Below are 70962 nucleotides of genomic sequence, written 5' to 3' on the forward strand. Positions count from 1 at the left end.
GGGGTCAGCACATGCAGTGCGCAGAAGTCGCCAACTTTCTGCAGTCAATAGCTACAGTCCTCCAAACTTCGTGTGGCCTTCAGATTAGCTCAAGAACAGTGCGTAGAGAGCTTCATGGAATGGGTTTCCATGGCCAAGCAGCTGCATCCAAGCCTTACATCACCAAGTGCAATGCAAAGCGTCGGATGCAGTGGTGTAAAGCACGCCACCACTGGACTCTAGAGTGACGAATCACGCTTCTCTGTCTGGCAATCCGATGGACGAGTCTGGGTTTGGCGGTTGCCAGGAGAACAGTACTTGCCTGACTGCATTGTGCCAAGTGTAAAGTTTGGTGGAGGAGGTATTATGGTGTGGGGTTGTTTTTCAGGGGTTGGGCTTGGCCCCTTAGTTCCAGTGAAAGGAACTCTTAATGCTTCAGCATACCAAGACATTTTGGACAATTTCATGCTCCCAACTTTGTGGGAACAATTTGGAGATGGGCCCTTCCTGTTCCAACATGACTGTGCACCAGTGCACAAAGCAAGGTCCATAAAGACACGGATGAGTGACTTTGGTGTGGAGGAACTTGACTGGCCTGCACAGAGTCCTGACCTTAACTCGATAGAACACCTTTGGAATGAATTAGAGCGGAGTACAACTTAGCCTGGCCTTCTCGCCAACATCACTGCCTGACCTTACAAATCCGCTTCAAGAAGAATGGTCAAAAATTCCCATAAACACACTCCTAAACCTTGTGGAAAGCCTTCCCATAAGAGTTGAAGCTGTTATAGCTGCAAAGGGTCGGCCAACTCCATATTAAACCCTACGGATTAAGAATGGGATGTCATTAAAGTTCATGTGCACATAAAGGCAGGCGTCCCAAAACTTTTGGCAATATAGTGTATATATAGTTTTAAAAAGTCAATTACAGTCATCTAATTACTAAGCACAGATGACACTGTTTCCTGAGAATGACCCAGATATGGAATCATTTTCAACTTTTTCACAGAAAAACGGTTTAAAAGATATACTTCACAATGAATTTTAGATTTCCCAAGGAAAATAACAAAAAGAGCCCAGAGTCTGACTACAGTCCTATTACTCCTGCATAAAGAATGAGTCAGCAAAGTCTATCTTCCCTCCACACTTCTATTTCAGGCTCAGAAACGTCAATAGAAGGTCTTTCAAGTTAGCATAACACTCCAGCCTTCTTATCATTTGTGGTTTCAGACCAAAAGCTCCTGAATGATACAAATCCAATTAGGCCGCATGCCTTCAGAGCTTCTGAAACTAGGTCATTGGTAAAGAAGGTTTTGTGTGCAAATAAAAGAGTACTCACGTTAACTTTTCTGGATGAGTCATTTGGGTCAGTGCCCGGCGGGCTGGGCTCAAAAACGAGCCCCTTGTCTTCTTTGAGAGTTTCTGCCCATGAGGCAGATGATGAATGTGCGGCCACAGCGGACTGCTTCAGCAAAGTGAGAACGACGATGTGTTCTCATTACGACAAATAATCGTCAGCTTGATCTGCTTCTCTGCAACCCCAGTTGTAGGTCATCGTAAAATGCCTCTTATGTCTCAAAACGGCTAGTTTTCCACTGTCGGGCCAAACGATTCGGGCCAAAGAACGGCAAGGAACGGTTCCAGTTATACTTCCACTTGAGCCTGGGCATAGCACAGTTACAAACCGCGTTTATTATGTGATTCACTTTTGAGCTGGTTGGCTGGGTTATTGAACTTTTTTGAAAGGCCCTTTGGAAAAAAAAAAGATGAAAGAAAAAAAAAAATGTGTCTGCTACCAAGGCTGCTATAAAAGTAGAAAGCTGCTGTGCTCTTGACCCAGTATATGAATGAACATTCAGAATAAGTGTGCTATTGAACTGAATTGGCCTATGCTGCAGCAGAAACACTTGGCACAACTGTTCTATCATTGTCAACTTATCCTGCATAACAAAATGCAGATGCAAGTGGCTGACACATCACAGTGATCCGCCTGGGTCAGATGTGTCATTTCAGCTGAATCTGGTCTTTCAGCTAACATCCACAGTCAGCATTGGAGATGGTAAATGTAAAAGATGTTGAGCAGGAATAGGATCTTTTGAAGAATTTCACCCGGTCAACACATGCCTTGTCTATCAAGTTTTGAAACATGAAACTACATTTATTTGTTAGGAACTGCACGGATAGAAACACTATATCTTTTATCTTCTCTTATGTCACGGTCTCTTTGCACTATTATGTATTCTGTTTTAAAGTGTCACATGAAAAATATAACCTGACACTTGGTAAACCAATGAAGAACTAAGAAGTCAGGCACATTTGGAAGGCAATCACATTTGGACTGACTATAGGGTTGGGAAATATATTGAATGTTCATGATATATTCATGATGAGATTCCTGGTGGTATGAAATTAAGCAAACATTAAGAATTCTGAATTACAATGATTTTAATTGTCTTTTTATTAAGTTTCCTTAAGAGGATGTCATTAGACTAGTTTTTTCATCCTTCCTTGCTGAGAATATTAAAAATATTTTATCCCTGTAAAGCTTACTGTATAATTGTTGATACAATTGATTTTTTACCAAGTAAAAGTCTTTTTAGTACGTTTTTAAAAACGTCCCCATGTCTTTTTGCAGTGAAATCTTGAATGATTTTTATATAGTTAATGTAAGAATAACTAATATATTGCTAGTAATATTTCAAGATGAACACTTACGGTACTGAAGCAACTTATGTTTACTTGATTTTCCATGAATAATTTCTTAGAAAAATCATGTTAAAATGTAAGTATTAAATATGATCCATCTGGCATCAGGTTTTAAAATGCAGAGATTTGATCATAAAAATAACAACTGATATTTATATGCATTTTATTTAAGAAGTCGGCTATATCTAAACAAGTTAGCAGAATTTCATTGCATTAGTTTGCACAAAATTCCAAGTTTTTCCTCCGTTTGGGCCTCTGAATAAAACTGAGGTACGAGTATGAGCTCCATACCCTCACTATTATACTATATGAGTCATAAAAGCCTAATGTATCAAATATGGTACTCAACTCAAAAACATATGCACACTTTTATATTTTTGTCTTAAGGTTCAATAAACTTCCATTTTTCCAGGCTTTAGAGTTAATAGCATCTGACTTAAGTAACAAAAGGAAGCACTACAACTTATAACTTCAGTTTATTTCCATGAACCAGTTCAAACTGTCCATTTCAATGAACTGATTCAAAACTGTGATTAAAAAAATCCATCATGTATTATCATTTCCCATGTATTAAATAGTTTTAGTACCAATATTTGTAGGTAAATTGTGTTGTTTACTGCTATGTATTGACATATTGGTGCATAGAAATGTGGTGCATGCATAAAATGGGTAAATCATGACCATTCTTTAGTTAAAAACTATATTTTTATGTATTGATTGTTGCTGTTTTTATACATTGATCGTTTTACATTCTCCAACTCTCATTGGCTAGGCATAAAGAGAAATAACATTACTTAACTGAGTCTTTAAATAGCAATTTGAAGTTCAACTCTACAAACACACTTCACATACTTCATTGTGCCATATTATCCTTCACTAGATCTCTTCCTTTCAGATCTAATCAGTAAACTAACATTCAAAAGCCAATGAGAGGATGTCTAAAATGTGAGGGAAGAAAGAGCCTCTCAGCTGTTGCTTGAATCTCTGAGTATCATATCTGTTCAGACAGAGACACATTTGAATCACAGCTCCAAACTTCAGAACATATTTCCATTTTTATTCTAAAAGCATAATTAAAATGCAAATTATGTGCAAGCATGTACATTTCATCTGCAAGATCACTTAAATTTTGCATTTCCCCTTTCTTGAACAGAAAATGAAACAGGTATGAGTAGAAACTCAACAGAAAGGCATTCTGGGATCTCACTGAGATTAAAAATGAATTGTCCTCTGGATAAAATTGACTGGTTTGAGCCAAATTTATCATACACAATGCAGTCATACACTCTTTCAGTCTTTTAATTCCTGATACATTTAATTTTCTTCCTAAATGATAATTCTTATTTCAAGGTGAATAATATGTGCTTTGAATACAAACACTAATTTTGCTATTTTGATAAAGACATCAGCAAAACAATATTAAGAGATACTGCAGCATACATGAGAAAACTTTATGGCAATATAGAGAAAAGAAAGAATTTTAACACAATGAGCTCATATTACATGCTCTGAATTATGCCTTAATGAAGGATTTTCAGTGGTGTTCCAGCAATAGAGGCTGTGAGACATGAAAGAACAGCTTCTTGAGTGTCAGCTGAGCCAAACATTCAAGCACATCAGAGTCGGGGGTGGGAGAGAGACTAAACAAAGCCGTAAACCATGAATTACAGTCCTTTTACCACAGCTAAGGGTATGGGCTGCCCTTAAAGTAAACATGAAAGCTAAAATGGGTAAATCTATATTTTTTATATTACTATTATAATGTTTTTATGGAATACGGTTTACTGCCGTGAGGGTGGGACAACCTGTCACTCACACGAGATCGATCAATAGCAAACCACAACCATCCAATCAATCGACAAAATCAAGTCCCGTACTACATTTCTTCTTGTTCCAGAAGCTGTTTCACTCAGATACATGTCACAATAAGGAAAAAGACTATCGCAACTTCCATTTCATGCCAACTTTGACTCTGGTTAAATTACTGCAATATTTTATTTCAATTAATGTACTTTTATATATGCTTGTAATTTTAAATACATTTTTAATTTAAAAGGTACACAATGTAACTTTTGGCCCCTTCAGCGGTTAAAAAACACCAAACTGCATGCATTTTGCGGTAGAACATTGTTTTGGTTGTGCTTCGGCTCTGCGTGAATGTGAGAATGAATATGGTTATCCTACTGCTCATAAAACATTACGAGATATAACCAATTTAGTTGGAAAGGATCTCAAGCTGACTAGCTGGATATGTTACTGTAGCTAAACCCATTAATAGACACGGTACTTCCTTGAAAATAAATTCCAGCACAGCGCTACAACAACCATAATGAAATGACCCTTCACAATAGATGCTTTACAAAGAAACTCTGTTTGAGAGCTACATATGGCAGTTTATCTGTTCAATAAAATACCTTACTCAACTGTTGAGTAATAAAAATGCCATCTCTGCATCTCTTTTACGACACTTCAAATCCCTCAGTTCTCGCCATCTCCGAAAAGCCAAGCCAATGTTTATTCTCGTTTTATTACGAGCTCTGTCACATTCTCAATTTCCCAAGAAAACCATCCCGACCAGTCTAAAATATAAAGACATGTAATAGGCTGACCTTTGTGAATCAGGGTAAAACAAAAACACGCTTTGGATGATGTTGATGTTAATGATGTTTAAATTTTGTTAATTTTAAACAAAAAAAAAAAAAGTTAGTGTACCTTTAAACTTTTGGTAACAATTTAGTATAGGGAACATGTATTCACTATTAACTACGACTTCTGCCTCAATCTCCTAATTTACTGCTTATTAATAGTTAGTAAGGTAGATGTTAAGTTTAGATATTGGGTAGGATTATGAATGTAGAATAAGGTCATGCAGAATAAGGCATTAATATGGGCTTAATAAATATTAATACACAGCCAATAGTCTAGTAATGTGCATGCTAATAAGCAAATAGTTAAAAGACCCTAAAATAAAGTGTTACCAAACTTTTTTTTCTTTTATTCTTGATTTTATTGATCTGAAATGGTATTAAACTTGTCTTCTAAAACACCACTATGTCCAACTGTGTTGCGCATCAGAACGTGTTTTCAGACCTCACAAACCGGATGTGCAAGGCAGTTGGACATAGTGGTGTTTTAGAGGTGAAAATGATATAAATACTGTTCGTTTTCTCGCACAAACCAATCGTTTCGTGTCTTAGGACACCAATGTGTCGTCACGAGCCGCAGGGTTTAATTTGGATTTGTCTGTGCATGTTTTTTTTTTTACTCTTATAGATGGAGTTACCATTGACAAGCATTATACAACTGACAGACCACAACGTTGAAGTTAAAAATCATCATTTGTGTTCTACTGAAGAAACAAAGTCACCTACATCTTGGATACCCTGGGGCTAAGCAGATAAACATCAAATTTTCATTTTTGGGTGAACTATCCCTTTAACAAATAATGTCCTGGCAGAAAATTACCAGTACCTTTTCCATTTACCTACTGATTATTTTTCTTACAGTGATATACCTGGATTTGTGACATGGTGGCATCATTGACCTGAGCTATTCCTGATATATTCTATAATGCCACTTTATTCCACATAATAATCTGAGCAACTATTATCAGCCCTAATGTCAACTACTGATGCAGTATTTCTGTATAGGATTTTACAAATTTGTGATCTAACTGCGAAATTGTGCATTTAATGCCGTTTCCGGACAAAACATTTCTCACACACACAAAATAAAGCTCCTTCACTTAAAATTTAGCAGCAATTGCCTTTCTCCTTAAAAAAAGTGAAGAAAAACACTCTCAGTATCATGATGGTTTCTATACTAAAACATAGAGAGCATCCAAAGTTGAACCCTGTACGTGACAGATTTGAACTGTGCACCACATAAATAATGCTCAGTAATTGAAGCACATGAGAGATTCGCAATTTTTGAACTGGGATTGCCTTCTCCTTGAAGGATGCATGCAATACAACAAAACAAGGCATCTTGGAAGCCAACATATTAAGAATAACTCCCAAAGAACGAAGCTCACTGAGTTTTGAAACAGAGCTAGTGTGCAGTATAGATAAGAATGCTGCAGTTTAGGTTACTTCTGGCTTTCAAACCTGCTGCAATAATGAATTCACATACAATCTTAATCAACCAGTATTTATCATGTAGTATTTTTACAGGAGTCAGATAATATACCCTTAAAAACAAAGGTTCTTTATTGGCTTCTATGGTTCTATGAAGAACCTTTAACATCCATTAAACCTTTTCATTCCACAAAACGTTCTTTATAGTGGAATAGTGATTTTTTTATAGTGGTTCTCTAGATTATTAAAAATGTTTCTTTTAAGAACCATTCACTGAAAGATTCTTTGAGGACCAAATATGATTCTTCTAATGCATCGCTACAAAACCCCCCCTTTTGGTTCCTCAAGATGGACTATATACTGCAGGGAGATACACATACATATAAACTGCCAAAATGCTCTTGGCAAATTAAATTCACACATTTAAAACCTTGACAACCGCTGTATCCAAGGCGCAAAACACATCTGACAGCTCTCCACTACATCACCTCTCCTTCAACAGCGAGAGCTTGTATCTCATCTGCATAGTGTCTTGTCATTGGCCAGTGATTTAACAGCAGGAGATGCTGCTGCAAGCTGATTGGCTGAGCTCTGAAGTAGGCTTGGAATCCCTGCCATTGAGAAAGGCCATAAATAGGGCACACGAACACACAAAACACAGATGCAGCTGCAACCATTCAACATTTCACACGCTCTAACACGGTCACAATCCAAAGATCCACAAGTTTGAACTCTTCACTGGAAGCTGCAGGGAAAACAGGCAAATCCAAACTCTCAGACTTGCATAGAGAGCTTGCGTACTGGGAATCATGTCTCTGGAAGTCAAGGAAAAGACAGAGGTGCGATTGGTGTTCATGGGAGCGGCAGGTGTTGGAAAAACAGCCCTGATTAAACGTTTCCTACAAGATAAATTTGAGCCCAAACATCGGCGCACAGTGGAGGAGCTCCACAGCAAGGAGTATGAGGTGGCTGGAGTCAAAGTGACCATTCACATCATGGACACGAGCGGAAGCTACTCCTTCCCAGCCATGCGGAAGCTCTCCATCCAGAACGGAGACGCCTTCGCCCTGGTCTACTCCGTGGATGACCCCGAATCGCTAGAAGCTGTCAAGAGCCTGCGCGAGGAAATCCTGGAGGTCAAGGAGGACAAGTTCACACCCATCGTGGTGGTGGGCAACAAGAAAGACCGACTGCATGAACGAAGGGTGTCTACGGACGACGTGCTTGCGAAGGTGGAGCTGGACTGGAACAACTGCTTTCTGGAGGCCTCGGCCAAAGAAAACGAAAATGTGATGGAGGTGTTTAAGGAGCTGCTCCAGCAAGCCAACCTCCCCAGCCGCCTCAGCCCGGCTTTGCGTCGTCGCAGAGAGACCTTTCCAAAGGACACGGGTCTACGGCCACCCATGAACAAGACCAACAGCTGTTCCGTCTCCTAAAGCCAGCAAGAAAAAGACAATAGAGAACGGCAAGGGTTGAGCTACTTCTCATTGCAAAGCGATGATGTGGAAGGCTCTTTTAAAGCACACAAAGATGCTTTTGTTACATAGCGAAACTTCCCATAATCCTGCTCCAAAATCAGCATCCTCCGCAGTGATGAAAGGAAAAGGGACGATGATTTCAGACAAAGGGGAGAAAGATCAAAAGACAATGAACTGTTGCATTTGTGCAAAGAATCTGTTGAATGTTTTGAAAGTGATATTGAGTTTCTGAAGTTGAGTTGTGTGATCTGTGTAAAGAGCTACGTCAACATTCAATCATGTATATGTTAATATATTCTGACTTCAGTGCTACAGCATTGCAATATTGCAGTGTCATAAATGTTTATTGACATAATTTGACTGTATGACATTCATTGGTTTACAAATCATGGCACCAAGTATTAAAGTCACTGTGTCTACTGTTTAGTTGCATACCATCAGAATCTGTGCTTGACACTGTGAACATGCACTTTTACTCTGTCGGAAACTCATACAATGCACTGATTTCTTTTTATTTTTTGTCTTTGTTTTTTTTTTTTTTTTTTTTTTTTTGCAACTTGATTTTTCTCTCTGTCTTTTTTTATGTAACTTGTAAAAGAAAAATAAATGACTAATTACACCTCAAAGTGTTCTGGCAGCAATTATGTTGAGAGAATTTAAGAATGTGTCAAAGGCACAATGCAAAAAAAAAAAAAAAAAAAAACTTTTGATCTTTTTTCTATCTATATACAAGAATTAGTGTTACACCTGTTGAAAATATCTATTCGTTCTTTAGCACTACACTGCACAAAAATGGTTTTCTTACGCAGTATTTTTCCCATGTTTTCCAATATAAATATCTAAACATTCTTAAACCAAGATGCTTTTAACTGAGAAGCAAAATGACATTAGATATAGTCTTGTTTTCTGAAAAAGTATCAAAATTAAGTTAGTTTTTACTTAAAAAAAGAACAAATATCTGCCAGTGGGGTCAGAAAAAAATAACCTTGCTTTACTTTTTGATTTAAGTTTATTTTCCTGACCCCACTGGCAGATATTTTTCTTGTTTTAAACAGAAAGTATTTTTTCCCCCTCAGAAAACAAGACTTAATATCTTAAGTAATTTTGCTTCTCAAGTAAATGTGTCTTGATTTAAGAATGTTTAGATATTTGTGCAGGAAAACAAGTGAGAATAATGTAGTGTTTTTAATAATGTTGTAATAAAAGACTTAAGCTATGAAATAAAAATTATGAGATAGGAGTTTACATGTGCTGCTTTTATAAAAATAATATCAACAAAATTTTTTTTAAAGGCATCCATATATTGTATATTTGTCCTCAAACTAATTTCAAGTATTTAAGTAGAAGCTATTAGATGAGTTTTAAGATCATGAGAAATAAATTTAGCCAAGTGTACCCAAACTGGGTCGAGACTGCTAGTATTATCAAATTTTTCATGCAAACTATATTTTAATCAGCCCTAAAATCCAGAAAACCCTATAAAACCAACCACTTAAAAAAAAAAAAAAAAGTATGCCGTGCACATCCTACAGGAATTGCCTAATGTTGCCACCTTGTGGTGCATCGACTGACTTTGAGCTTCTCACTTCACTGGCTTTGGGTATAATATGCAATGAATACAGTGAACAATAAAAGCAACGAGGAAACGTGTGCTGCATATAACAAAGGCTTATTGTCACTCATACACCTAACAGGATGTAAGGTAGTTCCTAAAACATTTAGTGAATGACCTATTGAATGAAAATCTAATGCCTGTTTTATGCATGTTACATCTGCAGCACATAACTGCATCAGAACATTTGACACTGACAGACTTCTGTATAACAACACTGCTGTGCTATACACAAAAATAAAGTGTTACCACATTCAACATTTCCTTTAATATTTAAAATAAAAAATGGTTATCCCAGGGGATTGTTAAAGAAAGAAATGACTTAAGTTTTTTAATATTACGTTTATTACTTTTAAAAACTTGCTTTCCAGTACAAAATTTGGTCACACTTTCGTTTAGACTAACTATTACCTATGACTTTTCCCTCAATAAACTCCTACTTACTGCTGATTAATAGTTAGTAGAGTAGTTGTTATGGTGTTAGGATTAAGAATGTAGAATAAGGTCATGCAGAATAAGGCATTAATATGTGCTTAATAAGTACTAATAAACAGCCAATATCCTAGAAATATGCATGCTAATAAGCAACTAGTTAATAGTGAGAATTAGACCCTAAATTAAAGTGTTATCTAAAACTTCTATAAAAATCCAAACAAGATATATTTACATGAGAAGCAACACTGCAATAAACATTAAGTCTTGCTTTCATTGATTTTATCTTGAACACACACACACAAGTGAAATATGCTAATGAAGTAAGTGCAAATGTTGAAATGGTTTAATTTTAGTATGTTCCTCATACACAGATAAACTTGTAATAAAATGCACAAATCATATGACCTACTTTCATGGTGATTTTTTTTTCTTCGTTTTGAAAATCATGCATTTTGTTTGTATTAAAACAAGCAGATCATCTCTTTTTGCATTCAACAGAAGAAATTCATGTTTGGAACGACTTTTCTATGTAAGGTTTCCCAAAACGTCTATGCACTAAAACGGTTAGTTGCCCACTTATACACACAAACTGTGAGTATTTCCCCTTTCATACAAACAGTACATACAAGGTGTATTGTTTCCTGAGGCCGAAAGCGGGAAGTGACCTCTAAATGCTGCGTGTCTAGTTCCTCTTTAAGTCAGGTTTAAACACACAGCTGTCTGTTCATCGGCCATCCACAGACAGATAAGTGCCGCTCTCTCACCAGATCTGTGTTTCACAGACAACAGAGGTTAAACCTGCTACAACTGGAGAACAATTGGAGGTATGTTTGCTATAAGAACTTTGTGCCAATATTTGACCATTTTAAAATGTTTATTATTAAGTATGCATTTTGTGCTGGTGAATCTCATGAAAACTTTTAAAGGGATAGAACACCCAAAAATGAAAATTCTGTCATTTTGTACTCACCCTCATGTCAGGACTTTCTCCTGTAGAACTTAAAAGAAGACATTTTGGTAAAATGTTGGTAGACAAAGAATTTTGATGTCCAATGACTTTCATTGCATGAACAAGGAGGAAAAAATAAAAAAATATATATATACAAAACACTAATATATATATTATATATATATATATATATATAGTGTTTTGTGTTCCATGGAAGGAAGGAAGGTTTGGAACGACATCAGGGTGAATGGATGAAAGAATTGTCATTTTTGGGTGTCCATATTTGGGTCCCACTCAAAAATTGAAAAATAATACTTTCCTTCAAGAAAATGTAGATTTTACACTCCTTTTAAGGCCTTTAAGATTTACAGTTTAATTAATAGTAAAATTCCATCAAATTGAATTGAGTAATCCTTACGTAATTTAATTGAATAATTGGTTAAGGATTGGTTAACTGTATTTTATAAAAACTGCAAATCATCATTGACAAAAGAAAATCAACAGTAAAAAGTGTGAATGAATAATGCAATGTCATTACAAAAACAAAATCGTATTTGTCCTAAAAATAGGCACCATTTTCTTTACGCATTTTTTTTTTATGTTGATTTTGAGGCGAAATGTGACCTAGAAATGTTTGTTGTTTGGGTCCCTTGACTTGGTCTAAGCTCCTCAGTGTCGTGTGAAAAACCTGAGGAGTTTAGAGCAAGTAAAGGGTCCTTCATGAACTCGTCCTCTAATACCGAAGACCACTGATGACATCACATCCCGACAGGAGCTTGATGGACATGTTTAAATACATCATGGCCCCTCGTACCTAATCTAACTGTACCCAAGTAAACTGCATGTGCTTTTTTATGTTTCAATAAAGATTCAACAGAGCAGCATGAAGCAAATCTGTGTTTATTTACAAAAATAAGATTGCAAAGCAACAGCAGAAACAGTACATTGTAGCAAAAAATGTATGTTCTCTGTATGGTTCTCTGGACCATATTTGCACAACAGCAAAAATATAGCTAGAACAGCTTTGAATAAGGTTGCCATAGCAACCACTGTCACTCTCACAGAGTGAGGCACTGGGAAACAGCTAGATGACATATAATTGAGGAACACTGAGAAGTGGAAGACAAGGTTAAAAGAAAGAAGTGTTGCTGTGCTTCAAACGAACACCGACCGACAGCTCAACGGCAGAGATAAACACACACAGAGGAAGTATGGGGACGTGCGGGACAGTGCTGGTGCATGTGTTCTCCATCCGTCAGAAATCCCGCTCATCTAAGGTTTAATCAGGAAGCAAAAGCTAAATGGTATTATCTGTTTAAGTGGTTTTAAATGCTGACTAGCCAAGTGTACACAGTATACTGCATTGGCCTAGTATTGCTAATATGGTTTCAAATGCCTTCAAACCCAAAGTCGTATTTTCTACACCAGATCTTGACATTAGCACACAAATGTAATACACTGAAACTGAGGAACAGATTAGACAGAGACGAGTTTTACATGCTATTTTTGCTCCCTTAGTTTTGTTGTGTAGGAGTATATAGAGAAGTATTCACAGTACTTGCTTCATTTAGAGCTCATCTGTTTTGTCGGTAACATTTTACAGTAGAGTTATATTTGGTAAAGGGTTAGTTTACCCAAAAATGAAAATTCTGTCATTAATTACTCACCCTCATGTCGTTCCACACCTGTAAGACCTTCGTTCATCTTCAGAACACAAATTAAGGTATTTTTGATAAAATCCAATGGCTCAGTGAGGCCTCTATTGACAGCAAGATAATTAACACATTCAGATGCCCAGAAAGCTACTAAAAACGTATTTAAAACAGTTCATGTGACTACAGGGGTTCAACCTTAATGTTATGAAGTGACGAGAATACTTTTTGTGTGCCAAAAAAAAACCAAAATAACGACTTTATTCAACAATATCTAGTGATGGGCGATTTCAAAACACTGCTTCATGAAGCTTTGAAGCTTTACGAATCTTTTGTTTCGAATCAGTGGTTCGGAGTATGTATCAAACTGCCAAAGTCACGCAAACTATTAAAGTTTCGAAACACTTATGACGTAACGAAACCTCGTTTACTGAAATCATGTGATTTTGGCGCTCTGAACCACTGATTCAAAACAAAAGATTCGTAAAGCTTCACAAAGCAGTGTTTTGAAATCGCCCATCTCTAGATATTGTTAAATAAAGTCATTATTTTGTTTTTTTGGTGCACAAAAAGTATTCTCATCGCTTCATAACATTAAGGTTGAACCACTGTAGTCACATGAATATGTCTTTAGTACCTTTCTGGGCACTGAAAGTGTTAATTATCTTGGTGTCAATGGAGGCCTCACTGAGCCATCGGATTTCATCAAAAATATCTTAATTTGTGTTCCGAAGATGAACAAAGGTCTTACAAGTGTGGAACGATACGAGTAATAAATTACAGAATTTTCATTTTTGGGTGAACTAACCCTTTAACAATAGTTAACCACATTAGTTAATAATTACATTATTAAAATCAAAAGTTGTATCTGATAACATTAGTTAATGCACTGAACAAACATGAACAAACAATGTACAACTGTATTTTTCAACTAACATTAACAAAGGTTAATGCATGCTGTAAAAAAATATTTCTCACAGTAAGTTCATGTTAACTAATGCATTAATTAATGTTAACAATTGAGACCTTATTGTACAGTGTTACCGTTTTGTCCTATTGAGTATGCATTCATGACACAGATCAACCAACCAAAACCAGTCAGAAACCAGTATTTTCTGTAACATAAAATATTTTGTTTCCTTAAGCCCAATGTATACTTTCACTGACCGCGTGACATAATTTTCATCATCCGTAGGTTCCGCGGACTCCCGCACACACTGTCAGCGCACAGCCCAATTTTTCTGTCCGCACACAACAGGTTATGCGAAAGGTGAATGTTGAGACAGAAGAGGCCACTAGGTGGCAATACGTAGCTGTGATGTACTGTACAGTAGTCAAAGAAAAGCGATACAAAACATGCCGTTTCAAGAACAGTACACTAAGCAGCATATCTTTCTCCATCATTTTTGTTCTGGTTCTTGTTCTAATTTTTGCATGCAATGGGGGATCCGCTGCTTTTCTTCTTCTATCATTCCGAGCGAATGTCCTGTAAATGACACGACTCAGTGCTGCCCTCTGATGTCTGTTAAAGTATAGAAAAGCAATTGTATAGCACATGTGTCGAACTCGTCCATCCGTGCTCATCCACTGTTAAGAATACTTTAAAGGCTGTGCAGAGACGGCTGTGTGCGAGATGGAGCGGAACGCAGAAAATGAAGTATACCCGGGCCTTTAATGTGCACCATACACATCAAGTGTTAAAAGGAATAGTTCACCCAAAAAAGCAATTCAACATTTGCTCACCATCAGATCTTACAAACCAGTCTGAATTTCACTCTTCCTTGGAACACCAAGAATATTTTGAAAAAAATAATAAAATTGTAAGAATATACTGGATGCTCTTGTCTAAATAATACTGGCAAATCGAGAGTTTTATTTCCTTGTGTGTTCCACAGAAGAAAGAAATTTATATGGGTTTAGAACAACATGAGTAAACATGAAAGAATTTTCATTTTTGGGTGAACTTTCACTTTCATTTTGAAGCAACTTCATTTGGCAAAATTAAAATCAAAAATCACCAGTTTTCTATCAGGAAAGTAGATCTAAAACTGACGATTTTGCTGCAGAATATCACTTAAAGGTAAAAACAGATATACAGCTAAGTGAAGATTTGCATAATTCATGTTCTTCACATTGGAATATAACTTCATATCTGTGTGCATAAATTTACAGGTTTGAGTAATTGTTCATTTATTTTAGGATTAATGTCATTTGGCAATGAGAGTTTGTTTAGATGGTTTTGCAGAATATAAGGGGTTAATTTGACAAATGAAGGTGATTGTAGTGTTTGGTTCTGCTGGAAATGGGGAACTGAATTGGCACACCTCTCAACTGTGCAAGAGGGGAAATACTTCCCTAAACTCTACACCTCACCTTGGCCTCTAACCCAAATGTGTCTGTCGGCTAGTCGTCTACTGTGATATTGCGGAACAGGTAGGCCATGGACTCCCCGTTGTGAATGCGTCGAATTGCCTCGGCCAGGATCATACTGACATCCACCGTCTTGATCTTAGGACACTGCAGCTTTTGCACCTCATGAGGGACAGTGTTGGTCACGACCACCTGAAAGATATCCCAAACATTTGGTCATGCAACATCATTTTAATATCTGTTAAAATCAATATTTGATGATGAACATATTAAGCATCCATGTACATGAAGGTAAGTAACTGCTAATAGACATCTAGCCCATTGAATTCCTTTTTTTTTCCCCCATTAGAAAGAGTTATTGCTGATTTTTTTTTTTAAGAATCACCTTCTTTTCCCAATTAATGCCCAAAGTATCAGGGCCATAATTGCTATAGACATTGAATGGCAGTTTCTTAAAGGGTAATTTCACCCAAAAAATGAAAATAATCCCATAATTTAATCACCTTCAAGCCATTCTAGGTGTATATGACTTTCTTCTCTCAGCCAAACACAATCAGAGTTATATTAAAAAATATCCTGGCTCTTCCCAGCTTTATAATGGGAGTGAATGGTACCCAAGATTTTGAAGGACAAAAAAAGCACATCCATCCATCATAGAAGTAATCTATACAACTTGAGGGGGTTAATAAAGACCTTCTGGAGCGAAGCAATGCGTTTTTGAAAGAAAAATTACTATATTTATAACTTTAAAAACTGTAATCACTAGCTTCTGGTAACCACCGTCCGCGAGTTCATGAGAGAATCGAGTTCTGGCAGAAGGGTGACCTCTGACTCGATGTATGACGTAGCTCCTCTTCTCTTATATCGAAATCCTCCAACATTTTCTTTAAAACTTCTCGTTTTAGACTTCTAATTTGTGACCGGTGTTTTGTTTTGCTCTATCCTCTGTGCTTCCAGATTCGTCAGTTCTCACCTGAGCTTACGCTACACCTTCGTCATACGTCCTACATCGACTCAGAGGTCACCCTTCCACCGGAGCTTGACTCTCTTGTGAATGCACAGCTGTTACCGGAAGCTAGTGATTACAATTTATAAAGTTATAAATATGGATATTTTTTCTGACAAAAACGCATCGCTTTGCTTCAGATTTTTTATTAACCCTATTAACCCCCTGGAACCGTATAGATGACTTTTATGATGGATGGAAGCACTTTTTTAGGCTTCAAAATTTCAGGTACCATTCACGCCCATTATAAATGAATGTGTTTGGTTGAAAGAAGAAAGTCATATACACCTAGGATGGCTTGAGAGTGAGTAACTAATGGAATAATTTTCATTTTTTCATCACTTACCAGTGGATGTGCAAGTAAATCAGATGAAATACTCACTTCGTCTATAGCGGACTCCTCGATGAGGCGCGGGGCATCCGCAGACAAGAGCCCGTGGGTGGCCATGATGTAGATCTTATAAGCTCCTCTCTCTTTCAGAATCTCAGCTGCTGCCACAAAGTCCTCCACATCATCTATGATGTCATCCTACAGGATGGAAACCACATGCATTGCTCATCATGTCAATCAAAAAAAATTACTGTCATACTGCGAACTAGTCCAAAAATCTGCATTTCTTACGACAATGATGGCGATGCGACCTCCAACATCTCCGACAACAGTGATGGGTGGTTTCTCCTTGGCCATCATTACTATAAAGACAAATATCAACTGGTGTTTTACATCATTTCAGGAAATCGTTTTTTACACAGAGTCCAATCAATCACATTCCATCATTAAAGTAGATTGGGTAAGATGGGGTAAGAAGTGTATGAATTGGCCTAGAACTTTATGTAATGGCCCAACCAACCCATGTAACCAAATGGTAAAACTAGAATTTAAAGAGTCCTGCAGGGACCCCATAGCATAGCACAGCATAACACTAGCCTATTTGTTGGAGAACGTTTCCCATTTTACCCCACCTACAATTCAATCCAAATAGCAATGAAAAAACTCATGCCATGCAGAAATCAAAATGATCAACTCTTGGTCCCCAGTATACCCAATCATAGAGGCAAATGTCTAGAGGTTTACACTAAGATTCAGTGCAGGAAACTACACATCAATCAATCAATCAATCTGTCCTTGAGTCAGCATGACAGACTCCAGGACATTGCTGTAATTTAGGAGAGGTCAAGAAGGGCTAATGTCATTCATCCAGAGGAAAGACACTGGAACACAGCCAAAACACACACTCCGACCCAAGTAAACATGAGAGAGGAAGACTGGTGGGTCGATTTAAGAATACATGGGGGTTAAAGGAGTTATGCATGCCTTCAACACATGCCTTTCATCAACAGCACAACCTACAAAGCTTTTTGATATTTATACTGTAAGATTAACAAGGTTTACAGTCCTTACAGGCTTATAGACCACTACTGCAAGGAGCCGCTGCGCTATAAAAATCTAAAACGGCACATTTGAAAGGTGCTGTTCACAGAGGACGAGATCTTGACTTAAAGAGAGCTACAGCTGATGGAGTGCAATGGAGGCACCCGCACAGAGATGCAACAACCATCTTTCTTCAATGATGATTAAAACCCACATGCACATGGACTTTTTTTTTTTTTTTTTTAATAATTCTGATAATGCATTTCCACAGTTGAGAGAGAGTGACAGGAAATTTGACATCTTTCTGCCTTCAGACCAACATAATAACTCAATATTTTTTTCCTCTTTTAAAACATAGAAACACCGTCATGGATTTTGTTTTCTTTTGCCACTGGAGCAAATGGGAAAGCAAGTTATATCTGTCATAGTTTCCGTTCACCACTATAGAGTTTTACTGACTTTCGCTACTGAGAACACCGGAAATGTGAAAGCCATTTTAAAAAGCCATTTAAAAAATTGACCAATATTTAAAAATAAAATCAAAAATATTTCATTGCAGATGTTTTCCTTGTCTGCAATCTCTTTAAAGGGTTAGTTCACCCAAAAATGAAAATAATGTCATTAATTACTCACCCTCACGCCGTTCCATACCCATAAGACCTTCGTTAATCTTTGGAACACAAATTAAGATATTTTTGTTGAAATCCGATGGCTCAGTGAGGCCTGCATAGCCAGCAATGACATTTCCTCTCTCAAGATCCATTAATGTACTAAAAACATATTTAAATCAGTTAATGTGAGTACAGTGGTTCAATATTAATATTATAAAGCGACGAGAATATTTTTGGTGCACCAAAAAAAACAAAATAACGACTTATATAGTGATGGCCGATTTCAAAACATTGCTTCATGAAGCTTTGGAGTGTTATGAATCAGCATGTCGAATCAGCGGTTCGGAGCGCCAAAGTCACTTGATTTCAGCAGTTTGGCGGTTTGACACGCGATCCGAATCATGATTTGACATGCTGATTCATAACGCTCCGAATCTTCCTGAAGCAGTGTTTTAAAATCGACCATCTCTATATAAGTCGTTATTTTGGGGGTTTTTTGGCACACCAAAAATATTCTTGTCGCTTTATAATATTAATATTGAACCACTGTACTCACATGAACTGATTTAAATATGTTTTTAGTACATTAGTGGATCTTAAGAGAGGAAATGTCATTGCTGGCTATGCAGGCCTCACTGAGCCATCGGATTTCAACAAAAATATCTTAATTTGTGTTCCGAAGATTAACGAAGGTCTTACGGGTGTGGAACGACATGAGTGTGAGTAATAAATGACATTTTTTTTCATTTTTGGGTGAACTAACCCTTTAAGACTGTCTTCATTCTTGCAGTGTTATCAGCCAATCAGCGTTGTAATGATGCAATTTTTCACAGTGATTAGTCACATGGCAGAGATTATCTCTGTGCAAATGATCAGAGACATGATGCAGACTACCAATGCAGTTAGTGTTTTTCCGCCTGACATGGTTGGATACTGAAGTCGAGTACTCTACTAGTAACCATCAGCACACAGACTCCAGCAGAACTCCAGTTTTAATGTCTTTCAGTGTGAACAGGGCTTTACATGACACAAAGTCTTGAAAACAGTGATGCACTGAATCTCTGGCAACTGAAAATATTTGGCCAAAACAGCAAAAAAAATAAATAAATAAAAATAACTTATACATCTCTTTCCTATTGTGACACAATCTAGTGGTGTCCTTGCTTTACTACACCTAGTGGTTTTTCTGATGTTAATTATTTTCATTTGACAGGCATTAAATTTGGCTATTCAGGGTGCTTTTTTCTAAGGCATCAAGGCATTTGTAGGTTACTTCCTGAAGAAGGCATTTGGTGCTGAACATGTGGATTTGCAGCCATGTATTTTAAAAGTTTTCCATATAAATTAGGCAGTGAATAAAGGCTTTTTTTTAATCATTTGAATCTGAAGTGTGCCTTGGACTATCTTTTTTTTTTCATTCAAATAAAAAAAAAAAAAAAGGAATTTTTCTATTTCAGCTGAAATAGTTTTGAAAGAATGAAATCACTAAAACAGTGACATTTAATTGGCGTTTCTCAAGTGACACATTTTGACTGTGTCAATTTTTTTGCACTGTGTCTATTTCCTGCGCACAATTTGGATAAACATGTCATCAGTGTGGACACACCTCACTGTTACCAAAAATGATGCTATACAGTAGCAAGATGTAAAATCTGTTTGGTTGAAATATCAAGAAGCAACTCGTTCCAGAAGAACTTTTCGACTACTGGTTTAATTTACTTAATTTTCAGTTTTTGTGCTAAATGAAAATTTCTAAATTTCAGTATTTTAGAAAAAGCTGTTGCGGTGTAGTGTTAATTTTGTCCGCTATGTTTTAAATATAGTCTTAGTCCTCTGTCAAATGTGCTTTTGAGTTTTTATCATATTTGGTCAACCTTGAAATGTTTTTGTTTAGTCAAGGTTTAGTTGACTAAATATGAAAACTTTTGTCATGCTGCATAATGGTTAAATTGATAATCACTGCCTTCCATAGTGTGGAAGTCAATGGGGTCCATCAACTGGTTTATGAATGAATGAATGAATGAATGAATGAATGAAAATGATGACAGAATTTACATTTTTGGGTGAACTATCCTTTTAAGAATTTTCTATTAAAACAACAGCATAAAGGACATTGTATTGCAACGTAAGTGCATTTACTCAGCAACCACAATCGCAAACAATATAGTCGAGATCCATGTTTGGATTTATTACAGTTCATCACTGAGAAGGGCATATTTAGTCGCAATAAACATCACAAGTGGCTTGTGAAGGAACACAAACTTTTTTTCAAGCAAAATCTCTCAATAGAGATCACTAAACTCCAGCTTACTTGTTTGTCTGCATTTTCAGATCATCGACGGTGCTTCTTTTTCGTCAACAATATAATTGCATAATAATATAGTCATAGCCATAGTATATTGTGACCTTGGTGTCATATCTCATCATAGTCGTGTCTTAGTCACGAAAAAAAAGTTAATTGACAAATATTTTTTCTGTCATAGTTTGTTAACAAAGTGCATCACCACTAAAATATTGTGCTCTTAGCCAACCAACTATAATAATAAAAAATACCGCAGATGGAATGCAAGATGACGTCCTGTGTGAACGACCCCAACAAGTGCTGATAGACAACAGCAATTTTGAAGTCTGGTACATAGTTAAGTTTTCTATTGCATAAGTAATATGAATCAATGGTGCTGTTAAACTGTTTCTCGCTGTCTCTGTCTGCAAGCTTATGTGAACACAAAGCATATGCTGACTTCACATATGCTAGCTTGTTTTTAATTTGGCCCTGTATCAAAAATTCTGTCCCTTCATAAGAACTTTCAGTGAACACCTTCCTCTATTTATCAAGGTCATGTGTTTCCAAGACGATGCAAGGGCCTTGGTTACAAGCAGCTAAAAGACTACCATTTAAAAACTCCAGTCTAGGGGTTTTCATAAGCAGGCATGGTGTGTTGATTGGCAAGATGAGCCTGGATCACAAATAAAGGCGTATCTCTCGGACAGACATTCAATGGTTCCATTTCAATGGAACAAACGATGATAATTACATGGAATTTGAAAATAAGCACTTAATTTGAGGCTTCTTAGTTCTGTTTGAGTGAAGCACTCTGAAGCTTAAACATCCATTTTTTACCATTATTTGGTAAAAGAAATAAATAAATACATAATAATAATAATAATAATAATAATAAAAATAAGATATATTAAGGCTGGGTGGTATGGTGGTATATATGGTGGATATTTTTGTGCAGCTATGTACAATGGCTTCTAAAGATCAACTACTTCAAATAAAAATATAACTTAAGATAAAGTACATTATTTGTAAAATAGATAATTAACAGGATTATGCAAAAATAGTATGTAAGCAAAGTATGGCATGCTTATTAAAATACTTTTATAATTGAATTTACATTGAAAATAACTAAATTGTGATACATATATTTGCATACTTGTATTGTGATATTTTTGACATACCACCCACCCCTACTCTTCATAATAGCTTACAATTACTATTATTACAATAATATAATCATTTTAACTGCTTTTATGCTCATAATAATGAGGAAAAATGAAAATTCTGTCATCAATTACCCTCATGTTGTTCCAAACCAATAAGACTTTTGTTCATCTTCTAAACACAACTTCGTCGCTTCAAAACGTTCATAGAGATTGTAAAACTAAATCAGAAATATCTGAACAGTTTAGTCCAAATTTTCTGAAGAGACACAATCGCTTTATATGATGAACAGATTTAATTCAATCTTTTATTCACATATAAACATTCATCAACGCATATGTCAGTTGTGGTAAATGGAAGCTGAAGCATGTTTGCTTGACGTCTGAGAACCAATGGGGTTCATTCTGGTGTGTTACGCAGCATTTCTGAGCTTCCACAAGAACCAATGAGGTTCGTTCTCGCATGTGACGCAGCACGTTTGAGCTTCCGCAAGAACCAATGAGGTTCATTCTCATGTGTTACACAGCACGTGTGAACTTCAGCAAGAACCAATGGGGTTCATTCTGGTGTGTTACGCGGCATTTCTGAGCTTCCACAAGAACCAATGAGGTTCGTTCTCGCATGTGACGCAGCACGTTTGAGCTTCCGCAAGAACCAATGAGGTTCATTCTCATGTGTTACACAGCACGTGTGAACTTCAGCAAGAACCAATGGGGTTCATTCTGGTGTGTTACGCGGCATTTCTGAGCTTCCACAAGAACCAATGAGGTTCGTTCTCGCATGTGACGCAGCACGTTTGAGCTTCCGCAAGAACCAATGAGGTTCGTTCTCGCATGTGACGCAGCACGTTTGAGCTTCCGCAAGAACCAATGAGGTTCATTCTCATGTGTTACACAGCACGTGTGAGCTTCAGCAAGAACCAATGGGGTTCATTCTGGTGTGTTACGCGGCATTTCTGAGCTTCCACAAGAACCAATGAGGTTCGTTCTCGCATGTGACGCAGCACGTTTGAGCTTCCGCAAGAACCAATGAGGTTCATTCTCATGTGTTACACAGCACGTGTGAGCTTCAGCAAGAACCAATGGGGTTCATTCTGGTGTGTTACGCGGCATTTCTGAGCTTCCACAAGAACCAATGAGGTTCGTTCTCGCATGTGACGCAGCACGTTTGAGCTTCCGCAAGAACCAATGAGGTTCATTCTCGCATGTTACACAGCACGTGTGAGCTTCAGCAAGAACCAATGGGGTTCATTCTGGTGTGTTACGCGGCATTTCTGAGCTTCCACAAGAACCAATGAGGTTCGTTCTCGCATGTGACGCAGCACGTTTGAGCTTCCGCAAGAACCAACGAGGTTCATTCTCATGTGTTACGTAGCACATTTGAGCTTACGGAAGAACCGATGAGGTTCATTTTTGTGTGTTACGCAGCATTTTTGAGCTTCCACAAGAACCAATAAGGTTTCAAGAACAAATGAGGTTCATTCTCATGTGTCACACAGCATGTTTAAGCTTCCGCAAGAACCAATGCAGTGAGGTTTGTTCTTGCGCATCAAGCAAATACGATTGTGCTTCTATGTTCACTGATCAATGCTTATATGTGAATAAAAGCCTAAATTAAATCTGTAATATAAAGAGATTGTGTCACATCAGGAAATTTGGTATAAATCACTCAATTTACATGGACTAGTTTACAATCTCTTTATGAACCTTCTAAAGTGTCAAAGTGGTAGTTGCGTGGGCTATCAATGGAGGGACAGAAATGTCTCGTTTTCATTTTAAATATCATTTTTTTCTGTTTCAATGATGAACAAAAGTCTTACGGGTTTGGAACAACACAAGTAATTGATGACTTTTTCTTTCATTTTTGGGTGAATTGAAAAAGACCTGAGGGTGAACAGAGTAAGTACTTCAGAGTGCTGGGATCACAGACACTGAGAGACCTCAGCCACTGCACGCATGCAATAGGAACCATTTCAGCGTGTTCACTGCTGTGATCGGAAGCAAATAGAGTTAACCATCATACTTGGGAGCTCTATGCCTGGGAACGGAGCTTGTTGTTTGCCTATTACCAATAAATAAACATCACGTTAAACAAAAATCCACACACAAATGATAGAACATACAGACAAGAAACCAGGACTTCAACAATCCTTACTAAACCTTAACAAAATTTTTTTCAAAGCTTTCAAACAAAGTTTTTTTTTTTTTTTTTTACTTTTAAAGTTGAATTAAGTGCTTTGAAATTGAGAACAAAGACAAGAGAGGGTCTTTTGAGGATTGTTAAAGTCCATACAAAAACCATAAATGTACATAAAGCTACTTGGAGTGAACTCTTCTCAGGCAATGTGAGTATATAAAGGCCAAGACACATACCACACAAGACCTGCTCATATATTAATATGCTAAATATCACAGTGTGTTTATGAATTTCTTAATTAAGCAACTGTGTGCACATGGAATAGTGAAAATAATGTCTCTCCCTCAAAACCTAGATGACTGACTTGTCTAATTCCTTTATTTGTAAGTGTCTACCTAAACAGCATGCATAAACCTTTCGTCATGGAAAAAAAAAAAATCTCGTGATGGTAACTAACATGAGTCAAGCATATTCTATGAGTTTGAGCAGTTCTTTAAGTGTTGGTCTGTGGAGATCTATTTTCCAAGGTTTGTTTTAAAATCTCAGGACCATACAGTATTGGGCACTGTTGATTATTGGAATGAAAGTCACCGAGTACAGCAAGTTGCCGACCCCCTCTAACCAATTGGATTGTCCCACCCAAAATGTTAAAACTAAATTCCCCATTTTGGAACCCCCCAAACATTTGTTCTTGTTCCAGAAGCCATACATCACAATAGGGAAGAAAAGACTATCGCAACTTCCGTTTCATGCCAACTTTACACCGCATGTAAAGGAAGTGCAATATGCAATATGAGGAAGAAGAAAGATCTTTCTGAAGATGAAAAGCTTAAAATGGTCCAATGTTGTGCAAAAGGCATGAAAACAACTAATATTGTGTGAAAACTGAATGGAGATTATCAAATTATCATAAGATTTGTGAGTGATTTAGAGCACAGCAGAACTCTGTCAGATAAAGTTTTATTAATGAAAGTTCCTGTCAAAAAAATTAATTGTATTAAAAAGGCAGCTATAAAAAAAAGCCAGTATTGAGCAGCAAACAGGTATTTGAAGCTGCTGGTGTCTCTGGAGTCTCGGGAAGCTCTCCATGCAGGCTGGCAGTTGTGCGTAAAGATGCGTTTTAGCCACCACTAACCAAACCTCACAAAGAGAAACATTTACAATGGGTGTAGAAATACATTTTCAAACAGTTTTATTGCTGTGGTGTTTTTTTGCAGCATGGGATAGTGCATAGTGCATTGTATTTCAGAAGGCACTATCCTCCTTTTTATACCATAGCTGAAAATGGCCAGTTATGAACCCCACATATCTTGCAAAAGTCATTGTAATACCCTCAGAGACCCTAAAGGGACCTTCTATCTCACTTTCCAATATTCCAGCCCAAATCATCACCGACTAGTTCCTTGCTGACGTCACAGTCTTGTTGGAACGTGGTGGCCATTCACCAACCATCCAGAAATCCATCCATTTAGACCATCCATTGTAGTACGGCATTAGTCAGTGAATAAAACTATTTAAAAATGAGTCTTCATGTATTTCTAAATACCTGTTTTCTGCTCAACACTGGCTTTTTTTATAGCTGCCCTTTTAATACAATTAATTTTTTTGACAGGAACTTTCATTAATAAGCCTTTATCTGACCGAGTTCTGCTGTGTTCTAAATCACTCACAAATCTTATGATAATTCGATAATCTCCATTCAGTTTTCACACAATATTAGTTGTTTTCATGCCTTTTGCACAACATTGGACCATTTCATGCTTTTGATCTTCAGAAAGTTCTTTCTTCCTCCACATATTGCATGAGAACTGTGACTTGTTTAATAATGTGGAACAACCTCTAAGTAGGGTTTCCATAGACCTGGCAAATTATTTTGTCTGAGATTGATACCAGTTATCTAAAAAGACATGAATAAATAAACAAACAAACATTTTCTTAGAAAAACTAAAATCTGAATGTTTATTCTACTGAAATCTTACTGATATGTCACTTGCATAATAATTTCGAACACGGTGTATTCAACTTCTGTGTACTTGAGGACATCTCCAGTCAAGAGCTACCAATGTTGCATAAAATGTTTTTCTACTTTGGTGGCTCGCAAGGTTTTGGAACAGAACAGAGCAGAGCAGACTCAATGCTGTCTAGGTAGCTCACTTACTGACTAGGTTTTGAGACAAAGTCTTTGTAAACATCTAGAGACAGCGCTAAATGAACGGGGGAGGGTTAAAAAAAAAAAAAAAAAAAAAACTCTTGACCTATCTTGAACTACTCAACAGATCTCCAGAATCAGCTATTCTGCAGGCTGAATGCTACAATCGACCCCTTCATTAACAGGATCATGGTAAAAATCTCACAAAAACATGTTTAGGTCACATTTCACCCCAAAATCAAAAGGATTCTTTGTTTTTGTTTGTTTGTTTTTTTTTGTAAATTTAAATTACATAAATAAAATGAAAATTTGTTTACTCACCATTTTTTTCCCACTGTGGCATTATTTTTATGACAATTAACTGTAAACTGTATATTCTTTTTTTTTTTTTTTAATACTGAAAGCATAAACATTTTTCATTCAGTTTTTCAGTTTTTCAATTTTTCAACAAGAATTCGGCTTGATCGAAAAAGGTACCGTTGTATCATTTCCTGCTTTCAATATTAAACCAAAAATGCATGAATGCAATGTACATGGACCATTACCTTCCTAATTCTCAAAACCACATTGCTTTTTTATATTACTTTTGAGATTTTTTTATTCCCATTTTTCTTGATGGTGATTCTCAATACTATAACACAATGCAGTAAAATATTATTGAAATACAATGTTAAGTTTTTTACTTAATCAACTTAAAGGCAGCAAAACACATACTACCAAACAAATACTTTGCAATTTAAACACATCTTCGTTATTTGTTAATAAGAATGAGATTTTTTTTTTGTCTTAATGTAAAAATATTAACATTCATTTTGTTAAAAAAATAACCTTTTCTTTCTTTTTGATTTTTAGGGTCAAATATAAGTAGGACATGTTTTTGACAGGTTTTGTGTGAGTTTTTAGAAGCCCAATTAGCTGTCTTGCTGCTCAAGTTTGTGTTTCTAACCTGATTACAACTCTTAATAATGTTTAGTCATAGGGTTCAAGCTGCTGGGTTGTGCAGATCTACAGTGTGGTGGCTCTTACATGGCAACTCCAAGCCGGAGTGTCCAAAGGTGTTGCGGACACATGGAGGAGAATGACGCCCATCTGCCATGTCTGACTCCGAACACTGAGCTTCTCCGTGCATGACAGCCAGGCCGAGACGCAAACGCTCCGCATACGACTGAGCCCTAAAGAGACAATGACAAGAGAGGGGAGAGGTACAGAGATGTTCCTTATGAGCCTCTTGCCTAGATGTTCATGAGTGTCAGGTTGTGATTCAGTAATTCCAGGAGTTTTAGCATTCCTGAAGACTTTTCCATAGCAATTGACAGTTCGTAGCGGCAGTGTCTGTTAAGCTTTTAAACTGAAAAAGCACATAAAATCCATTCAACTTATGTGCTATATTACATTATTTTATGTGGGGACTAGACTGATGCTTTTTTTGTTAGAAGTATTCAGTTTATGGAATTGTTAAACCAAAATTGTTAAGTGGAATCAGAACCAGAACAGTGTAAATCTGTATGATATCCATTCTTTACCATTAAAGTGCACCATTATGCTATTTTAAAGCCTCCTAATTTTGTTTTGGAGTCTCCTACAATAGGTTTACAAGCATCCAAGGTCAAAAAACACTTTTCTCATAATATACATTACAGAATCACATCTTTTCTCAGTGTCTGAAATGGTAAAGGATAAAGGATTCATTCTCACTACACCTCTTCTTTCTGAAAGTCTGCTCTGATTGGTCAGATGACCCAGTCTGTTGTGATTGGTCTACTCTACTCTGATTGGTCAAATGGTCCGCCGGAAGCTCGTTATTTGAATTTATAAAGTTTTAAATATGGATATTTTTCTTACAAAAATGCATCCCTTCACTTCAAAAGGCCTTTATTAACCCTCTGGAGTCGTATGGATTAATTTTTTATGGACGGATGTCTTCAAAACTTGGCCTACCATTCACAACCATTAGAAACATTGGAGGACTAAGGATATTTTTAAATATATCTCAGATTATGTTCATCTGAAAGAAGATAGTCATATACACCTAGGATGGCTTGAGGGTGAGTAAATCATGGGATAATTTTTATTTTTGGGTGAACTATCCCTTTAACGTTCGATACGCAGTGATACAAACAGTAACGATGGCGTCAGTTTTACAGAATCAATTTGTAACATGAAGTAAGAATGAAGCTGGCATTACTGACGACTTGTTTCAGGCTTCAAAACTTTAAGATCTTTAACATCCGTAAACAGCTATATTACACACTACATCATAAAAGGTAATATCCAAAAAAACATAATGGGGCACTATAAGCAACCTGAAAGTTTGGTTTCCGAAATACTGTAAACTAAGCAGACCCACATGCAATCTGCACTCACAAATCTCTGCAAATGTACAGTAATCCAGCTTTATCTGCCCTTTGCATGTTTACTAATTTGATAATGCTTTCAGCGGAAAACTTGAAAAAGCTCTGTTTAAAATATTTTATGTTTTAAATCCACTCCCTCAAAATCAGAAAATGGAAAAAAAAAAAGTAAGCAAATTTCATCTAGGCCTGCTTTCACCCACAAAACAAATACAACACAAATCTAGGAGCTGTTACCTTTTTGCAGCAGATGGGGACTTGGCTACAATGATAGCATTTCTATAATCAGGAACCTACGCAAAAGAGAAATAAGAAGAAAAGAAGATGATCAATGTTAATTATTCCAGTATATTTATTTTTCTTTAAAATTAAAAAGGTGAAGTTTTTGACAGTAAATGCTGCCAACCTCCTCCTGAATGTACTGCAGCAGGAATGGAGAAGCCCGCAGGTTATCCACAGGGAAAGTAAAGAAGCCCTGGATCTCTTTCTGGTGCAGATCCATGGTGATTATATGAGTCAGACCTAGTAAACACGGCAGATAGTAAAATTATTTTAAAATGAATAGTTTTCATTTGGAGCAGACACTGAAGGAAAAGCAGTCATCTAGTGTCCAGCATGCGCATGTAATAATAAAGACTTTTTAGTATTGTGTCCAAACTTTTTGACTGGCAGTGTGAAAACAGAAAAAAGAACATAGACATAAGGCATTACCTGCTTTAGCTAACATTGAAGCGAGCAGTTTGCACACTATAGATCCCCTCTTCCTCATCTTACACTGTTTACTGTAGGGGAAGTATGGGATCACGCCAATGATGTTCTTGGCACAAGAGGTCTTCAGTGCATAGGCCATAATCAGCAGCTCCATAATAGCCGTGTTGACATCTCTGACAGAGACAGAAAAATGGATTTTAGCTAACTGTTCTAAAGTGTTTCTGGGCCTAAAAGACAACTGTATGCAGTTCAGCAAAAAGATATGTAAATAAATACTAAAAAGCATGGCTTAAAAAATTTCACCATTTGTGTTGCATGGAAAAAGAGGGTGAGTACATGAATTTGAGACTAAACTAACCCTTTAAATGGCAATTACAAGCGCATTAAAAATATCACCTTATGTACAATGATGCATTATTTATGTGCAAAATACACAGACACAAATAAGTTCTGAATGTGCTTAATAAGCGTACTGATTTCCTTTTCTGAATTCGATCCAATACACTCTTACCTAGGAATGGTTTGGATGATGAAGATTGTTTGGCCTCTCACAGACTCTTTGATCTCAACTCTCGTTTCTGTAAGATAAAGCAAACACATCACAAAAGCAAAGGTAAAATGAATTATTTAGTTGCCACTAACAGATTTGGGTGAACCTCATGAAGAAAATGTAATATTTTACCTCAAACAAAAATAAGAAATATATATATACAGAACATACATTCCACATCAGTTTTTATTACGCAATTTTCAAAGTAAAAAATATAATTTATTATTATAATGTCTCCATTTCGTCTTTAGAGAATGTCACATGTTTGCTGAGCGTGACGAAAGGAACGGATGCACAGAAAGCCCTTATTTGGAGATAGTTAGGGAGCGTTTTATGCAAATGACTATAACCTCAGGCACACGGTCGCTCATTTAGAATGCTCCAAATTCATTAAGATTACAATGAGATTAAGAAGAATCTCATGTGCGTGCGCACGTGTTGTGAATTAGGTAGAAGTGTTTTTTGAGAAGTTCTCCTGTGCGTACAGATATGAAATAATCCTTTGAGTTGTGTGTGTGACGCATGAAACATTATTGTAAAATGATTTAGACTTTGAGAGAGATACAGATGAAGCTTGAAATCGCAAAAATGCAGTGATCGATGGCCTAAACCTCAAAAAGAATGTGTTGGAAATTACAAACAAATCAGTGATGTAATGCAGTAGAATCATTTTTTGGTTACACTTTATTTTAAGGTGTCCTTGTTACAGTGTAATTATACAACTAAGTACCAAGAAATATTAATTAACAACATGTACTTACTATATAATTAGAGTTAGATGCTTGTAATTATGCATAATTTACTGTTATTACTAGAGTAAGTACATGTAACGTGTAACAAGGACCCATTTTTAAAGGGATAGTTCACCCAAAAATGAAAATTCTGTCATCATTTACTCACCCTCATGTTGTTCCAAACCTGTATAAATGTATTTGTTCTGCTGAACACAAAGGAAGATATTTTGAAGAATGTTTGTAAGCAAACAGTTGTGGGGAAACATTGACTTCCATAGTGCGAGGGGGAAAAAATACTATGGAAGTCAATAGTTAACTTAAGGGTGAGTAAATGATTACAGAATTTTCATTTTTGGGTGAAGTATCACTTTAATTAAGATTAACAAAAATGCTTTACAGTTTGCACAATACATGATTTTTTTAATCAAATTACAGTAGTGAAAATGAGTTTAGTCCATGTCAAAACTGTCGGGGTGTCAAGGGTCGCCCTGTCCGCAACAGAGTATTGAATAAACAAAGCACTATTGATCACCTCTGTTCGACTCCTGGTAAACAACTGATTTCCCCAGCTCGACTCCAAGACGCCTGCGCAAACACAAGCAGAAAATCAAGACAGGTTTGCAATGAGGTTCTTATCATGAAAGTAACTTTGAAGCAGAGTTGCATGACAATGTGATTAAATAGATTATATTCCTTCAGTCACAGTTTGCAATGAATGCAGACTGTTTTCAAGAGCAGTCAGTCACATGCACAGCTTATGTGATGAATAGCCCACTGTTCCTGCTCTCTGCACGTGCACAAGATATTATATGTGGGAAATATTACATTTATTTTCCACGGTGTCTTAAAGTAAGTACATTTATTACATGTCCAGTCACGTGATGTTCAAGAGCACAATGGTGATGTTTTATAGATCAGTTATCAATCCAAATTTTTAACAACTAGCCTACATGACATCAAAGTGATAATGCAAAGAGACAGGCCATGTTCAGCTGTCATGAGTTCAGCTGATCTACAGGCCAAAATCCCAATAACATCACATTCATATAACATCAAGATCAGCCTCTATAATCACTAACCATGTTAAATATTGAGCAGTTGGTCACAGGATACTTACTCAGTAATCTTCTTAGAGAGTTCCGTGCAGGCGGGCGTTGAGTTAGCCGAGAAAACACGATAACCACTTTTAGCCACGTTCATGATCAACTACCTAATGACCAACAACAAAACTGAGCCGTTTACAGGTCTACTGCTACAGAGTCTCGTGATTTTATCTCCGTCTTTACAACTGAAAACCTGTGAATAGTGTAATAGCTATTGAAGAAGACCAACGTTTACTGCGGTTTCCAAACAACCATCCAATTTCTTCTGCGCGACTCCACTGCTGTCTATAAACGTAAGACGGCTCACTACAGCCACCTAGTGATGGGCGCGTTCAAAACACTGCTTCGTGAAGCTTCGAAATCTTTGTGAATCATTTGGTTCTGGTTCGAACCAATGATTCGGAGCAGGTATCAAACTGCCAAAGTCAAGTGATTTCAGTAAACGATGCTTCGTTACTTCCTGATTACCCAAGCAGCCCCCATAAAACAAATCAAGCCCTACAATTTAATAAAATAAAACATTGTATGCAGACACTTAATATTTAATGGTATTAGATTATTTGTTCATTGCATTTAATAGATTACACTTTCGGTAAAACATTTACAATTGGTTTGTAAAGGGTGTTTTTATGTATGTTTGGTCTGAATTTTTGTTGCATTTACACGATGTTGACCAGCAGGGGACAGCAGTGTGTGGCGTTTCGAGCACAGTCTATGGTTTCGAGCACTTCGAAAGAGTGAATCTTATATATATATATATATATATTATATTATATTATATTATTATATTATTGAGAACAAATATGCATTACAGATTGTGAAGAAAATATATATTTAAGGGGAGACACTACAGGCAAAAACACAGTTTTTTTCAGACACCTGTCAATTTTGAGATTTTGCACTTTTTAGCTTTTCATAAAGTGTTTTTTTTTTTTTTTTTTCAGACTGGTGGAAAGAAAACATCCAAAATACACTTTTATGTGTATATTTTATAGCACTTTATCTATTTGCGTCTATAGATTTCAATTAGAGTAAATATCTTTAAAGGCCGTTTTCTCAAAATGAGTTTTTTCTCCTGCTCTGAGTCAGAAATCTCCACTTCAGCAGAACTTACATACACCAAACTTTACAGTTTTATTCCTATCTACAGGTGCTGGTCATATAATTAGAATATTATCAAAAAGTTGATTTATTTCACTAATTCCATTCAAAAAGTGAAACTTGTATATTATATTCATTCATTACACACAGACTGATATATTTCAAATGTTTATTTCTTTTAATTTTGATGATTATAACTGAAAACTAAGAAAAATCCCAAATTCAGTATCTCAGAAAATTAGAATGTTACTTAAGACCAATACAAAGAAAGGATTTTTAGAAATCTTGGCCAACTGAAAAGTATGAACATGAAAAGTATGAGCATGTACAGCACTCAATACTTAGTTGGGGCTCCTTTTGCCTGAATTACTGCAGCAATGTGGCGTGGCATGGAGTCGATCAGTCTGTGGCACTGCTCAGGTGTTATAAGAGCCCAGGTTGCTCTGATAGTGGCCTTCAGCTCTTCTGCATTGTTGGGTCTGGCATATCGCATCTTCCTCTTCACAATACCCCATAGATTTTCTATGGGGTTAAGGTCAGGCGAGTTTGCTGGCCAATTAAGAACAGGGATACCATGGTCCTTAAACCAGGTACTGGTAGCTTTGGCACTGTGTGCAGGTGCCAAGTCCTGTTGGAAAATGAAATCTGCATCTCCATAAAGTTGGTCAGAAGCAGGAAGCATGAAGTGCTCTAAAACTTCCTGGTATACGGCTGCGTTGACCTTGGACCTCAGAAAACACAGTGGACCAACACCAGCAGATGACATGGCACCCCAAACCATCACTGACTGTGGAAACTTTACACTGGACCTCAAGCAACGTGGATTGTGTGCCTCTCCTCTCTTCCTCCAGACTCTGGGACCCTGATTTCCAAAGGAAATGCAAAATTTACTTTCATCAGAGAACATAACTTTGGACCACTCAGCAGCAGTCCAGTCCTTTTTGTCTTTAGCCCAGGCGAGACGCTTCTGACGCTGTCTGTTGTTCAAGAGTGGCTTGACACAAGGAATGCGACAGCTGAAACCCATGTCTTGCATACATCTGTGCGTAGTGGTTCTTGAAGCACTGACTCCAGCTGCAGTCCACTCTTTGTGAATCTCCCCCACATTTTTGAATGGGTTTTGTTTCACAATCCTCTCCAGGGTGCGGTTATCCCTATTGCTTGTACACTTTTTTCTACCACATCTTTTCCTTCCCTTCGCCTCTCTATTAATGTGCTTGGACACAGAGCTCTGTGAACAGCCAGCCTCTTTTGCAATGAACTTTTGTGTCTTGCCCTCCTTGTGAAATGTGTCAATGGTCATCTTTTGGACAACTGTCAAGTCAGCAGTCTTCCCCATGATTGTGTAGCCTACAGAACTAGAGTAAGAGACCATTTAAAGGCCTTTGCAGGTGTTTTGAGTTAATTAGCTGATTAGAGTGTGGCACCAGGTGTCTTCAATATTGAACCTTTTTCACAATATTCTAATTTTCTGAGATACTGAATTTGGGATTTTCCTTAGTTGTCAGTTATAATCATCAAAATTAAAAGAAATAAACATTTGAAATATATCAGTCTGTGTGTAATGAATGAATATAATATACAAGTTTCACTTTTTGAATGGAATTAGTGAAATAAATCAACTTTTTGATGATATTCTAATTATAGGACCAGCACCTGTATATTCTGAAGGTTTTTACAGAGGGATTTGTTGATATATAATTTGCCTGATTTTATACATTTTATTCCTAAAAAAATGGTGAAAATAAATGTTTTTCTGGCTGTTGATAGTATTTTCTGATTTATGGAGTGATAAAAAGGGATATCCAAAATTCCCTCTGTAAAAAAACTTTGAATTTAATATGTGCAAAAACTTAAACGAGAATTCTGAACCTGACGTCATCCAATATTCACATTTTTGTTATAGAAAGCGCCTCATTTGCATATTTAAACATTACATTTTAGAAAACTTGTAATAAAAAAATGTTATTCACCTGGGGTGTCTCGCGATATCAAATAGCACCAAAAGGGAGGACAAGAACAGCTGCCAGAGGAAAAAGGCCTTTTATTATTTCATATGGAATAATGTGGAAAAAATTTGTGCTAATAAATAACAGTGTCACGGTTCTGTTAGTGTTTCTCACCACCTTCTGCCTGAGTTAGTCATTTGTTGTCTTGGTTACTCGTTATGTTCAGCTGTGCACTCATTATCTCACTCGTTATCACATGTACTTAAGTTCGATTGTGTTTGCGTTGCATTGTTTGGTCTCGTTGATTATGTTGCATGTGGTGTACCAGTTTCTGCATTTGTTGTGCCTGTGAATTATCTAGTAAAGAGTCTATTTGAACTTAATCCGTCTTCATCATGTTATCTACACCGCCTGCGCGGTGTGACAAAGAGACCAAGCAAGGAGCATTTGTTTATGAAATGCAGAGAGCTTTACAGGTAATTTTTCAATGTTATAACTGCACTGCTCCAAACTAAATTAAATAGAAGATTATCTCTCATTTTATTGTCCAAATATTTATTGTCCAAACTAAAAATCAAGCTACACGCTGTTCTTAAAATTTTATTCCTATCATTGACAAAAACCACAAAATTCAACCAAAGAAATATTTCATTAAAAGGTAGAGTCTTACTAAAGCTGAAGGTTTATCTGGATTAACATATGCAGCATTAAATACAATTGCAAGTGTCTTAACTGTGAGTGTAAATGCAATTTTAAAAAAAACATTTAAATGATCATTTTGCTACAGTGTTTGCTTAAATATGTTAAAGCTGCTGTATGTAACTTGTTTTGGTTAAAAATTATCCAAAATCAATTTGTTGGATTCTGTTGGTAATAGGCACAGCAAATACATAACCAGCCATAACATATCCTTACCTCAGCCCGATTTACAACGGCAATCTTGTAATAATGTTTTATAATAAAATCGGTACTGGTGGGTTTCTGCGGGAAATTCCAGCATGCCGCCGTTCACCTTTGCGTCTTTACGTCACGTCTGTTTACATAAAGGAGACCCAGGTAGTAGGCTATATGGCATGTGAGGATGCGGCCGGTGGCGGATCATTTATAGCCTTTTCTCAAAGCAGCTGGAATATGACAGATTAACGTTAGAGATTAGAGTGTACAAAAATTTAAATCTACAGGTAACGCTTATGCACACTAAACCCAATGCTGATGTTGATAACATTAACAATTTGAGAACAAAGTATAACAATAATAATGATTTGCAAAGTTTGATGTGATCCGAGCTAAGCGATCGTTAGATTTAATCACCATTGGCAGCGTGATTTATATCAATGCTTTTTTTTCCTCAGTTGGTCAGAACAAAAGTGGCATAAGATTTATTACTTGTTCAGATGACATTTTCTGGTGAAAATTCTTATTTTGGTCATACTTCAAGACTACAATCTGTGATTCTGAAGTACAGTATCAACACTGATGTGGTGACTGACAGCAAACATTAGATTCATCCACACTGAGGAGCCGTGCCGATTCACACCCCACATAAAGGGATACACATTCACTGATGCTCCAGAAAAAAACATGATGCATTAATAGATAGGGGGTGAAAACATTTGGAATATGAAGATCAAGGTAAATTGTATTTAATTTGTGTTCCGGGAAACATGCAAGTATTTTCTGTTGCTTCCGAAGGGCAGTACTAAATGAAAAAAAAATGATATTCAAGCGACATAAGAAAAATTTGGACCTCTTCATCCTGTTCAAAAGTTCTGTCCTGCCCCCCCCCCCCTCCCCCCCTTAATGCATCGTGTTTGTTTGAACTTTTTTTAATAGTTGTGTTTGATATCTGTCAGCGAGGCGCCGTGCGTACTTTTAACTCAGCTGATTGCAAAGGCTCAAAGGGACGACCCCGGAGAGATGTAAGAACCAGGGTCAGATCCCAAGAGCGTACAGAGGGAGGCCGGAGAGGATTCAGTCTCCTCGCCCCCCTCAAGAACCTGATGATCAGATCGTGCTTCCCTAGCGATTTACCATCAACTGCATAGTGATGTGCGGTGATAGCGGCAACATACACCTTGAGGGTGGAAGGAGACAGCCTTCGCTCCAGGCCCTCTTGCAGAAAGGAAAGCACGGCTCTGACCGAACATGATCGGGGGTCCTCTCGGTGAGAGGAGCACCATTCGATGAACAGGTTCCACTTCAACACATAGAGGTTCCTCGTAGAAGGAGCTCTAGCGGAAGTGATAGTGTCTGCGACCGCTTGCGGGAAATCACTCAGAACCTCCGCATCCCGTCCAGGGACCACACATGGAGTTTCCACAGGTCGGGACGCGGGTGCCAGAGGGTGCCCCGTCTCTGAGTCAGGAGGTCCTTCCTCAGAGGAATGGGCCAGGGAGGTGCTGTCGCGAGGAGCGTGAGGTCCGAGAACCAGGTCCGTGTGGGCCAGTATGGAGCCACTAACAAGACCTGCTCCTCGTCCTCCCTGACTTTGCACAGGAGCTGTGCAAGAAGGCTCAGGGAATAGAACCACTGGCAGTGGGCAGTCTCCGGGGAGGTGAACAGAACTATCTGTGCCTCGCCGACGCGCTGCCAGATCAGCTGGACCACCTTGGGATGGAGTCTACATTCGCCCGGAAGCGGAGGCTGCCGTGAGAGCTCGTCGGCTGCACGGTTGAGCACGCCTGGGACATGAATGGCACAAAGCGACCTCAGATGCTTCTGACTCCATAGCAAGAGAAGGCGGGCGAGTTGCGACATACGGCGGGAGCGTAGACCACCCTGATGGTTGATGTACGCAACGGCCGCAGTGCTGTCCGAGCGGACCAGTACGTGCTTGTCTGTCAACAGCTCCTGGAAGCGGCCCAGTGCAAGACGTACTGCTAGCAACTCGACCGAATCCAGTTCCATACCGAGATAAGAGATCCTCTGCCTGGGGGAGAGTTTGCTCTTGTCCCAGTTGACCCGAAGACCCAACCGGCTGAGGTGAGCTAACACCATGTCCCTGTGTTCGCACAACTGCTCCCGCGAGCTGGCCAGGATGAGCCAGTCGTCAAGGTAGTTGAGGATGCGAGGTAGTCTGTTCCTTGAGCGGAACAATGGCCGCCTCCGCAACCTTCATAAAGACGCGGGGTGACAGGGCCAGCCCGAAGGGTAGGACTTTGTACTGATATGCCCGACCCTCAAACGCAAACCGTAGAAGGGGTCTGTGATGAGGCAGAATCGAGACATGAAAGTACGCGTCCTTCAGGTCGATCGCTGCAAACCAATCCTGGGGACGGATGCATTCGAAAATGCGCTTCTACGTAAGCATCTTGAACGGCAGCCTGTGAAGGGACCGATTCAGGACACGCAGATCCAGGATTGGCCATAGCCCACCGCCCTTCTTGGGTACAATGAAGTAGGGGCTGGAGAACCCTGACTCCATATCGGCTGGAGGGACCGGCTCGACTGCATCCTTCGCCAGGAAGACAGCAATCTCCGCCCGGAGAACAGGTGCATTGTCCAGGGACACACGAGTGTAATGGACACCCCTGAACACCGGGGGACGCCGGGCGAACTGAATCGCATAGTCGAGTCTGATGGTACGCATGAGCCAGCGGGACGGGCTGGAAAGCGCTAGCCAGGCTTCCAGACACCAGAGCCAGCGGGACCAAATGCACCACAGACGTACCGGGCGTGGGCACATGGGAGGTGGCCTCGACCAACACACTGGGACCTGCTGGCGAAGTGAGAGGGGGCTGAGAGTGGCGAGGCGGGGCCTCGCGCACTGCCAGCCGTGCCCTCTTGGGACCTGGAGGGTTAGAAAACAGTTCTACTTCGTGGGTACCACTGGACTCCGGAGAGCCAGCGGCGGAACAAGCCAAAATTCTCCACCCGGCCCTCCTCCGGGGAGGGAGCGATGCGGGCATCGTCTCCCGAAGAACTGTTTACATCAGCTCCAGGTCACCCGTTTCTCCAGGACCGCTTCTCGCTAGCCAACTGGCTTGGCTGCGGGCTGAGCGGGCTGGGTTTTAGGCCAGCTTGTGAGATGAGAGCATCGAGAAAGCGTACTTTGACGACGACACACCTCGCAAGGCTAGCCAGGGGTGTTTCCGGACCACCACGGTGGACATTGTCTGGCCAGGGGCCTCCGCTATGACTTGCATCATGCGTTGCTCAACCCTGACTCAGAACTACCCAATGCAATGAGTGCTTTGGCCTTCCACAGACTTGCCGGGGGCCAAGACCCATGCAGGGCAGAGGTGGTGTGCCTGTAGCACTGCCACCCCACCATAGAGGGTAGTGAGAGAGAATAAAATTTTAATGCAGATTATGGCCCTTTTGGCATTCCATTTTTGGGACCAAAAAAGGCTTCCAAACAGCCAAGTTTTTCATGCACGTCCGGGCTAAGACAGGGGGCGGGACAAGGCGAGTACGCATCGCACCACGCCCCCAGGGGCCCGCGAAAGCATGTTCGTTAACTCTGAATCTGATTCAGCATGAGCACATCACAACCGTGGGACGCTCAGCCTCATCTTCATGTCCAGAGCCCAACAACCGTCTCTCCAATGTAGCAGTCGACATCTGATCCTCTGCTGGAGCCCTGACTATGACACTAGGTCCCCCATGAGAAGGACCAGCAATCCACCCAGAAGTTACCAGTCATGTGGGACAGTGAACGTGGCCGTCTAACTGAACGACACACAGCGCTGAGCGCCGACGTGGCCATGTTGTTACCAAACATAAACCACCCATGAACACAGTCACAACATGTTTGCGATGCATTAGAGGAGTGGGGGGCCCACGGAGATTGGCTCGGCGGGTATTGCCCCACTGTGATCCTCTGGTCACCCTGGCTTATTCACCAAAAGTAGTACTTTTCTGATTCAGAAAGAGAAATTAGATCGGGGAATAGGTGAGGGGACTCCACCTCATTTGAGGCACTCGAGTCTCGACCACACATCTAGAGCGCCGAACAACGCGTTGGGTTGCCATGGCAATGTGCGCTGTCAGCCGGCAGGCGTGGGCATGCTCTCTTTTTTTGTTTACAAGAGAATATGAACCACCCACAAACACAGTCTCAGCACGCTAAGCAGACATGAGAGAAAGTGATTGTGGCCGTCAGTGAGGATAGGAAACGACCGCCTCCAGAAACGCACAGACAGAATGACGTCTTGAAAAAGACGCAGTGTCTGTCTGTGAAGCTCTTTTAGAAGCTCTTGTTCTTTGTGCCGAAGCACACAGGGAACAGCCGCGATGTGACTGCAGGTACACTTTTCACTCCCTGAGTCACAGACACGGAGGAACCGGCCCAAATCGCAAACCAAACGGGGCAAATAATGCTGTGAAAACAGCAGTTGAGAGCTGTATAACAGCTCGAGAAGCTCACTCTGGGAAAGCTTGCGGCCTCGCTGTAAGGTGCCATAAAGCCAGCACTGTAGAACAAAAGCTCTTCAAAGGCTTGCGAAGTCACTCTCAGACTAATAGCAGGGACACACAAATTGGCTCCGAAGCGAAAGACAGAGTGCGATGGCATCTGCTCCCCTGTTTATACCACCTGGCGGGGGGCGGAGGCGGTGCACATTATGCAAATATCGCACGCCAACTTCATTGGCCTGTTGTAGTTCACTCGAAGCTGATAGGGCTCTCTAGCGATATCCCAATTCGTCGGTCACTACTGACGTACGTCGAACGTGACCGACTGAAAGGGAATCAAGGGTTCACAAACTTTTGAACTGGGTCATTTGAATAAATTCAGCTTTTTTTTTTTTGTCCTATGGATTATATGTAAACATCTTTTATGTAAAATATCTTACTAAGGACAGTACTAAATAAAAAATAACATGCATTTTGTATGATCTCTCTTATTTTGTTAAAATTTTGCACATTTTCACAGATTCTACAAGTGGTTCACATACTCTTTCTTGCCACTATATAAAGGCCATTTCTTTGTATTCCCGAACTCTTCTCTTTTGCTGTCTCCAGTGTCACGTCTTGCAACACATCATCCAAAGGTAATTACCCTTTTTTGTACTTTATAGCAAAGCTCTTTCTAATACATGGTTTTCTCTATTTTACCAACATGCTCCTAATAAAATCTTAAAATAAGTTGTAGTGTCTTCCTTTATAAAACATATTCTTATTAAAGTACTTTCAAAAACCAGTTGTTTTGTCTTTTTACAAAAACAGTTGTTTTGTCTTTCTTAATAAACAATTATTACATTCTTTATTAAATGCTTTACAAAACCAGTTGTCTTGTTTTCTTTGATATATTCTATAAACCAAACATCTATTTTCCTCCAAGTTATCTTACATCTATTTTTTTATATAAAAAGTTATCTCTTATAAATCTCTTATTTCCATTTTTCAAGGTATCTTTTTTCTTTATCTTCAAATCGCAGTTGTGATTTTCCTTACTATTACTCTTATAAATCACTTATCTCAGTAAATGTTTTTTCTTCTTAAATAAATCTCAGTTGTGTTCTCATTATTATTCTTTGTAAGCAGAAGAGGTACAGCTAGCACAGAAAAGTTGCATTTCCTAATGAAGCAGGGCGTGGCTGATAACAACAGTGTGCAGTGTGTGTCTAAATAAGCAGTTCCTCTTTCACTGAAGGGGGTTTTCGTACGGCTCTGTATCACTGTGTTAATGGATATTGAGCATTCTGCTGACAGTAATAATCTCCTGCATCTTCAGGCTGGACATTCCTAATATTGAGCATGAAGTTTGTTTCTGATCTCCCATCAGTGAATCTCTCAGAAACTCCAGACACTTTGCTACCAACACCATAGAACAGGAGTTTGGGTGTTTGTCCAGGTTTCTGGTGATACCAGGCTACATGGGATGATACAGCAGTACTGCTTGATCTGCAATTGAGAGTGACGCTGCTTCCCACTGACACTTGATTCACGGATGGACTCTGAGTCAGAATGATCTCAGCAAAACAACCTGCCGTCACAGCACCATCAGTCAGTGTTACAGTCAAACACACGATACATGAGAAGAATGTTACAACATTTATAAAGCTCTTCTAAAAAGCTCTGAATATTCAACAGTAATCTCACCAGCAAGAGAAAGCAGTAGAGAGCAGATAATCAGACCGTTGGCAGTCATCTTTGCTAAGAATGAGTGAGAACAGACGAGATCTGCTGTTTATAGTCCTGACCGGCAGACAGTCCGTCTTAAACAGAGGGGTGGTGCACATATTCAAAGCTGCTTCCTTTCAGGAGAAAATCTGTCACACTGATTAAAAAAAAACAAAAAAACTTAAATTCTGTTTACAGAGATTATTAAATTAGATGTAATTTCTCCACTTATAAAGATTTCGTATCAGTATTTCTCAATAGTTTCCTATGCTGGTGATTTCTAATGAACATTCAGTAGTTGACCATCAGTGAATCAACTGAAGTTACATTAATCTTAACATTGTTCATTATTTTTTTAAATGAAATGTGTATTTTATTTATTTATTTATTTGAAGTGTAATTGAGCACAATAGCAAATCAAATGAAAGATGTTGTTTTGGAGATTCAGTGAACAGTGCAGCTACTGAAGCGTTCAGGAGGTTTTTGTACATCTGCTCTATTAGTTTGTATCACTGTGGTTGACTTTCGGCAGCGGCGCCAGACTGGATGTTGGCAGTAAGTAAATAATCAAATCATTTTAGTGCAGTACAGGGTTGTCATATTTAGTCATGTAACTGTAATTTATGACATTAAAAATGGAATGTATTACTTTGTATTGGGGGGGACTTTTCTATTTGATATGCTTACAGTAAATATAGTGTAGGATTATATTTGTGAGTCATACTTATTCATACTTAGTCATACATATTAGTTAAACTTAAGTGATTTTTGAACCACTTAAGCAGGAATTAAGTACTTTATATGTAATTTCATAATTATTTCTATGCCTTTTCAAATATGGTTAAAGTGAACTGAAGCATTTTTGTGAATGAAAACTTGTAATTTCAATTGAAATGTGCTTGTCATGTATTTAAATATATTTGTGATTACACATTTGAAAAGATGAAGCTACAATTTAGTTCATTTAAAATATATTAACTTGTAATGTAATGTAAAATCGAATAACACGCTAGAGTTATAATGAAGTACTTTACATGTACTTTAGTATGTTAGGCAACACATCAAAATAAGTGTACTTCTTTAAAGCATGACAAAAGATTACTAAAACATAATGATTTGAATATTTAATGTAAATCTTTTAATTTGACATTATTGCAACGTGCACTTTATAAAAGCATATACTTAAGTGTGTTAAGACACACAGTCATGAAAGTGTGCTCTCTTTAAGTGCACTTTAAGTGGCCTTTTATTATTTTACTTTGTGATGATAAGAATGTTGTCTGTCACATTCATCTGTTATAAAATGTGTTAAGATGTTTGTTAAGAGAGTTGTTTGTTGTCCCGCTGCTCTTCTTCTCTCAGGCAACACTCCTCCTAAAGTGATCATCCTGTCCCCGTCCAGTGCAGAGATCTCCTCTCTGAACTCAGCGACACTGCTGTGTGTGGCCAGCGAGGGCTTCCCGTCAGACTGGAGCCTGAGCTGGAAGGTGGACGGGAGCGGCAGGTCTCAGGAGAGCAGCGCTGGGCTCCTGGAGAAGGACGCTCTGTACAGCTGGAGCAGCAGCCTGACTCTCTCTGAGCAGGAGTGGATGAAGAGCGTGTCAGTGAGCTGTGAGGCCACACGGAGCGGCCAGCCTGCAGTCACTGCAGAACTGAGGAGAGATCAGTGTTCAGAGTAGATCTGCTCAGTCTCTCCTCTGCCTTCTGCTTCATCCTTCTGACTGATGACGTCTCACTTCTGCTTCTCTGATCTCATTCACACAAGAGCATGCTGTGATTTTCTGTTAGAACTGAAATAAAATAAATATAAATAATATTGTGCCTATCTTTGATTTCTTTTGTTTGATTTGAGGAAAAAAAAAAAGTTTCATCATTTATTATATATATAGTCCTTCTGTTACAAATCAATGTTTTTAAAAGTACAAATTTTCCATTAAATTTCCATGCAAAATTATGTAGCCTCTCAAATCTTATGGGGTGGTCTGCATCAAAGAAAAAATAAAAATAAATAAATGGAGTCACATTGCAAGAAATGTTGACTTCCCTATAAAGTATTTCATCTAAAATACACAAATAAATTTCACTCAGTGAAGCATGACAACACCTGCACAGTAAATTATGAAACAAGAAAGTCATCTTGAAACAGCATTTGTATGTGTTGCTATTGTTAACAAAAATTAAAACTTATCAGGAATTGAAATCTAAAATAAAATAAAAATATTTAAAAAATATATATATATATTAAAATTATTCACACCAATTTTTGGTTCCCCAAAGAACCTTTAAGTGAACAGTTCTGAAAAGAACCATGTTTTTTTTCTTAGTGTGAAGAACATTTTGAAAATCTAAAGAATCTTTTTTCCCACCATAAAGAACCTTTTGTGGAATGGAAAGCTGTCACATGTGTTGTGCAGAAATTCAAACATGAATGATTCAGAATGACAATATCAAAACCAAAACACACAGGAGATTCTTCAGGAACAGCATACTCACATAAGCTTGGACTAATCAGTAACCAAGGTAACAAACAAGGAGGAATTAGTAACTAAGGAGATGGGAACTAAACTGAAAGGAACACAAGAAACATACTGTATACACATGAAAGAAAACACTGATACATAACGTGATCCTAACATTACTCCCCCTACCACTAGGCACATCCTCGTGCCGTAAACTACAGTCCCAGAGTGGAGGGAGGGAGGGGGTCTTAGAGGTGGATGTGGAGCTGGTGTAGGGGGCAGAGAACTGGAGGAACTTGCTGAGGGGAACACCAAGGTGGAGGGGAAGGAGAGCGGAGCCAAGATTGAGCCCTGACAGGATTCCTGGAAAAATCCTGAGGGTTGACCGACTGAAGTGGAGCTAGACGAAGTGGAGACCCCACTGAAACCGGCAGGATGACAACCTAGGGTGACATCAAAGGCCAGGCAGTCCAAGGTGACGCCACAGATTTGAGTGATCGAGGCGGAGATGGAGGCCTGGCAGAACAGGGCGACAACAGGGAGGGAGGAACAAGACAGAGCTGGAAGGAAGAAGAAACCTGGTGGAGCCGAAGGAGTGAAGGGTTGAGGTGCAGCTGGTGGTCTGGGAGTCCATGGCGAAACCAGGATGATGAGAGACCAAGGCGTAGACGGAGGACTGAGGGAGTTTGAGTGATGGCAGACCATGATGGAGCTGAGGGAGGGCTGACAGGCCGAGGTGGAGAAATGGACCTGGAGGCTAGAGGTATATCCTGTTAAAAAAAAAAAACAGCATATGCTGGTTATGTTTTGAAGCATGGCAGCTGGTTTGAGCTGGTTTATGTTGGTCCTTAGTTGGTCATGACCTGGCTTAAGCTGGTCCTCAGCTAGAGCTAGTTGCTTAGGACCAGCACTTGACCAGCTTAAACCAGCTTATGACCAGCTGCCATGCTTCAAAACATACCTAACTAGCATATGCTGTTTTTTCAACAGGATAGCCAGATAATCTGCTTCACAGAGCTGTGCTGGTGGTGAAGGGTCCCAAAGCAAAGCTGAAGAGCTGGAGAGAGTCAGCGGTGCAGTCGGATCTCAGCAGATCAGGCTGGCTCATGGATGGACTGTCCTGATTTTCTGACTGTATGGCAGATCTTGCTGAAAAACACCTCAGCCCATGTTTTTGAGCTGCCTGAAGATTGCTCTAATTATCATAATAACTATTTTTGCAGGAAGTGGATCAGAGTTTAATAATGAGTGTTGCATTTTTAATGTGACTTGTCAAGTTACAAATGGTTATTTTTAATGTAGCTTATCAAAAGATGCAGATGTCTCAAGAGTCAAAAAAAAAAAAAGATAAGAACATTAAGTATTTTTTTGGAAATACTAAATATTCAAAACATTTTTTCTTAATTAAAAAAATTATAAAAAGAAAATTGCAGTTAAGATGAATTTTATTCTTAAGAATATTGCTTGAATCAGGGCCCAGATTTCTTTTGTGTTCGGAGTTTTAAAAACTGGCTCCAATCATAGTAATATGTGTGTAAATCAGCAGTTCCTCTTTTACTGAAGGGGGTTTTTGTACGGCTCTGTATCACTGTGTTAATGGAGTCTCATAATGCTGCTGACAATAATAATCTCCTGCATCTTCAGGCTGGACATTTCTAATATTGAGCATGAAGTTTGTTCCTGATCTCCCATCAGTGAATCTCTCAGAAACTCCAGACACTTTGCTACCAACACTAGAGAACAGGAGTTTGGGTGTTTGTCCAGGTTTCTGGTGATACCAGGCTAAACTGGATGTAAAACTAGAACTGCTGGACCTGCAGTTGAGAGTGACGCTGCTTCCCACTGACACTTGATTCACGGATGGACTCTGAGTCAGAATGATCTCAGCAAAACAACCTGCCGTCACAGCACCATCAGTCAGTGTTACAGTCAAACACACGATACATGAGAAGAATGTTACAACATTTATAAAGCTCTTCTAAAAAGCTCTGAATATTCAACAGTAATCTCACCAGCAAGAGAAAGCAGTAGAGAGCAGATAATCAGACCGTTGGCAGTCATCTTTGCTAAGAATGAGTGAGAACAGACGAGATCTGCTGTTTATAGTCCTGACCGGCAGACAGTCCGTCTTAAACAGAGGGGTGGTGCACATATTCAAAGCTGCTTCCTTTCAGGAGAAAATCTGTCACACTGATTAAAAAAAAATCAGATTAAAAATATATTAAATGTAATTTCTTCATGTATTAAGATTTTGTATCAGTATCGGCTGATATTTCTGAAGCATTTCCTACAGTATATGCTGATGATTTCTAATGAACATTCAGTAGTTGACCATCAGTGAATCAACTGGAGTTTAGATTGTAATGTTTAAATGTAGAATCATATATTAGATCATTTTTCCTTTATAAAAAATTAAATGTGTAATTTTTATTGAACTGTAATTGAGCACAATATCAAATCAAATGTAAGGTGTTGTTTTGGAGATTCAGTGAACAGTGCAGCTACTGAAGCGTTCAGGAGGTTTTTGTACATCTGCTCTATTAGTTTGTATCACTGTGAAAAACTTTTGGCAGCGGCACCAGACTGGATGTTGGCAGTAAGTAAATAATCAAATCATTTTAATGCAGTAGTTTAGTCATGTAACTGTAATTTATGACATTAAAGTGGATATTTTACTTTGTATTGGGGGAAAACTTTTATATTTGAAATGCTTACAGTAAATATCAGTTTAGGTTTGTATTTGAGAGTTGATACTTCAGAAACATACTGCAAATGTTTTTACCACAGAAAAAGCTTTTGAACATTTTCATCCATATTAGACAGGAAAAAAAGATACATTGGATAAATATTGACATGCTATAAGAGCAGGAGAAAAATATATATTGAAATGTGAAATACTACTAAAAATAACTAAATAAATAACTAAATAAATACATAAATAAATACCCATAACATAAAAAATGTACTATAGGCTATAAGAGATTTTTTCAGTCCACTTTGAACAAAACAACTGTAAAACTCATTCATGTTCAACAATGTCAAAGGAAACATCAAAACATCTAAATGTTGTTTCTGCCAACAGATATTGTAAAATTCATAAAAATTCATATTAAATGCATATTAATTGCAATTAGCTGTACATAAAAGTGATATTTTGACCCATGTAAGTAGGACCTAAGTACATCTTTATATATAATTTAATAAATATTTCTATTGTCTTTGTAATATGACAATAGAATATGACAGTGCATTTTTTGTGATTTAAAACTTTAATGTAATTTCTATTGAAACTTGTCTGTCATGTAATTAAATATACTTGTGATTGCACATTTGTAAAGATGAAGCTGCAATTAAATACATTTAAAATAAATATATTAACTTTAAGCGTAATATCAAATATCACTACAGTTAAAATTAAAATCATCTCTACATGTTCTTTATTATGTTAGTCAACACGTCAAAATAAGTGTACATCTCTAAAACATGACAAAATATTATTAAAACATAATTATTTAAATAGGTACCTTAATTACTATACATTATTACAAAGTGCATTTTTTAAAAGTGTACTTAAGTGTGTTCAGAAACAGTCATGAAAGTGTGCTCTCTTTAAGAACACTTAAGTGGCTTTTTATTTCATTAATATTATATTATCTGCAAATACAATTTTTCAAAAATATACTACAAGTGCACATTCCATACAATTAAGTGCACTTCTTTTTTTCACAAGAACTAACAACACAGTAACGTCTACCTTCATTATACAGTAGTTGACAGTTTAAATTTATACTGGTTGTATTGTGTTTACTTGTTACTCAACAGCTATTACAAAAATATATATATAAATGTAATTTTAGTTTGGATGACTGAATTCACAAACTGTATTCTAATTCAAAACAGTTAATAGGTGAAAAAAAAAACAAGCAGTTACGCAATAGCTTTAGTTACTAACTTCACACTTTCCATGTTATTTAAAAATGTCAATATGATTTTTCAGCTTGAAAAATGTTCATCATATATTGCTTTGTCTATTTAAACTGATGGTGGGAACGTTGTCTGTCACGTCAATCTCTAATAAAATGTGTTAAGATGTTTGTTAAGAGAGTTGTTTGTTGTCCCGCTGCTCTTCTTCTTTTAGGCAACACACCTCCTAAAGTGATCATCCTGTCCCCGTCCAGTGCAGAGATCTCCTCTCTGAACTCAGCGACACTGCTGTGTGTGGCCAGCGAGGGCTTCCCGTCAGACTGGAGCCTGAGCTGGAAGGTGGACGGGAGCGGCAGGTCTCAGGAGAGCAGCGCTGGGCTCCTGGAGAAGGACGCTCTGTACAGCTGGAGCAGCAGCCTGACTCTCTCTGAGCAGGAGTGGATGAAGAGCGTGTCAGTGAGCTGTGAGGCCACACGGAGCGGCCAGCCTGCAGTCACTGCAGAACTGAGGAGAGATCAGTGTTCAGAGTAGATCCGCTCAGTCTCTCCTCTGCCTTCTGCTTCATCCTTCTGACTGATGACGTCTCACTTCTGCTTCTCTGATCTCATTCACACAAGAGCATGCTGTGATTTTCTGTTAGAACTGAAATAAAATAAATAACATTGTGCTTGTCTTTGATTCCTTTTGTATGATTTGAGAAAAAAAAAAAAAAAGTCATTTGTTTTAATCATTTATTATTTTATACAGTCCTGCTGTTAAAAATCAGTGTTTAGAAGTACAAATATTCCATTTGATTTTCTTGTAATAATGTAGCCTCTCAAATCTTATGGGGTGGTCTGCATCAAAAAAAATAAAATAAAAAAATAAAATTAGATGGAGTCACATTGCAAGAAATGTTGACTTCCCTATAAAGTATTTCATGTCAAGTACACAAATAAATTTCACTCAGTGAAGCATGACAACACCTGCACAGTAAATTATGAAACAAGAAAGTCATCTTGAAACAGCATTTGCAAGTGTTGCTATTGTTAACAAAAACTATAACTTCACAGTAATTGAAATAAATCTAAAATAAAATAAAACATATTAAAAATAAAGGCTCCAAAAGGGGTTTTTCACAGTGATGCCATTTTTTTGTTCCCCAAAAAACCTTTCAGTAAGCAGTTCTAAAGAGAAACGTGTTTTAGATTACAGCCCGGAGAGTACTGCATAATTAAAACAAATTTACAGCGTACCTTTCAGTAATTATAGCATACCTATAGAGTACGTAAGTGAAGGTATAAGGGAACAATATGTGAAGTTTGGGGAATAAAGGGGTAACAACCAGGAAAATTAACAAATTATTTATACTGTAAGTATATTAGAACTATGAGTACTTACTCTACTATTATGATAATCAAACAATCTTACGTTTGGGAGCAATTTAGCGAGGATATACAGTATCTCACAAAAGCGAGTACACCCCTCACATTTCAGCAACCATTTTAGTATATCTTCTCAAGGGACAATACTATAGAAATGAAACTTGTATATATTTTAGAGTAGTCAATGTGCTGCTTGTATAGCAGAATAGATTTACTGTCCTCTGAAAATAACTCAAAATACAGCCATTATTGTCAAAATAGCTGGCAACAATAGTGAGTACACCCTAAGTGATAACAGTTGTATGTTGTTTAACCATGCAAAGCCATGTCCTTTCATCATGTTCATGATTTTGTCTGCTTGACAGGACCATACAAATGTGTGGATCTTGTATTAGAGCAGTTAAAATTTGGTGCTTTGAGTACAATTCTCTCATACTGATCACTGGATGTTCAACATGCACCTCATGGCAAAGAACTCTCTGAGGATTTGAGAATTAGAATTGTTGCTCTCCACAAAGATGGCCTAGGCTACAAGAAGTTCGGTAACACCCTGAAACTGAGTTACAGCACAGTAGCCAGGGTCATAGAGAGAGGTTTTCCAAGACGGGTTTCACTCAGAACAGGCCAAAGAAGTTGAATCAAAGAAGTTGAGACCTTGTGCTGTGCGTCAGGTGCTGGCTTCAAAAAACAGACGCATGAGTGCTGCCAGCATTGCTTTAGAGGTTGCAGAAGCGGAAGGTCAGCTTGTCAGTGCTCAGACCATACGCCGCACACTGCAAAAAGTCGGTTTGCATGGCCGTCGTCCCAGAAGGAAGCCTCTTCTGAAGCTGGCTCACAAGAAAACCCGCAAACAGTTTGCTGAAGACAACATGTCCAAGAGCATGAATTACTGGAACCTTGTCCTGTGGTCTGATAGACTAAAAACTTGTTATGAAACTTGTTTGGCTCAGATGGTGTCCAGCATGTGTGGCGACGCCCTGGTGAGGAGTGCCAAGAAAATTGTGTCTTGCCTACAGTTAAGCATGGTGGTGGTAGCATCATGGTCTGGAGCTGCATGAGTGCTGCTGGTACCTGGGAGCTCTGCTTCATTGAGGGAAACATGGATTCCAACATGTACTGTGACATTCTGAAGCAGAACATGATGCCCTCCCTTCAGAAACTAGGCTGAACGGCATGATAATGACCCCAAACACCTGCCTTGCTGAGGAAGCTGAAGGTGAAGGCGATGGAGTGGCCAAGTATGTCTCCAGACCTGAACCCTATTGAGCACCTGTGGGGCATCCTCAAGCGGAAGGTGGAGAAGTGCCATGTGTCTAACATCCAGCAGCTCCATGATGTCATTATGGAGGAGTTGAAGAGGATCCCAGCAACAACCTGTGCAGCTCTGGTGAATTCCATGCCCAGGAGGATTAAGGCAGTGCTAGATAACAGTGGTGCTCACACAAAATATTGACACTTTGAACACAGTTTTGACATGTTCACTTAGGGTGTACTCACTTTTGTTGCCAGTTATTTAGACAATAATGGCTGTATGTTGACTTATTTTCAGAGGACAGTAAATCTGTACTGCTATACAAGCTGCACATTGTCTACTCTAAAGTATATCCAATTTTAATTTCTATAGTATTGTCCCTTGAGAATATATAATGAAATGGTTGCTGAAATGTGAGGGGTGTACTCACTTTTGTGAGATACTGTACACTGCGCACCTTTTTGTAATAGTGTATCTGTCATGGAGTCACAACCGTCACAGACCAATTACAACCCATCGTCACCAGATCAGCACGCCCCACCCACTCGTTCACTTTCCCCGGAATTCTGATTCACTGCACCTGCACCTCATCATCAGCACTCACTATAAAGAGACACTTCTCCCACACTCCCTTGTCTGGTCTCGTCCGTACGAACACTAAAGACCTTCCTCATATGGAAGCTGCCCTTCATCTGCTTCTGATCCGTTCATCTGCAAGAGAGACTTTACAGTTACTTCAAGCTAAGTCTTCATTCTGTCTGCATATTGTTATCTACTCACCAGTCTGCATTCCTGTCCAGTTCCGTGCCTCTGTTAAATAAACTCTGTGTTTTATTCAAATTACCTGTCTGCATCCTTCTGTTGTGTGATAGTACCAACATAAAGGCTTTTTTAAAATCTGGGTACATCAGTGCATTTATACAGAATTGTATATTATATATCAAAAGTGCAGCTGTTTTAGTTTGGGTTTCTGTGTTTCAAGCCAACTAAAACTATTGCAATTTTTTTTTTTTTTTTTTTTTTTTTAACACTGGGGAAGTATTGTTACATGTAGTTACAGGGTGCTTGTTACCCTCTTGCTCCATTAAGTTACAGGGTAAATGTGACATTGCGCGCTGTAAATTAAAGTGGTGCTTGTTACTCTCTTGTTTCATGTAGTTACAGGATAAGTACAATAAAAAGCACACACAATCTGATATCACTGATTTTTAAAATCTTTATTTGAAAAGCAACTTAATTCAAAACAGATTTTCAACTCTTCTTATTCAATTATTCATTGTTTTAAAATAAACTTTTCATTTCAAATACTGAAGTCCTGACAGAAAGTAACATGTTTTGTCCTTTTCTTTGTTTCTCTTGCTTGTCTTCTTCCTCCTCGTTTCTCTTCTTTTTAGTCTTTCCACAGTTGAATCTTAAGAAGGAATCCCATGTCTTTTGCTATTCTGTATTATGCATTAAAAGAAAATACAGTACACCCAGAAATGTTCTCATAATTTTCTCATCTTTTCGCTTCCAACCGTCACCAGCATGAGAGTTGAGTTCACGTTTGACGTAAACCTGTTGTGAAACGCAACGTGAAATGTAACGTAAGAGTGCTGTGAAACTCGAGCCAGAGCTGGAATTTTTGTATTCCTGTCTTGTTTGTTTCTTATTGTTGTTGTCTGTTATTGTTTGTATTTTGATGTGGGCATTATTTAAAAAAAAAAAACTGATGGCATGACTTTTCGCGAGAATTTCTCGACGTGCTTACGTCACAAGTCATCAAGCGTGAACTCAACCCTCTCATGTACACACAGATGACAGTTGGTTGGAAGCGATAGTCTACTGTTTAAAATATTGGTATTTTTCTTACAAACGCTTATTGTTTCACTTCAGAAGACAATGATTCATCCATTGGGGTCGTATGGATTGCTGTTGTTATTGCTATATATGCTATTTGATGCCTCAACTTTAAGGAACCAATGAGCTTGCATTAGCAGATTTTATTTTATTTTTCTAAAAACCTTCGTTTGTGTTTATCTGAAGAAAGAAATTCATATAGATCTCGGATGACATGAGGCTAAAAGAATGAAATGTTGATTTTTAAAAAAAAAATGTTTTAAAAAGTGTTGTAAAACTGTTTTGAATTAAGTTGTTTTACAAATAAAGGTTTCCTAGTCAGTGATATCAGATTGGGTATGAGTTTTTACTGTACTTACCCTGTAACTTCATGGAACAAGAGGGTAACAAGCACCACTTTAATTTACAGCCCGCAATGTCATACTTAACCTGTAACTACATGAAACAAGAGTATATTTCCCCAGTATTTAAAAGTTGCAATAGTTTTAGTTTTACTCACCTTGAAACACAGAAGCCCAAACTAAAATAGCTGCACTTCTGCTATCAAAAAAAAAATACTGTATAAATGCACTGAAATGTACTGCGTAATTAAAAAAAAACAAAAAAAAAACGCCTTTATATTGATACACCACTGAAGGGTTGGATTCTGGAATCCACTGCTGCTTCAATATACATCTTTTGAGTTATTATTCAACATTTATCTTTCTAAATATTAAATTATTTGAATGACTTCTTTAATGTATGTTAAAGCTTTTATTTTCATTTTCAAACACTAGAGAATAATGATGAATATTGTCTGTACCTCACTGAGAGAAAAGTACAACGTATCAGTATGTTTTGGGGAAGTTTAACCAACTTCAACCTTGGAGAAGCTATGCATCCTTTGTATCTGTGTATGTGCGTTAGTGTTCTGTGCAGGTCCTTTCTTTGTTCTGATGGACAACTGGCGCTCTGCTTCAGACCTGACGACGCCTTTTCATGACTTAACAGCTCACCCTGTGCCTAAGTTCAGGGTCCGAGCGTTAGAATCGTGATGGATGAAGATATGCTTCTGCCTATCAGTCCATGTGAGGACATTTTCTAAGTTTATCTACTTCTTAACCAATCAGAATCATTCAACCTGAAGTAATGACATAGTTAGTGGACTCTGTTAGGGTATAATTGTTGTGGAAATGTGAATGTACGCAGAGCGGCCTACGAACTCCTTGTGAGAATTGAAGCTGGCTTCTGCTGATGAAACTGCAAACTATTCTCCAGTAAAATTTCTTCAATTTATTTTAACTCTGACTCCGGGTCTTCATTCATCATATCTGGTCTTTTGGGTCTTTTACTGTAAAATTCCACTACACCATTATTACAAAAAGGTGCACAGTGTATGTTTTCGCTAAATTGTCAATTCACCTGTCACTCATCTCACCTGCACCATATATAAGTATTCACCAAAACTCACAGTCTTCGTCTAGTCTCGTCTCGTCTTAGACTCCCTCCGTGTTCCTCTTCCCGCTACTTACCAGTTGTGACCTACCTGTGTTATTCTTCGTCTCCAGTTCTCCATTCTCTGATCTCCTTTCTCCAAGTCCTCCATCTCCAGTCACCTTCTCTGGATCCCCTCATCTACCTGCAATTAAGAAAATGAAAGTTATTCAGCCATATATTCAGTGACTGTACCTTTGTGTTGTTCTTCTCACCTGTTTGTGGATATCCAGCCTGCGTCTTAAAAGTTGCGATAGTTTTAGTTTTACTCACTTTGAAAATATTTAAAGTGAACCTGACATTACTCCTCCTCCCACTAGGCGCATCCTTGTGCCGTGCACAACTGTCCCAGAGTGGAGGGAGGGAGTCTTAGAGGTGTACGTGGAGCTGATGAAGGACAAGGAACTAGAGGAACTTGCTGAGGGGAACACTAATGTGGAGAAGAAAGTGAGAGGAGCTGAGATTGAGCCCTGACAGGTTTCCTTGATGAAGCCTGAAGGCTGACCGACTGAGCCAAAACCAGATGAAGCGGAGCCCCCAGTTAAATCAGCAGGATGACGGCCTAGGGCAACATCGAAGGCCAGACGGTCCAAGGTGACGCCACAGGCTTGAGTGACCGAGGCAGAGACGGAGGCCTGGCAGAACAGGGCGACACCGGAGGGAGCGAGGAACAAGACAGAGCTGGAGGGAAGAAGGAACCTGGTGGAGCCGAAGGAGTGGAGGGTTGATGTGCAGCCGGAGGCCTGGAAGTCCATGGCAAAAACCAGGATGATGAGAGACCAAGGCATAAACGGAGGAAAAAGGGAGCCTGAGTAATGGCAGACTACGGTGGACATGAGTGAGCACAGAGCCAAAGAGCTGACTGGCTGAGATGGAGAAATGGACCTGGAGGCTGGAGGTATAGCCAGATAATCTGAATCACAGAGCTGTGCTGGTGGGAAAGGGTCCCGAAGGGATCAAGGCGAAGCCGAGGAGCTGGAGAGAGTCAGTGGTGCAGGTGGAGCCGAGTCCAGGGGACTGGGCGGACCCAGCGTTGAGTGTGGAGACAATGGGGTGGGCAGGACATTGGGTGGGACAGTGTTATCAATGACATTGTCTGGACCGGGCTGAGAAGGGAAGAGTTTGGGGGTGGGGAGTTGGGTGGGAGCTGTTCCATGTTGATGTTGATGAGTCAGCACTCCTCGGCTGGCTCACGGGTGGACTGTCCTGATTTTGCTGAAAAACACGTCAGACCATCATTTTGCACTGCCTGCAGATTGCTGTATTTATAATTATGTCACACACTATTTTTACTAATGTTTATTTTTAATATAACAGCCTGTCAAAAGATGCAGATGTCTCAAGAACAGTCTTAAGAAAAAAGATGAGAACATTCTTAAGAAGTATTTTTGGGAAAACTAAATATTCTAAACTTTTTTTCTTAAGTTGAAAATAATAAGAAAATAGCAGTTAAGATTAATTTTATTCTTAAGAATGTTTTGTGAATCAGGGCCCAGATTTTTTTGAGTTCAGAATTTAAAAACTGGCTCATATCAATAGCATAATATGTGTGCAGTGTGTGTCTAAATCAGCAGTTCCTCTTTTCTGAAGGGGGTTTTTGTACGGCTCTGTATCACTGTGTTAATGGATTCTCATAATACTGCTGACAGTAATAATCTCCTGCATCTTCAGGCTGGACATTTCTAATATTGAGCATGAAGTTCGTTCCTGATCTCCCATCAGTGAATCTCTCAGAAACTCCAGACACTTTGCTACCAACACCAGAGAACAGGAGTTTGGGTGTTTGTCCAGGTTTCTGGTGATACCAGGCTAAACTGGATGTAAAACTAGAACTGCTAGACCTGCAGTTGAGAGTGACGCTGCTTCCCACAGACACTTGATTCACGGATGGACTCTGAGTCAGAATGATCTCAGCAAAACAACCTGCCGTCACAGCACCATCAGTCAGTGTTACAGTCAAACACACGATACATGAGAAGAATGTTACAACATTTATAAAGCACTTCTAAAAAGCTCTGAATATTCAACAGTAATCTCACCAGCAAGAGAAAGCAGTAGAGAGCAGATAATCAGACCGTTGGCAGTCATCTTTGCTAAGAATGAGTGAGAACAGACGAGATCTGCTGTTTATAGTCCTGACCGGCAGACAGTCCGTCTTAAACAGAGGGGTGGTGCACATATTCAAAGCTGCTTCCTTTCAGGAGAAAATCTGTCACACTGATTAAAAAAAAAAAAAAAAAACTTAAATTCTGTTTACAGAGATTATTAAATTAAATGTAATTTCTCCACTTATAAAGATTTCGTATCAGTATTTCTCAATAGTTTCCTATGCTGGTGATTTCTAATGAACATTCAGTAGTTGACCATCAGTGAATCAACTGAAGTTATATTAATCTTAACATTGTTCATTATTTTTTTAAATGAAATGTGTATTTTATTTATTTATTTATTTGAACTGTAATTGAGCACAATAGCAAATCAAATGTAAGATGTTGCTTTGGAGATTCAGTGAACAGTGCAGCTACTGAAGCGTTCAGGAGGTTTTTGTACATCTGCTCTATTAGTTTGTATCACTGTGAAAAACTTTCGGCAGTGGCACCAGACTGGATGTTGGCAGTAAGTAAATAATCAAACCATTTTAATCCAGTATAGTCTTGTCATATTTAGTCATATATTTTTTGACATTATAAATGGAATGTTTTAGTTTGTCTTGTGGAACAAAAAAATTCTATTTGATATTCTTACAGTGAATATATATGTATGTTTATATCTGAGAGTCATACAGACACATACTACAAAAGTCTTAACTACAAAAAAGTTTTGAACATTTTCACCTGTATTGGCCATGAAAAGAGATACATTTTTAAAATGTGAAATACTAGTAAAAATACGTACATAAATACGTAAATACATACATACATACCGTACATAAATACGAATAACATACCGGTATTGAAAATGTACTATAGGCTATTATAGATTTTCAACCTATACTTTGAACAAAACAATTGCAAAACTCATTCATGAGTAACATATTCATATATCAAACTGTTGTTTTGAAAATCAGGTCTTATAATACATTGTATAGAATTTCCTATTTAAACTTGCCACTATTTAAAATGTATGAAATGTATTTTACACCTCCCTTGTGAAAAAAAAAAAAGGGTGGGATAATTTTAGGAGTTCTTATTACAAAAATAATATACTTTAACAGAATATACTGAAGTGTGAACTAAATGTAATGTTTTCAGACACTTAATTGCATGTTATTTAAAAAATATATAACTTTTATACATCTTTATAATTCCATAATTACTTCTATTTTCTTTGATATACATGTATGGTTGAAGTTTCTACTGAATTTACTGACAAGCATTTTTTTGTAAGCTAAAAGATACTTTAATGTAATTTCTATTGAAATGTGCCCATCATGTATTTAAATATCCTTTTGTAAAGATGCATTTTAGTACATTAAAAAAAATATATAAACTTGTAATATCGAATAACATCAAAATAAGTTTACTTCTTTAAAGCATGACAAAATATTATAAAACATAATGATTTAAATCTTTAACTTTTAATTTGACATTATTACAAAGTGCACTTTTTAAAAAAGTGTATACTTGTGTTAAGAAACACAGTCATGAAAGTGTGCTCTCTTTAAGTGCACTTAAGTGGCCTTTTATTATATTACTTTGTCTATTTAAACTCATGGTAGGAATATTCTCTGTCATGTTAATCTCTAATAAAATTGAAAATGTTTGTTAAGAGAGTTGTTTGACATCCCGCTGCTCTTCTTCTCTCAGGCAACACTCCTCCTAAAGTGATCATCCTGTCCCCGTCCAGTGCAGAGATCTCCTCTCTGAACTCAGCGACACTGCTGTGTGTGGCCAGCGAGGGCTTCCCGTCAGACTGGAGCCTGAGCTGGAAGGTGGACGGGAGCGGCAGGTCTCAGGAGAGCAGCGCTGGGCTCCTGGAGAAGGACGCTCTGTACAGCTGGAGCAGCAGCCTGACTCTCTCTGAGCAGGAGTGGATGAAGAGCGTGTCAGTGAGCTGTGAGGCCACACGGAGCGGCCAGCCTGCAGTCACTGCAGAACTGAGGAGAGATCAGTGTTCAGAGTAGATCCGCTCAGTCTCTCCTCTGCCTTCTGCTTCATCCTTATGACTGATGACGTCTCACTTTTACTTCTCTGATCTCATTCACACAAGAGCATGCTGTGATTTTCTGTTAGAACTGAAATAAAATAAATAACATTGTGCTTGTCTTTGATTCCTTTTGTATCATTTGTGGAAAAAAATAACTGATAAAGACACTTAATTATATACAGTGGGTCCAAAAAAGTTCATGGTAATTGAAATAAAGATAAAACAAAATATAAATATTAGTTGCTTAAATGACAATTAGAAACGTTGGCTTAATTGGCAACTAACTGAAATAAAGCTGCATAGAAATATTTTAAAATATTTGTATAAAAAAAAAATGCACATAATATAAATGACTAAACCTTAAACTAAAATTAAAAATGTAAATAAAACTTAAAATGTGAAAATTAAAGCTAACTCAAAATATTAAATACTATAAATAATACTAACGTATCCCTGGTTTGTAACCCATTTTACTTGTGTAAAAGTAACTGGTTTGAAAACTTGTTTTAACTTAAGAGTGCTTTTTTGACCCACTTAAGTCAGAGTTAAGTACATCTTTATATGTAATTTCATAATTACTTCTGTTGCATTTGAAGTTGTCTGAATGGTCCTTTTTCGGGTAGGTGAATGTGTCTAGTTTTGTGGCATGTGTGTGATGTACAGGATGAGCAGCTGCAGTGTCTCTCAGCTGTATCAGTGCAGTGTGACGGAGGTTTTTGTACGGCTCTTTATCACTGTGTGATTATTGCACCAGTGTGGTCGCTCTGACAGAAATAATGTCCTGCGTCTTCGGGCTGGACTCCACTGATGGTCAGAGTGAAGTCTGCTCCATGTCCACTTCCTGTGAATCTAGATGGAGCTCCAGTGAAACGATTCGTGGCCTGGTAAATGACTAGTTTAGGAGCTTCTCCAAATCCCCTGAAGTACCAAGCGATACGGTCGTTAAGATGCACCGGCCTGTTGGCTTTGCAGTTTATTCTTACTTCTTGTCCTGGTTGGGCTGTTGTTATTGACGGTGTCTGAGTGATGGTGACCTGTCCTTTGCACTCTAAAAGAGTCAGATGTACCATGAGATACCAAATAATGACATGATAGTTTATGCAATAAAGATCTAGTCTGATTATACAAACCCTGACAAAATACTGCAAGCATCGAGATAAAATAATGATGAAAGTCATTGTTTTTCTGTGATGAAGATATTGCTCTGTGTTAAACTCTTTCAAAGCACTCTTTAAAACATTGAAGCATGTGCTGCAAATGCAAAGTGATGTTATATATGTAAATGTTCATGGTGATTAGAGCAGCAAAGTCTAATGTAAAAGCAAATAAAAACAATAATTCATGTAAATAGCATTTAGCAGTGTTGGGAACATACAAAGACATAGAGAACACTGAACATTAATTACAAATGATTCTACTGAACGTTCGCTTTATGGACAACAATCACACTCAGTGGCTTTGTAAATTATCACAATAATACATACCTATACTAGTAAAATCTCTCAGTATCACTGTAGTGATTGAGTTGGACATACCAAAATAAATGGCTAAAAAATAAAACAGTTAATTTTGTCTAAAAGTTGCATGTGCTATTAAGGTTATCTCATATTTCTTTAGTAAGATATACTTATAATTTAAATCCAAATATTTGAGAATTCAGAATTTTTTTGACCACTTTTAAGAACTACAATTATTACTCATTCCATAACAATATTCTTCATCTTTAACAACAACTTAAGAAATTGAATAAGTTGTACAAAATTAACAATCGCATGTAAAAAGAGGTAAATCTGCTTTTCTAATACTATAGACAATACCAACACAAAGAGTTCTGCTAGTAGAGCATGACAATATTGCACTCATTTGTGCTTCTTGTAACACTGAATAAAGCTGAAGAACATTGTCAAAAGCATAATTCAAAAGCATTAATCCTACAGAGGTAAAATTGTTGTTAAACTGTTTTGAACAGTTACAGTGGTTTCAGTTGTAAATCTTTATTTCTTGCACACAAACCTCTTGGGGTTTGATCATGGTCACTGGAGACACTATTCTGAGACTCTCCTACCGCTGCGAATGCAAATGTGAGTTTCAGGCCACACTTCTAGTTTTACTATAGGGCTTATTTTATTCAGTGCAGGGTACTACTTAAAACATTTCAATAAAACTTTTGAGCAAGTTATGAACTGAAGTGTTTAATGTTTTGGGGTCACATCCTTTCATGACTTTGGACAAATAAAAATCGATTATGATAAAAATTGATTATGATTGTGCTGCAAGTGTGATTATTTCACTATTGTGTGGTTGCGTGTAACTGAAGTTCATCAGATGGTGCTGAAGTTTCTGAGTTTGCAGTGAGCCGTGAAGATTTTCTTCCACACACACAGGATGCAGCTGCTTCTTCTTCACACTATAGTTTATCTATGTAAATGATGAGCTCTTATATTCATATAAATTCTGTATTATACTAAATATATGGCTAATTTGAAGTGAAATTCTGAATTTGGTGAATCTCGCAAAAGATTTTCATCCTGAAATCAAAGTGAAAAATAATAAATTATATTTTGCTTGTAATATTATGAAATATTATTGCGATTTTAAATAACTGTTTTCTATTGTAATGTATTTTAAAATGTAATTTATTCCTGTGATCAAAGCTGAATTTTCAGCATCATTACGTCAGTCTTCAGCATCACATGATCCTTCAGAAATCATTCTAATTTCCTGATTTGATGCTCAAGAAACATTTATGATTATTATCAGTGTTGAAAACATTTGTGTTTCTTCATATCTTTGTGGAAACAGTGATACATTTTTCAGGGTTCTTTGATGAATAGAAAGTTCAAAAGAAAAGCATTTATTTGAAGTAGAAATCTTTTGTAACATTATAAATGTCTTTGCTGCCACTTTTGATCTATTTGTTGCATCCATTCTTAATAAACGCATTACATTATTTAAATCAGGGGTTTCCAACCACACTCAAAACCTGAAATGGATTTGTCAGACTAAGTATGCAAAATGGAACATGGTTAGGAACCCTTGATTTAAAGGTACACTATGTAACTTTTGGCCCTCTTGTGATTAAAAAACAAAACTACATGCATTTTGTGGAAGAACATTTTTTTGGTTGTGCTTCAGCTCTGCGTGACTGTGCGGATGAATATGACCCTTCACAATAGATATTGCTTTTCAATTAACTTAGAGAGCTGCATATGGCAATTTATCTCTTTAATAAAATACCTTACTCACCCGGTGAGTAATAAAAACATCATCTCCAACAACATTGTCTACAATATTTCAAATTCCCCTGTTCTTGCCATCTCCGAAAAGCCAAGCCGATGTTGATTCAGTGATGAGATCTTTTTGCCAGCAGACTCTTCTCTGTTTGATGTTTTATTTTAAAACATGTTTAATGTAAAAATTATGTTCCACATAAAGGCGGGCCGTAAGCTTAAACACCATTGGTCTACAGATTAAAAGGAAGTGATTAATCCAACACCTTGTAGTCATAATCTTATCATTCCAGTCCCCTTCTTTAACAGTAAAAATAATAATTATATTAAAAGTATTAATTTTTAAAGTATCTTCGGAACTGCATTATGCATTGGCGCGGGTTACTGACATCACCACCATACAGCGAGTTTGTTTTGCTCTAATCAAAATAATCATTATAAATAATCAAATAATTAACAAATTACAATTATTCAGATCTCTCTTAACCCTATTTCTCTCCTAGCCAAGGGAAAAACAAATCATCTCCTCGCTGGTCAAAATGACCCAAAGCCTAAAAATGACATTTATAAAATTATTATCAGTCAATTATCAATTATGATAAAATATTATCTTTAAATTTTTAAATATTTTTTGGTGATTTTTTTTTTTATTTACCTCTAAATTCTTGAATTTTATTATTTTAAAATTTAAAATAATCATATTTTTGTACTTTACAAAAAAAAAAAAAACCTCATTCCAGTCCAACTCTAGTGAAAACCTCTTTAAAAAATCATGCATTCAGTCATTGAGTGACACTGCTGACCTCTTGTGGGGGAAAAATGACATTAATCTGTATTTTATGATAACGGTCACCAGAGGGGCCTATAGTTTCTCTGTCGAGATTAGATATAGGCCTACAGAAAATAAACTGGAATAGGGTAACAAAAGTCCAAACTGAAACTTGAATTGGCTTTTATGCGTTCAGATATATATCTAGAAATTAAAAAAAAAAAAAACATTTTATTATGTATTTCTATTTATTTATTTGTGTGTGTGTGTGTGTGTGTGTGTGTGTGTGTGTGTGTGTGTGTGTGTGTGTGTGTGCGATTATGAGAATGTTCTGCATTGGGGATATTTTATAGTATCATTTCTTCATTTCAGTTCTGGATTGTGCCACTTTTTTCAATATATGATGTTTTATTAACAAAATTCGGGAGGAGCAACGTTCAAATAATCTGACTAATCATCACGTCATTTCAGCCAGCTGTTAGCAATCAGTAATCAACATATCTACTGAGGGGCGGGCCAAACAAACGGGTCTCCCGCATGCGAAGACGCCGAGGCCTACTCTCTCTTTTTTTTTTTTTTTTTTTTTTTTTTTATTGAAACAACAGTAGGGGAATACAAAGACATTTGAATATATAAAACAATTAAATCAAAATTCTGTATCTTATATCACAAAACAGTCACGTTTCTATTACATTAAGTATCCTTTTCAACAGCTTAGATGTCTTAACAGCTTTTCGATTGTTCTGTATTGATGTTAGAGAGTCATAAAAAATCTTCAAATCAGTGGAAAATAGTCTACCATTTGGTACAGTCGATATACATTTTGCTTTATGTATATGATATTTCCCTAGTAGTATAAGAAGTTTAATTATATTATCCAATTCCATTAAACCAGTATCACAATCCATAAACAAGACCATTACATCAGTTATAGTGACAAACTTGTAAAACAAGTCAAAAAGAAACATAGAAACTTGGGACCAAAATAATTTGGTATAATTACAACTAAAGAATAAGTGTACAATTGTTTCTGTTTCTTCTTTACAAAAACTACATAATGGCGAAAACCCTTCTTTAAATTTACTAATAAAATTGTTACATGGATAGTATCTGTTTATTATTTTAAAGTGAGTTTCTTTGACTTTATTAGGAATTACACATTTATTTATATCTGACCACAAATTCTGAAAAACAAGGGAGTGATAATCCTGTTTCCACTTTACCATTGCCTTAGGCGAAACACTTTTTTCTCTGGTTAATATTCTTCTAATATACATATTATTAAATTTTTTATCCCTAATGGAATGGCCCTCAACAGTCAGAGCAGGAAGAGAACCAATTACAGGATTATACATCTTTTCGTTTTTTATTAGAGTAGTTTCGAAGAGATACAATGAATGAGTTTTAAATATTCTTTAAAAGATACATTTGTCCCAAGATAATTAATAAAATCAGTATAATTATATAAGTCACCTGATTGATTTATCAAGTCTGTAACAAAAATTAACCCTTTGTTAAACCAATCATTCCAAAAGACGGTTTTGTTTTTGAATAATATATATTGATTATTCCAAATTACACAGGAATGGGGAGAGAAAGTATGTTTGTAGACTAATTTCCAGGCATTAAGAGCTTGTTTGTGAAAATTAGACAACTTAATTGGGAGTTTAGTACATTTAAAATCACAGGCAAGTAAAAAGTCAAGACCACCACATTCTTTAAAAATTAGATTGGGAATATAGAACCATGGAAGGTTATTTTGACAAAGACAGTGCTTGATCCAATTAATTTTAAATACATTATTGATAGTGTCGAAATCTAAAGCATTAAGTCCTCCTTCTGATACACTTCTGATTATGGTTTTCCTTTTAATATACTCTGTCTTGCCTCTCCAGATAAATTTGAATAAAATTTTATCAACTGCAGCACACATTTTAGAATCAACATAAAGAGACAATGCAGGATATACAAGTCTGGAGATCCCTTCAGCCTTGGAAATCAATACACGACCTTGGATAGATAAATTTCTTTGGAGCCAACAGTTAAAAATATTTCTTGTTTTTTGTAATCTTTGCGAAAAATTCTCTGTGACTCTCTCTGAGGCTGATTTACTAATTACAATACCCAAGTATCGAACTACCTGTTTAACCTGTATTCCAGATATACATGAGTCTTCTAGTTGGTGTACAGCCATAATCTCACTTTTAGACTGATTCACAGACAGACCTGAGGCATCAGAGAACAGTTTGAGTGCCTCTAGAATAACAGGAACCTGAATTTTGTTTTTCAAAAATAAACAAGTGTCATCAGCAAGTTGACTGATAGTTAAAGTGAAATCTCCTATCTCAATACCTCTAACTTGGGAGCAATGCAGAGTGTAAAGATTTAATGTTTCAGCTGCTAATAAAAATAAAAACGGGGAAATAGGGCATCCCTGTCTAATACCTCTTCGGATAACAAAACGAGAAGACGTACCACCGGATAAAGAAACACTACTTGAGATATTATTATAGAATGTGTGCATCATATTTGTAAAGGTTGGGCCAAAACCAAAGTGACTAAGGGCCTGATACATGAAATTGTGCTCAACGGTATCGAAAGCCTTACAAAAATCTAAAAACAAAATAAGAGCTTCCTCATTTACTAAATTTGAATAATCTAAAATGTCTAACACCAGTCTAATATTGTTTGAAATATTTCTTCCCTTCATAAATCCAGACTGTGTGACAGATATGATTTCCTCCAAACATGGTTTTAACCTATTGGCATATAGAGACGCTATTAATTTGTAATCCGAGTTAAGGAGTGTGATTGGGCACCAGTTGTCTAAGTGCAAAATGTCTTTATTTGGTTTTGGAATTAGTGTAATTACTCCCTGTTTCATAGATTCTGTAAGTTCCCCATTTGCTGCACACTCATTGAACACATTCAAAATAAACTCTCTAATATCTTCCCAAAAAACTCTGTAAAACTCAAAAGGTAAACCATCGGGTCCTGGGCTTTTATTAAATGGTGTTTTTTTAATGATATCATCTAATTCTTTCAATGACATTTCCTCCTCACAAAGGTTTTTGTTATTTATACTTATACCAGGAGTGAAAGGTCGTATCTTGTTAAAAAATAAATCACTTGAATCAGGGTTAAAAGATGATGTATATAATTTTTGATAAAAGTCTGAAACAAATTTTGAGATTATTTTGTCATCTGATATAATAGTGTCATCAATATACAAAGAGGAAATTTTGTTAAGTTCGGCTCGCTTTTTTTCCAAATTAAAAAAGTATGCAGAGTTTTTTTCTCCGGCTTCTAGCCATTTGGCCCTAGATCTAATGAAGGCCCCTTTAGCCTTTTCTATATAAAAGGAGTCTAATTTTTCTCTTAATAGGTATAAACTTTCTTTCTCTGCATCATTTGGATTGGCAAGACAAGTAATACGATTAATTTCTTTTAATATAGATTCAAATTGTAATCCTTTTGATTTTAGAAGTTCTTTACTAAATTTTATAGAGAACTTTCGACACTCATATTTAAACAATTCCCAATTTAAGGTATGAGAAATATTAGTATTTTTTTTTTAAAGAATCAATTATGCCTTTAATACCCAAACAATAATTAGAATTGTGTAATAAAGAGGTATTTAATTTCCAATACCCTGGTTTCCTAAACGAGTTACAGTTAAGGTCAGAAATTTCTAACTCGATACCTGAGTGATCAGTTAAAGGTGCACTGGAAATAGAGCATGATTTAACAGAAGAAATCAGACTATCAGATATTAACCAAAAATCAATACGTGATTTTTGTGTCAAATCAGATTTGAACCAAGTAAAGGAAGAGGAAGAGTCATTATGTAGCGAGGCCTACTCTCGTCACTGCGGTCGAAACATCCGCGATCTTCTTCCGTGTATTTTCCTAGTCCTGCCCATTCTATCATTCCTGCCATAAAGAAATGGACAACAAGGCAGTCGAGCACCAAGCTCGAGTCTCGGGCAATACCGCCTGTTCCCGTGAAGGAACGGGCCTTCCTCCAGCATCAGGCCGCCGCAGCAGGCCTTCAGCAAGCCAGAGCCGCGCCGCAGCGCAGATTCAGTCCCAGCCAACACACACTTTCCTTCCTATCGGCTCAACCCCGCAAAAGCACAGTTAAAATCCTTCTCGTTTTCTGCCCCTGAATTAATTTCCACAGTTATGCCATCTGTATCAATGTTGATCGGGGGAATTCACGTTTTAAACTGTTTCTGTAAAAGTTTGCCGTTCTAAATTAACGTGCCGCTTGTGGTTTAAACACGCAAACAGCTGTTTTATGCTCGTGTATGACGTTCAGATTGCACGCGCGGTCGCAGACGGAATCATTGAAACTCGGAACTTATTGTCCTCGCTGTCCTGCGATTTATCAACAAAATCGCTTAGAAACTTAAGTCATAATATGTATTTCTGTTTTGAAGTAACTTCAACCACAGCTTCACTATTGGTAAAGAGACGCAGAGACTGGTAGGACAAATTTATTTTCAAATCGTTATTTTGATGCATTTAAATAAATCTTACCGTTAACTTTTCATCTGTATCTGTTTTAAAACGAGCATAAATCTAGAAAGATAACCAATGAATAAACTATTACGTTAATGGATCCTACGCAGTTTGGAAAAGTATGGAATTTGAGTAATTTCCAGGTCTGGATAGAAAAGAAAGCAACATAAATATAAATAATATTACAAGCAGCGTGTTCATGGTAAAATTTAATGATTGTTGAACACAATTTAATAAATTCAAGGTGCACACTTTTATTATGCAAAGCTCTGTCTTTTACAAATGAGTCTCTTTTGATCTTTACTAAATGAAGGTGCTTGTGACTCAAACCAGCAACAGTTAAAAGAGCAAACGATCATCTAAATCATATTGTACTTTGCTGTTTGATGATCATTCAACATCAAACAATGACAGTACAAACAGTACTGTCATTTACAGTACTAAACCATCGTGTCAGAGGTGACTATATACAGGTTTAAAGGATTTCAGACTGCTTCCGAGAAAATAAGAATATGTACAAGTTTAATAATCTATCTCTCGGCCCTGCACAGTTTCACTGAGCTCAGGTTTCCAATCGCCCCGGATAAAACGATGGGTCCAGCCACGTCCATTGAATGTCTGGGCTTTAACTCGAATACAATTAATTTCCAGGCCTCACGGCATAAGGAATCAATAGGATATTTATGTTCGCTTCCACCTTCCTAAACAGTCCAAACTGTTCTAAACAGGAATTACTATCTTCGCTCAGCTACTTAAACTTCATGATGCGAGTAATTCCACAAGGCCACTTTTTCATCTTGCATCTCCTCACTCTTGTATCTTCAATTCATGCGCTAGAAACAAGCATCAGGCCACAGCAGCAGCAAGCCTGGGCCGTGCCCCAGATTCCCCACTTTCCTCCTCCCTCCGCTTAGCCACACACCGCGGCTTTCACCGGCGCCACACCCCATCCAACAATGCCCGACCCTCTTGGTGAATTCCTTCCCTCCTAACGTGAGGGTGCCTCTACTAGCGAAGCAAGCTCAGCCGTCTCAGCCATTTCATCCCGCCATCTCTCACCCTACCTCTCTTTTGTCTTTGGTCTACAGTTCAACTTCGGACCCTAGCGTGAGGCTGCCTCCGCTATCGGAGCAGGCCTAGACATCCTATTTTCCCCAGCTTCCCTCTTTTTCTAACCACCCTGTTCCTTCCCAGGCTCCAGGGGCCAACCCGAGCAAGAGGCTGCCTCTGCTAACGGTGCAGGCCCAGACGCCTCAATTTCCCTTTCTCAGTTTCCCTCTTTTCTAACCTCCTCATCCCTCCCCTGGCTCCAGGGGCCGACCCGAGCGTGAAGGCTGCCTCCTCTAACGGCATCGGTCCCGGCCTTTATTCCTCCTTGCACTGTCCCACAAGCAAAAAGCAATTCACCCTGTCTACTACAACACTGATGCCCATCCAACCAAATGCTACAGCCTTGGAACCAAACCCCCAAGCCTGGTACCTTATTATTCAGAGCTGATATTTCCATAAACCACCCACTAAAAACTCTCCTTGACACCTCTCTCAACTACATTCTTCAAGCTGCCTCCCCTAGAACCCTACAATCCATTCCGCGTAGGAGCAGCAACTACAGCCACACAAAAAGGGCTCTCCCAGCATCAGATTCAAACATTTGGTCACTGGTCATCAGAAGCTTTTAAGAACTACATCCGATCTAATCGCTTCCATATTAATGAAGCCCAACGAACACCTATCAGCTAATTTCAGCTCTAGCTCGTTCTCTCACACATAAATGCAAGCCACCATATCCAACTCAATTCCAATACAATGGAATTTTTCTGTCATTGCCGCAGCAGTGATGTGCCTTGGCTCCCGCAGGAGCTCAGTTATTCTGGCTAATATCTCCACTGCCGCAGCAGTGATGTCGCCTCGGCTCCCGCAGGAGCTCAGTTCCTCTGGCTATTCTCTCCACTGCCGCAGCAGTGATGTTCCCTCGGCTCCCACAGGACCTCAGTTCGTCTGGCCAATTCTTCCACTGTCGCAGCAGTGATGTCACCTCTGCTCCAGCAGGAGCTCAGCCCTGTCTAAACTCACCTTCACTGCCACAGCAGTAATGTCTTCATCCATATGACGAGAACTCTCCCGGCCCTTCAACCTAACTTTCCAAACAGCACATTCAGCCTACGCAATGCAATATTTGGGGGTCATCAGTAATGTTTCCGGCTGCTGTCCTGCATTGGTTTGTAATTTTTGGGGGAGTACTCTGGGCTCGGGCCAAAATACAGAGCTCGGAGCCCTCTCCTCGGACAGCACGCCAAATACGCATACTACTACTCATACTATCTATATATTTACTATCTGATTATTTGTAAGTGTGAACTCGTGAATCAAAATAAAATAATTTTGTGTCATAGTGACCCAAAGAGAGGAGTAGGGTTACAATAACACTGTTAGAGTCGCATGAGCTGTTCATGAAGTTTAATTACAAACATATTCTACTTACGAAGAAAGTGTAAAACTCTCGCAATTCAAAACGCTTACACTACGTCCTATGCCTTGTTATTTCAGGTGAGACAGACGGTGACTGTGACAAAGGCAAGTTCATCGTTTATTTTTTTTTTCTCCTGTAAGTTGAATACAGAAGGCGGTCTGGCGGAAGCTAGATATTTAATTCATAACTTGTTGAATATGGATTTTTTTTTTTTTTTTTTTTACAAAAACGCATCGCTTCACTTCAGAAGGTCTTTATTAACCCCCCAGAGCTGTGTGGAGTATGTTTATGATGGATGGATGTGGACAGAAGCATTTTCTTCAGCTTCATACTCGTTGATCCCGTTCACTGCCATTATAAATCTCGGATGTGTCAGGATATTTATCCGATTGTGTTAATCAGAAAGAAGAAAGTCATATACACCTAGGATGGCTTGAGAGTGAGTAAAGCTTGGGGTAATTTTCATTTGAAAGTGAACTAATCATTTAAGTCCACGAGACTGTGGGGTGTCCTATTTTTCCTTTTAGGTTTCAGAAGGGTGCTAATGAGTGCCCCCTTTGCGGTCTATAAGTGAACGTGATTTTACCAAGTACAACATGTTCCAGGATCAACATCTTTGTTGATCCTGGAAAAACATTCCAATCAACCAATCAGATTTGAGGGAAAGTTTACGTCAAGTTTAGGCTTACAACCAGGGTTAGGTGCTTCTACGTCAGTGTTATTCACCTATCATTTCCCTCTGATTTTATGGATAAATTATGAGTAGGGATAGGTTTAGGGGTAGGAATTGGGTTATGACTAAATTTTCAGACAAGAATGTTGTTCCAGGATCAACAAAATATGTTGATCCAGGAACATGTCTTACTTGGCAAAATCACGGTGACCGCGGTGGATATGCGCCCTCAACATGCACTTTCGCCAAGCAGGCACTGAAGTGAGCTCCGCAGCAGACTTCTTCCCGACAGTCAAAGCGGTGTTCCATCACGAAAGTGCAGACTCGTAGGAAGACCACAAATGTTTAGGGTGCCATTTGGGACAGGAATAGGTCACTGAATCATTGACTCACTTGAATCGTTAAAAAACACGGATTCATTCACTAACTAAATACTGCTGTTTGTTGCTTGGAGATGCACCTCTGCTGTGGCTTTGGTGGAACTATTTTTGTGAGCAAAGACAATATTGACAATAAGAGTGTCTAAAATGTAACACAAAATTAACTTCTTGTTTATTGAACTGTTGTTGTATAAAATCAATATCACATTTGCAATTGTGCAGATTCTTGGGAAAACACAGCATGTGAAATGACCCAGCCAGGGCCCAGAACTGAATTCTATGTAATCAAAGGGTGCTTCAACTAAGTATTAGTTCAGGGGTGTGCACACTTGTGCAGTTAGTTATTCCAAGACACCATGTTTCTTATTCAAACGTTCCCATTAGCATCGTCTTTATTGCAATCAATAAAACTGGTTCATTGGCAAAGTACGCAAGTGTGATAACTGCATAAAAACTGTGATAACTGCATTAAAAGTCAACCATTGATGGTTGTGTGCCGATGTACAGCAAGTACAGAATGACAGCTAACAGTTCACCGGAAATGCCAAAGCTGGATTAACGAAAACCCAGAAGTAACCGTGCATATGATCAATTATGTTGTGACTGGTACTCACGTCACCGCTGATGTTGTGATTTTTGGATCACACGTTACTTAAGGTGTGGTTATGAGTACATCAGATGACCTCTTCCCCCCTCTCTTAGTTTGGGGCACCAGTTTTTCCGAAAACTTCTGCCTTCGGAGGACACATTCCAAGGCAGGAAGGCATCAAGGCACGTCCGAATCCAATGTTAGCTTCACTTACTGTTTACTGAGATACCTTCATCTGATCGAGTTTTAAAGGCAGCATAGATGTATCTTTTGCTGCCTTTGATATCCCATAATCCTGCGTGTTCCATTCGGTGAGCTAGAAAAAGAAAT

At 38.0% G+C, this 70962-nt stretch overlaps 2 protein-coding genes, 3 long non-coding RNA genes and 1 gene segment (V, D, J or C); 2 read left to right on the forward strand and 4 right to left on the reverse strand.

Moving 5' to 3' along the window:
• The first annotated feature begins 6976 nt into the window (after nt 1–6976).
• rasd4 (rasd family member 4) lies at nt 6977–8865 on the forward strand. The gene has a single exon (XM_051887574.1). It carries the CDS (start codon nt 7571–7573, stop codon nt 8195–8197), a length of 627 nt encoding a protein of 208 aa, XP_051743534.1. The 5' UTR covers nt 6977–7570; the 3' UTR covers nt 8198–8865.
• Nucleotides 8866–12119: 3254 nt separating this feature from the next.
• LOC127509095 (phosphoribosyl pyrophosphate synthase-associated protein 1) lies at nt 12120–31748 on the reverse strand. Of its 2 annotated transcripts, XM_051887572.1 has the most exons (12): nt 31440–31748; nt 30855–30907; nt 29550–29616; nt 29039–29211; nt 28734–28849; nt 28565–28620; nt 27003–27148; nt 23714–23752; nt 16886–16956; nt 16646–16792; nt 15261–15449; nt 12120–12507 (listed from the first exon to the last, which is right to left on the reverse strand). In XM_051887572.1, the coding sequence occupies exons 1-11, from the start codon at nt 31520–31522 to the stop codon at nt 15291–15293; spliced, it is 1110 nt and encodes a 369-aa protein (XP_051743532.1). In that variant the 5' UTR covers nt 31523–31748; the 3' UTR covers nt 12120–12507; nt 15261–15290. The 2 variants fall into 2 exon arrangements, with proteins under 2 accessions (XP_051743532.1, XP_051743533.1); XM_051887573.1 differs by lacking the exon at nt 23714–23752 and having other exon boundaries at nt 31440–31743.
• Nucleotides 31749–37643: 5895 nt separating this feature from the next.
• Nucleotides 37644–43354, forward strand: LOC127507775 (Ig lambda chain C region-like). The segment is given in 3 exon segments: nt 37644–37676; nt 42044–42095; nt 42903–43354. Coding segments are annotated over 3 exon segments (402 nt in total).
• A 139-nt stretch (nt 43355–43493) lies between these two features.
• On the reverse strand, nt 43494–56465 carry LOC127509070 (uncharacterized). Of its 2 annotated transcripts, none has more exons than XR_007929119.1 (3): nt 55891–56465; nt 44961–45895; nt 43494–44769 (listed from the first exon to the last, which is right to left on the reverse strand). It is a non-coding gene; the product is annotated as an uncharacterized LOC127509070 (long non-coding RNA). The 2 variants fall into 2 exon arrangements; XR_007929118.1 differs by lacking the exon at nt 55891–56465 and adding an exon at nt 46012–46184.
• Nucleotides 48393–55686, reverse strand: LOC127509072 (uncharacterized). The gene is made up of 3 exons (XR_007929121.1): nt 54125–55686; nt 53904–53996; nt 48393–48565 (listed from the first exon to the last, which is right to left on the reverse strand). It is a non-coding gene; the product is annotated as an uncharacterized LOC127509072 (long non-coding RNA).
• A 1605-nt stretch (nt 56466–58070) lies between the features above and the next one.
• Nucleotides 58071–59269, reverse strand: LOC127509071 (uncharacterized). Its single transcript, XR_007929120.1, has 3 exons — nt 59128–59269; nt 58577–59045; nt 58071–58085 (listed from the first exon to the last, which is right to left on the reverse strand). It is a non-coding gene; the product is annotated as an uncharacterized LOC127509071 (long non-coding RNA).
• Between the last annotated feature and the right edge of the window lie 11693 nt (nt 59270–70962).

Source organism: Ctenopharyngodon idella, chromosome 3, assembly GCF_019924925.1.
Source record: "Ctenopharyngodon idella isolate HZGC_01 chromosome 3, HZGC01, whole genome shotgun sequence".
Lineage (NCBI taxonomy): Eukaryota > Metazoa > Chordata > Actinopteri > Cypriniformes > Xenocyprididae > Ctenopharyngodon > Ctenopharyngodon idella.

What these genes read in the sequence shown, in the direction of transcription:
- rasd4 (XM_051887574.1), top strand. Translation starts at nt 7,571, where the DNA reads ATGTCTCTGGAAGTCAAGGAAAAGACAGAGGTGCGATTGGTGTTCATG.
- LOC127509095 (XM_051887572.1), bottom strand. Translation starts at nt 31,522, where the DNA reads ATGAACGTGGCTAAAAGTGGTTATCGTGTTTTCTCGGCTAACTCAACG. An exon ending in CTCTCTAAGAAGATTACTGA is followed by an intron (nt 30,908 to 31,439) that starts GTAAGTATCCTG and finishes GTGTTTGCGCAG; the next exon opens with GCGTCTTGGAGTCGAGCTGG. An exon ending in GTCGCATCGCCATCATTGTC is followed by an intron (nt 16,793 to 16,885) that starts GTAAGAAATGCA and finishes TCCATCCTGTAG; the next exon opens with GATGACATCATAGATGATGT.